Source organism: Numenius arquata, chromosome 5 (genome assembly GCF_964106895.1).
Source record: "Numenius arquata chromosome 5, bNumArq3.hap1.1, whole genome shotgun sequence".
Taxonomy (NCBI): domain Eukaryota; kingdom Metazoa; phylum Chordata; class Aves; order Charadriiformes; family Scolopacidae; genus Numenius; species Numenius arquata.
This window is the reverse complement of record NC_133580.1, coordinates 31066183-31137966: the sequence shown is the minus strand read 5'-3', so window position 1 is coordinate 31137966 and position 71784 is coordinate 31066183. Positions and strand designations below refer to the sequence as shown.

Below are 71784 nucleotides of genomic sequence, written 5' to 3'. Positions count from 1 at the left end.
TCTTATTTTCATGTTCCAGTTTTAGGGTTTGTTTTTTGTTTGAGAGTTTTTTAAACAAATGACATTTTTACCATTCAAAGATACTACAGTCTTAAAGGCTATGGTTTTATCTTTTAAAATCTTAGGACACAAAGCAAGATCTTTTGTGTGACTTTCTTTTACTGTGCACCATATTATTTCTGTAATGCCACACATTTAAGGAGGTTACTACAATTCTTACTTTATAATACCGCAAGCAGATATTCTTCATCAAGTAAGATAAAAAGCTGAAGGCAAAACCATGCCTTTGGCTCTATTAGAATAAATTCAGAGTAGTTCCATTGAAGCTGCCCAAACACTGCTGTGTTAATCCAGAAGCCTTTTGTTTCCAATTGCTTTGCAATCTCTATCATCACGACAGGCTGCTGCTGTTTTCTCTTTCAAGTTCATGTTCAATGAGTTCATGCAAAGGTTTTAAACAAACACGTTCTCACAGATTTGGCTGCAGTACCAGTACTTCAAGATATTACTGCCCCCACCTGTCCACGCTGTACCATTCTTCTGCTGAAGGTTACCACCTCTGAAGCAAAACAGGACTTTGTGTTCACACCAGTTTCTATCGGGACTTGCTCTTTCTCTTGGTAACTGTACACCACCGCAGATAGCACCACCGCAGACCATTTATCAAATATGCAAAACAACTAAAGGATCATCTACTTTGGGAGTTTTACGTCGATGCAGCAACATTGATGCAGACATGTTGGATAAAACGCTGGTGGAAAAATGGTGTTTGCATGAATGTGAATACCTTCAGACAGTACAGCACATCTGTATGAAAGCCCCACATCTCCTCAACGTAATTCCTGTCCTCTGGTTCGTGACTGCCTCTGCAAAACATGCAACTGCTATGCAAAACAGTTACTCTCTGGGCTGCTATACAGGCGATACAGTGCAGAGAGCCCTCCAGCTATGGATTTACAAAGGACAGAAAGTACACATTTCAGGCATTATTCTGTATTTATCTTGAATTCCATCCAAAAAGGGTGTTAAAAATAAAACGAGGAAATAAATTAACATTGCTTTTAGATGAGGACGCTATTAACACATCACTAGAAGAGAACGTTGTACTAGGTTATCATGAGCAAAATACAAAATGACAATCTAAGTGGTAGGCCTAAAGTTTGTTTCGTCATTTTTGTAAAGTCTGTAGGTCATTGCAAGGGGATTTCCTTAGCAAACAATACTCAACACTAACAATCATGAGTAATTAAAAATAAGTATGTGAAGGGAAGCTACTGCTCCAGGCAAATGCTATACCGAGAGGGAAAAGCAAAAAATAGTAATAAGAATTTTTAAATTGCCTAAGCAGAAAGGCAGGCGATACCTTGAGCATACCCTAAAACTTAATGGGGTACACTGGGGCAATGCCTGTATTTATGCCTCCACAAAACACCTTGTTTTGAGATGGGCTCAAATCACAGGATTTCAGTTTCAGGTCACCACCTTTCCATAGCACAGACATAAAAAGCCTAAGGATCTTAAAAGCCAAAATGACCAGATTTCTAAAGATAAGTCCTTTAGAAGGTGGAATTCCCATTGCTTTTATTCTCTTCAATTTATAAACAATTTTGAAACAAACCTAGTCTATTTATAAGATTATGTAACACTGACCATTGTCATTTACCCTTTGTCTCATGAGCAAAGTCACTGTCTTGACACTAAGTATGGTGCTGTCCAAGCTCCCTGTGAACTCTCATTAAAACTTACTTAAAACATACCTAGAATCAGAACTGATTCTCTGGCACTTACAGGAAATCAGCAGTGCGTATGGGGACGTTACGAAACAACTTGCTTAGCCCTTCTTAAAGGTCTAAAACTAGACAGTCACCTGTGACCACAACGCAATGTGTGACTCGTCCCTAAAAACCTAAAATCAAACCCTTCAAGACACGGGTATCACAGGTAACAAACCGCTTCTCTTATGACAGAAGTTCAAGAGGCGTCACTTGAGTCTTACTAACGCTGTGTGCTTCTCGTAGCATTTCGCCAGCTGAGTGCAGGACATACCAAACTGATTATACACTAAATATGACACATATATCCAGCCTACTGTTTTCATGAATGTTTTCTGTGCAGGTGAGTATTATGAGAACGTCAACAAAAATGTATAGCTGATAAATTGGATGAGTAAACTAGTAAACCTAATGGATTTGGAGTTGCCAAAATAGCTGGGAGCTGCATTTCTTCTTCTAGCTCGGTCACTCCAGACAAACCACGATCTCCGTTTCTCAAACCTTCAGTTGGGGTAAGGCACCTGGCTTCAGCACTAGGACAAACTCTGTCCATTCATTTCTGCAAAAGTGACCCTAATGCAAGCACCACGGAATATTCAGTATAACTTTACTGAAAACTGTGGGTACTCAAGAGACTTTTTTCCCCTCCTGAAAGATTAATGATTATTCCGGAACCTACAGGAATTGCGAAAATTCTTAATCGATGACGCCCCCACTGAATCGACTCAAGCCCCACTTATGCAATAGCATAAGCCAAGACCCTGCTGACAGACAAGAAAATCTTCACTTGTCTAAACGATACCAGTGCAAACCCTTTACGTAACAGAACTAGATCCTCATGCAGTCCAGGATGCTGCATGCCACATCGCTCACTGCACTGGTACAAATGTCCCAGGACTAAGAGTTACAGAAACTGACTCACGCACATCCATCACGAAGACATGCTTTAGTACCAGCTCTATCTTTTTTTTTTTTTCCCCAAATGTACATAACCAGCAGTAAAAATACTACTTTAAGCATACTCATCTGTGGAAAAAAAAAGCATTACATGTTCAATTCTCACTGTAACAAAAAGGAAAGACTACCGCAGCAAAGAGAGGATAAGGAGTACTAGAACGATCACAGAGTATCTCTAGTTGGAAGGGGCCCATAAGGATCATCGAGTCCAACTCTCTACTCCTCACAGGACTACCCAAAACTAAAGCATATGACTAAATGTGTTGTCCAGACACTCCTTGAACTCTGACATGCTTGGTGCCACGACCACTTCCCTGGGGAGCCTCCTCCAGTGACCAACCACCCTCTCAGTGAAAAACCTTTTCCTAATGTCCAATCTGAACTTCCTCTGACACAGCTTCATTTCATTTCCTCATGTCCTGTTGTACTTTCATACTGCCTGACTATGAATTCCTTTTTTTTTTGGTATTAGTCAAAATTTCAGTATTTGGATACTTGCACTGGAAGCAGGAAAGGCAGGCAGTTTTATGGCTAGAAACATAGTAAAGAGCTTTAGGAATGTAAGAAGCAGCTTGTCTCCTCAGCTCAGTCCTTGATGAAAGAAGGGCCCCAACCTCTTCAGGGAGCGGCTACATTAAAATACTACTCCCTCTCATTTTGTTTACAATTAAATTCTCAGCCCAGTGGATCCAAATAATCTGGTGCTCAAATTATTGCCTATATCTTTGACAGCTGCTACGAGCTTCACAGTTCCATGAAAGAGCTCTGCTTTCTCACCACTAGGACTGCAGATAGGCACAAAGGCAACGGCAGCCTGTAAGAAAGGATCTAAAACACACAAGAGATCACTGCCTGGAATCCTCCAAGATTGTTTCACCAAGTACAAAGATCTTCAGCTAGTCTAAATTGGTACAGATCTTCTGAAAGGAGAAAAGCTACACCGTAACATCAATTAACACTTTATATATAAATATTCAGCATGCATTGTGATGTCTATAGAATACTTCACAAAAGTGCCACAATATTCTGAAGGTATTTAAACTTTTAATTATTAGTGAGTTAAAAAGTGAACAGTCATCTAAGTTTTTGGCATTTTTTACACACTAGCAAAATAAACAGCATTCAGCAAACAATCATTTCCAAAGGTATGGCTCTCAGTTAAAAGGGCTTCTTCACCACAGGAAGCTGTCATGACTCCAAAAGGTTATTAAGCACTTACAAGACTTAAGATGCAAAATCATCTTGGAAACTTGTCTGCCAATAAAAGTTCCATTATGTTAATTCTCTCAGCATTTTTTGAATACAGTTTATCAGCAGTGGCCATATCGACAAGTACAGTTTTAAAGGCCTAAATTCCCTGAGGAATTTCAATCACACCAAAAAGATACTTAAAACTATTTAAAAATACTAACATACGCAACTTAGTCTAATGAAGTAGTTCCTTAGTTGGCAAATAGCAATTTTTCCTCAATATTCACTTTGGAGTCCTCCACACCTGGTAACAGCCATGTGGGTTTACTTGGGAGGACAGAAGGGTACAACTAAGCTTCCTTCTGCCATCTCCTGCTTTGACAGTCGACAGTGGGCAGCTGAACGCTGACATGAGAAAGCCACTAGAGTCACTCATTGTTTAGCGAACATCTTGGCAGCAATTTGAACTTGGGAGATTTTTCAAGACCTCTTCTGTTTTGTTGTGTTCCCTTAATACCGAGGATGCTGATCCGCTGTTTATCCTTCCAGCTTCCCGGCAATGACCCATAATCTTGTAACCGCAAACTATGATTACTGCTACTTCCTCCTAGCACAACTCTTCTAGAAGAGCTTATCAGTTGGCTGCAGCTGGCTCAGAAGGTACAGCTGGGCTGCCCTCTCCACTGTCCACACCCTAAATTATTCATGATGTATGTATGTGTCAGCATATGCTGCATGGTAACTTCTCTTTAAAATGATGGGAGATTAACAACATTGAGCTCTTCCCCTTCGATCTTGTCCCCACACATCTGTACTCTAGATTCCTGACACATGGCAGCTGTTTCACATACTTAAGTTTGTTTTAGGTTAGATAGGCAAGTTCCTGAACCCATTTTTTCCAGTATTTTTACAAGCTCTCCTCCCAACTAGAGCCCCTGCAGCAACTAATCAGGTAAAAAGATTATTTTCTAAGTTACTCCTTCCATCTTTTTCATGCTTTGCACCTTAAGAGGCGTTACTTGTCCTAGCAATTGCAGAAAATACTGGTTCATAATTTAGAAGTACTTGGGAGTCCCCGGGCACTGCCTAGCTAAGTTACATGAAAGAGATTCCCCACCAGATCAGGGAAGGCAGCAAAAAGAAGCCCTATCTAGCAGGGTAGGTGTATGCGCAAGAAACAGGCAAAAAGAAGTTCAGGTCTCTAAAGGGTGGAGACAAACATCGCAGGGCAGCTGTGGGAAGGAAAAGGTTAGGAGAGCTGAATGGTCAACTACAACCTACTTCTATATTGGGTCTCCTGCCCTGGGAACCAGAGATGTTCTAGCTTCAGTTAGGCAACAAGTGGTAACTTCTCTTTTCATATTCCCTTTTTTTTTTTTTGATTTTTTTTTCATTCCTGTTTTCCCCTCCCCGCATTCCCCATAAAGCACAGTGTAACGCACATGAGGCCGGTACGATGCCACATCAGCCATGTTAAAGAACAGCTGTTCCAAGGAAGCAGTTTTACATCTGAAAGTTTCAAGGTAACTCGTCAATGGCTTTCCACAAGCTTGTCTTTTCATGGTTTTGTTCTGAGAAGTTGGAATATTTTTCTACATCAGTTGTATCAGTATCGGAAAGAATATTACGTGCTTCAGCGTTACCTGCATTTTCTTAAAGCTTGAGTTTTCTCGTATCATTTATGGTTAATCCAAACATGATGCACTTTTATTTCTCTCCCAGGTTGTAAGTAAAAAATTAAGGCTGTGAAAATTCAAATCCTTTGCACTGAAACAGTAATTCTGAGTGTGAAGTGCAGCACATTTGAAGTAGGAGTGGAAAAAAGCCTAGCTAAATTTAGTAACAGCCACCTACCTACCTCTGCTCCAATTCAACTGCTTGTGATTGTATGATGATACCTTGAAGTGCAGCTTTCAATGAATTTGGAATGGATTCTCAGGAAACATAAATCAGTACGTAAACAAGACTTAGAGATACCCTCATGAAACACAACTCAAACTGTAAAAACACAAGGAGCAGCTAGTACAGTCAGCAATAGAAACAAGGGGTCATGATTCATTTACACAACAAAGTTCTACCTCTTACGCTGGTTAGACTCGCTACCTGCACTTGTCCCTTGGCAGCTTGCTACAGCATTACTACTATATGAAAAAAATACCATAATAGTTTGAAAAATAAGCTTATGCAAAGCCACGTTCATTCTCTTGCAGAGTCACACAGTGGCTTAATACACGCTAATGGCACGCTGCCTTTAAAAGCTTATGTGGTAAGATTTTCTACTCATTATAGTGTCACTGAAGCAAGAAAGCCTCTGCCAATCATCACGCATCTCACTTGCGCCTATTTGAACTGGCTAATGTATTTCTACATGGCTTGTCCTCTGGCCTTTCAAAAAATAAAAATAAAAATCCCAAATCTCTCACAGGTCAGTACTGTGGGTTATAATAGAAGTCGCCCGAAACTTTAAGGAATGAAACCCTCACTGGGCTTCACTGTAAGGAGAAAAATTGAAGACAGGAAGAACATAGGTATACAAAAACTGAGCAAAACACACAAACAAACAAAAAAAGGTAAAATTTGTACTTCTAAGTTTGTCAAGGCACATATGTCAATTAGACTAGACAGATATGCTTAGGAGGTGCAAGACTTTCAGGGACTTCTCACAGACACAGAGAGTGAACAACACTCAGTCCCAAATACTAAATTCAATTCTCCAGCCAGCACTAGTCCATTCTACGAAAGGATACATCAGTGCCATGTTCCAGAAGTTGTCTTGTTCTTCACTAAGTTTGTTACTTGAGAGCTGCTACGGTCACTAACGGTGATAATTTCCTCAATGCTCTTTCGAAAAAGTACAGAGACAAAGTCTAGTACCTTATGAAGAGATCTGGGCCTCTTACTCCAATCAGAGCATCCCAAACCTTGCAATAAGAAAAAAGAATAAAATAATGGTTACATTGAATAGATCCTTCAGTTTCTAAGATATCCGTGAACTAACTTTTCCGCATTCACTGTCAGAGCAGGATTAATACCATGGCGAAGAATCTGTAAGCCTTGTTTGAGCAAGGGTATCCTTCACCAAAGAACCAGTAGCTTGACACTGAACAGTGGTCTTTGCCAGAGCTATCACACGTCCTTGCTCTTTACCTTCACAAATTTGTCAGGAGGAACGAGGAAGGGATTCACAAAGCTCTGTACATAAGGTTGCAAACTGCAGTTCCTCGCTTAGATGCCAAGAGGATCTGAGTTGCATGTTCAGTAAAAAGTTGTACTCCGGAAAATTGCCTTTAAAAAAAAAAAAAAGAAAAAAACAACAGTACTCGTGACTATGTGCACGTCGTATCTTTTCAGACTTTCATCAAATACTGTCAGATAAGATGTGCTGCGGTTTACCTGGCCAGAGGGGAAAAAAAGATAGGCTTGACTGAGAAACAAGCATAGGCTTTTCTTTTCCTCAGCATAGATGAAACTATCACATTCAGTGTCTATCAATGTTTTCTGAGACAAGAACCTCACCAGTTAGGCAGCTCTTCAAGAACACAGGAAACAGCTTAATTTGTGCATTCCCTCTAACGAATCGTGACATCACATCTGAGTGAATAAACTTGAGTCAAAATTCCCATCCCAGATAAACGTAAAGGCACTTCCAAACTCTGTCCCTACAAGCCAAAGCAGCTGGAGCAAAACCAGCCGCCTGGCTCTCCAGCTAGCACTCCTCCCATGGGGACAAAGTAGCATCACCATCTTTTAAGCAACTGATCACACTCTGGACATGTTAAATCTGCGATGGAACAACATACAGTTAATATCAAAATGAATGGAGCCGAGGCAAAAGCCACAGTTACCTAGATGATTTGCAAAGCCCAGCATTCTTAAGTACAGAGCTTGAGTATTTCTGCTTGAAGCTCCTGAAGGGGAACGAATCTCAACAACAGTCAGGTAAAGAAAGCAGCCTACTCTCCCAGAGTCAACCAGGTACAAGCCCAGATCAAAGATCAGATCAAAGCTGTTGAAAAACAACATGTTCTGATCAACATTGTAGGTCTCCTCCCCTCGCAAACTAAACACCTTCACTGTTTGAAGATGATACCGAATTCTCACAAACATTTCCAACAGACAGACAAAACCCACTACTTCGGGCAAATAGGGATGTTTACCAGACATGCTTAAAAAAATTCTCAAGTATGACTTTACGCAGAGGTGTCCTACCAAATTCACTGTTTTGCTTCTGGCACTTATGACTGTGAAGATTCTGCTTGTCACTACTAACCTAACTGAGACACACCGATCGCTGCTCTAGAAATAGTTAGAGCAGTTACTCCTGCTCATCTGGAATCTACTAAACTCTTTCCCCTACAGCCGATTCACGTTAAACAAACCATGTGTCACCTCGCTACAGTTCAAAACAGCTGACAACTTTGAACTACCCCTGCAGAAGACCGAGTGCTTACTTCTAAACACCAGGAGACCAAAGTTACTGCAGTATTAACACAGAACGGTTAAGTCACCATTTGCGGGCACCGGTTAAACAACCACAAACATCAATTTATGAAACCATTCTATACACACCTGCAAAAGCTCACGTCTGCACTCCAAACCGCTCTTCCTAAGGCTTCATCTGAATTGCTATTTTTCGACAGGATAACCTGGACACTTAAAATTACAAATTATCAGGTATCTTATTCCAGATTATTTCGAAGCCAGCTGGTTTTACAGCAGACCGCGTGAATTGACAGCAATGCATTTTCACTTCACGTTAATATGGGCAGCTGGTCTTTATCCTGTGTGTCTTCTGTACCTTCTCTTTACATCTACAGAGTTCCGTTTCCTGCACTACCAGGCATTCTCTGCATTGGTCCCGCGCTGTTGCTAATATACAAGCCCTCAGCCTTAGAACAAAAATTTTATAATTTATAATTTACCCATAATTACAACTACCTCTTAAATATACAAAAACTGATTATTGATATGAGAATCCAACAGTTCTCCAGTTTATGGCCATTTTACATTTATGTTCAAGGCACTGGGTTTAAATAGCATACCTTCAATGACACTGAGAACTGAACAGCATAAAGCAAATTATTCCTGTCATTAGCAGTTTATTGGTTTCCAGGCTATAAGGAATTAGTGTAGTCGGCGTTGTAGCAAAATAACCTTTATACCCCAAGATTCTTTATTGAACATGTATTATTTATCTCACTCCATTGTTCTAGTGCTAATTTGTTTCATTTAACTCTAACAGAGTTGGCTAAGCCGTTTTCATGTACAAAACTACCCACAAACCAGGGAAACTGAATTTAGAGATTTTTTGGACACCTATATACATAGCAAAAAATCTTCAGCTGAACTGCAACTTCTACTATGCTTTTAAGTTATATCAGGAACCTGCAGACTGAAGATTTCTATTGAATCACTAGCCACATCTGATGGACCTATGGTATCTGCTTCAGACAATAATGCCTTTAGAAAGCTTTTTATGACAATGAAGCTGCATCCAGCTCTGGAGTCCTCGGCATAGGAAGGACATGGACCTGTTGGAGAAGGCCCAGCAGAGGGCCATAAATATGATCAGAGAGCTGGAGCACCTCTGCTATGAGGACAGGCTGAGAGTTGGGGTTGCTCAGCCTGGAGAAGGCCCCGGGGAGACTTTACTGCAGCCTTCCAGTACCTGAAGGGGGCTACAGGAGAGACGGGGAGGGACTCTTTATGAGGGAGTGTAGTGATAGGACGAGGGGTAATGGTTTTAAACTGAACGAGGGGAGATTTAGATTAGATATTAGGAAGATTCTTTGCTGAATTACCTTGGTGAGGCACTGGAACAGGTTGCCCAGAGAAGCTGTGGATGCCCCATCCCTGGAAGCGTTCAAGGCCAGGCTGGACGGGGCTTTGAGCAACCTGCTCTAGTGGGAGGTGTCCCTGCCCATGGCAGGGGGGTTGGAACTCACTCATCTTTAAGGTCCCTTCCAACCTGAACCAGTCTATGACTCTATGAAAATTGCTAGAAAGAACAATTGAGGGGGGGCTGCAGAAAAGAATACAATAAAAAAACCCAACAAACTATTTAGAACATTTCTGGCTGCGAATGTTTAAACCATTAAGTTACCTGTTAATTAATACCAGTTTCTTTTTGTGGAACAATTATCAAATCTAACAGGACTGGTACAGCATGTCTGCACACCTATTACTAACTAGTTGTCTTTCAATCATTTGTTAGACCTTACTGACAGCAATCACACCTTACTGCTGTGGTCTGCTTGAAGCAAGACTTCTGTTTCAGAAAGAGTCAGCACTTAATCTTTATATAAAAACTATGTACAGTGTAACCAAGAAGAATGCTTTTATATGCACATATAAAAATGTGTTTATATTCATTTTTTCAACCAATACAGAAGATGCTGTGTGCATCAGCAGGCAGGGAAAGAAAAAACCCAAAAACATCCCTAGCCGATGCTACAGATCAAGCTTTTTTTTGCATCCTGAAAAGACTCAAAAGCGTGCTTAAAACTACTGAAAATTTTTCAAGTGAAATTCGACTGACAGGAATCATGTTGTCAAATTCAAATCCCATTTAAGCACAGCAAGAAATCCTAAAAAAATTTATTCCAGAAACACCACCAAAGCGTAAACTTCTTTCCTTGTTACACGTTTGTTAAATCTAACTGCCTTGGCTTGACACTGTTCTCTACAAATACCCTCAAACAAAAGCCACTTAAAAAATAAATTAAAAACAAACAAAAAAAGATTTTGTTCAATCCAAGACTTTTAGGATGGAGCTGGCTCCTGTGTTCTGAAGCCATTATTGTCTTTATCATCCTGAATTAAGTCTCTTAAGAGACATGGACGGGAAAACTCACTTCAGTCCTTTCCAAAACCTTCAGTTCACATGAAGTTAAAAAAAATTGACAGTCTTTTTTCCCCCTCCGTATGTTTCATAGTAATCAAGATCTACTATGTACTTTTTAGATAATCTGTGCGTTTGGTAGGTAGATTAGTCACAGGCAACCACTAATTCAGCTTCTTGTTTTGGTAAAAGTTCTTAAATTCTTTCAACTTACTTCATGTTAACCAGTTCCTCCTCTTGCCCCTCCCCTCCCCCCCCAAAAAAACCAGCAAGCCCAAATATAACATCCGCAAGAAGCCTGCACAAGGCACTACCGAGACTGCTTCAAAGACAAAACACCTGCCATTTCCCACTTCACAAAGATTTTAAGTCTCAGCATGACCTCCATCATGAATATATAATATCTACAATTCACCCATCCTTCTTTCATCAAAATACATACCTTCCAATTACAGAAAATTATCACAGAAGTACCATTACAGGTGTATATACAGAACTATAGCGGTGCAAACAAGATTTCCATCTTCCATATAGTATTTCACTATCTTCTCCTTCCCTGACCCTCCCTCATCCACACCTCCTGAGTTTTATAAAGCCTGGAGCCTTACATCCACATCTTTTTAGTTGACCATGTAACTGATTTCAGTGACTAAGGGTCCAAGACAAAGTAATAAGCATCAAATTAACACAATTACCACGAAGGTGAGAGCAACATTTGCAAACTTAGAAATACAAACTTTTACCTCACTTGTAATGCTACTGGCAGCTGTATTTTAAGTCTTTCCATTTTCCAGCAAAATGGTGTAAGCCAAAACTCTTTGGTTAGCAGAGCAGAATTACTGTATGAACTAAAACTTCATTAACAAATTTCAGAACATCATTTCAGCAAGGCATGCGCTGTTAAAGAGAGCCCTGGTTTCTACATTTCAAGCCAACTAGACTTTAAAACAAGTTCACTTTCATAGTTTAGAAGCAGAACAAACCATGTCCAAACTACATATTCAAATTTTTATAAAAATTAAGGTTTAACATTTATTTTACATCTAGCTTTCCACATCCATGTGGGGACAAGGAATCAGAATGTACATAACTATAAGCAGTGCAAAAGTGGTGCCAGTGCGAAGTCACAGATGCACAATAAACTGATAGTACAAGACTAGAGAAAATGAAGCTATGGACGTTAAGAATGGAAACAAAAAAAAAAATCAAACAAGGAAAAATATGAAGGAAGAGGGCAGGAAAGAGGATGTTTAATAATGCCCTTGTTGCTGCAAAGATAAACTAATGGCACAAGACAATGTTTCTTGTAGAACAAAAATCCAATAGCAATGAGTCTTTATTCACGTTTAGTCACCTGACATGAGGAAAGTGTCTGTTGCATTAAAATAGTCATCAATGTAAATGGCAGCATGGCTGAACAAGTCCTTTTCAATGGTAACGAACATCCCACATAGTAAAGTCACTTCAACACAGCCTCATGACAATTCCCACATCAAAACAGTACTTTATTTCATTTTTTTTTTGCCTCATCATTACTCCCACATTAAGATCTTTCAGCTGTCAAGTGTACAAGGTGAAGGAAAAGGTTCTCAGTCAGCAAACACAGGTGCATCAGGAAGTACCTCCACAAATACACCACTTCAGGTCTGCTGGGTCCCAAGTCCATCCTTGAACGCTGGGCTCCCAGCACCACGTGTAGCACACTACTAAGGCTACACTACTATGTTAGCTTATTAATTCTGCATACATCAGGCCGAACAATGTGTCAACCTGCAACAGACTGAGCATTATAACTGAAAATGGCAAAAGATTCACTCTATTGAACTTTACATCATTATTTGATGTTAAACAATGAGGCAAATCCCAACAGTATATACAAAAACCAGCTTTGCTTTTACAAAAGATTTTGTTTCCCATATTGATTAATCCAGGCAGCTAACTCATTGGTTTATGCAACTTTATTGAAGAAAATAAATCAATTACTAGTAGAGCTATTAGTTGATCACTCATCCATTGACAACTTGCATCATTTATTCAGTGCTATATTAAACAGTGTTTTGGAAGACAGATTAACTAATAGCTCCAAGCCTCCTAACAAAATTTAAATGAATTACAAAAATGTTCTTAGACCCTATTTTGGAATACAAGGGATGTTTGACTTCCAATTTCCATTCTCTGTAAAACAAGAACTGGTCATTCCTTTATTGACATGCATAAGATACATCACATTTTCTGTTCTGCTGATGCTATAGATTCAGTACCAATTCTCCAGACACATCAGTTATGAGCAAAAGCATATAATAAAAACCTCAGTTCTCTAACACTGGAAGGTTTGGAACAAGATGGATGTTGCTACAGCAATGTTACTTCTTTGATGGGAGAAAACTGAACATCCATCTCCCCTCCCCCCTTCAGGTGATATCTTCAGTATCTGTTAGAGCAGTGAGGAATGTTTGTTTTTAATCTCATAACCAAGATAGAATGAAGACATTGGCCACATAATACACATGCTCCATTAAAAAAAAATTCTGAATCTTGGGCAATTGTTCTTGTGTAACTACTTTACAGATTCTAAAAGCAGTTATTGTCCAAAGCTGGAAGAACTAAAGTCTTCTCAGATGAGCATGTGCATGAATGGAAGGAGGTAAACAAAAAAATAAAAAAGATGAGGTCTGATAGGGGAGCAGCCGGATAAGAAAATCAAAAAAGGAACAGTAATTTAAAGTTTATTCCAGCTATAATGCAGGTTATTCTGACTTTAAGGTAGCATCACATGGCATACTTCTGAGTCCATTCCCGAGATATTCTGTTGTACCTGCAAACAAAAACAGGAATTGAATTAGCGTCAGCATGAAAGCGACAATTTCCTAAACAGTTAATGATTAAGTATCACTTTATTCCCATCTCCCCATTCTCTTCACGCTAAGAGAACTCTCTTCCTATACCACGATATACTTGAACTGAGAAAATTGAACAAATCCCTCCCCAGATTAACTAGGATATTCTCTCATTTATATTAAATACTTCAAGACAAGCAGATTTGCTAAAAGTCTGTTGTGGAAAACTACCGGAGGGGAAGGAATAGAGACCACTTGGGGTGGGAGAGGCTGGGGGAGTGTTCTGTTTAAATATTGTCCTTAGGTAAATATTAAAGAGTATCACATGCCATAAGTAAAAATTACTTGGTTAATAATATAATTGGATATAGAATGTCAAATTTTCCATTTTAGAGTAAAACAACAGTAAGCATTTCTCCACACTTAATATTCTCTTTCCATATGAATATACTGCTCAAACAATTTTTAAACAGGACATCAGAAGAATATTTAAGTACACTACTTCCACAGGAATTGAGCTGACAATTAGTTTATACTTAACTCCATGCTTGTCAGTAAGAAGTTAATTTTCAACTATACAAGCAGAACATAATCCTCACATATTTTCCTAGTTCATATGTAGCAGACAGAGACTGCTAAATCACAAAACGTTGAAGTTTGGATTGTCTAAATTGACCCTGTCTTGATACAGGGCATCACTTTGAACGGAATTCCGATAAAATCTAGGTAAATACTTACCAAAACAAGTTGACAAGCTGGCTCAAAACTTGATAATTATTTCTCTCTTTTTTTTTTTTTTTTTTTTTTTGGCCATGCAAGAGCAGTATCTGTGAGAAATAGTGACTAGCCAATACATTTCACACTAACCACAGATCAAGCTGTTAAATGTCCAAGTTCAGTAACTGGTGCATCCATTATCTGTTAGTTAATCCAGTGCCTTAGAGCATGCAGCACTCAAGTGCTGACAAGTTTCCGTTTTGTTAAATGCACCATAATGTGCAGATATTCTTACCCTACAGCATAGCGTATTTCTCTGTCCACTCTCTTGCTAACCTATTGTACCTAATTGGACAAGTATATTTAGCATTAATAGATATATAATAAACAAAGTCCACTTCATAGAATTCTATCTGTGGAAAATGTTAAAAACACAAAGAAAAAAAAGTTATTTCAACACAGATAGGAAAAAAGTTAAGAAGCCTTTTTACAAGGGGAGCACCACAATTAAGTCCAAGCTGCTACCAAAAGAAAGCACTAAAATAAAAAAAAACTTTTACCCAATATTAAGATCTAGCTATGTTCTATTTATGTGCAGTAAGCAAAAAACTGGCAATACATACTTTAAAATCCTGCTATGCGTGTGAGAAAAAGATAGTCTCCTTCACCCACAACTTCAAAGATATTAAGCCCCTTTGTTTTTAAATTATGCACTACGAAGAATAGGTGGTACTTTGACACAAAAGTCCTCTCCATCCCAGATTTTCACAAAGGCTCACTCAACACAATTGCTGTCTGTCAATGCACTCTTCACAAAGTTTGTTAAAATATTAGTCTAGTCTTACACAACTCTGTACTTACTTGTCTCTGTCTGTTTTATAGATACGTGCAATCTCTGGCACTAGTGGGTCATCTGGATTTGGATCACATAACAGTGAACAAATGGATAAGAGAACTGTGTAAAAAAAAAAAAAAAAAGAGTTCTCAATAGCGAAACAGGAGCAACAATCTCAGAAACAATGGAGCACAGATCGTTGCATTAGCACAATGTCAGCATAGGAGAGAACCTAGCAAGTCTTTTTCTGATATACAGCCAAAATAAATTTGTAACCCACTCTAAATAAAAAAAAAAACAAAAACAGAAAGACATGAAAGTTTGTAAGAACTATTTGTTTCCTATTTCCCAATACTTACAGCTGTCGGTAAGCACACAGGATAACAGCACTGTTGTCCCCTGCACTATGACGCAATGTAGCAGCCAACAAAAGCATGTTATTATGTATTCTGATGACCAGCATGTTCCATGACTTTAATCACTAGAACTTCAAATTGCTATTTTTCTAAAAAACAGACTGAATTCTTTCTCTGTTGTATGTAAAGTAGCAACACCCTGGTCTGCACTGCTAAAACTGCACATATATTGTAAAATAAAGGAGTAACAGTGTTGTAGGCAGCTATGAGGGTTTCATCCTCTACTCTCACAGCAGCCTTGAAAGTAAAACAATAGTGATAGCATTAAAATGTAGGGAATCCACATTCAAATCACAAACCTACTCCTTGGACAGACAGGAATTACAGGTTCTATGGACAAAGGAGCACTTCAATGGATCTTTTGAAGCCACAGTGACCAGTGGCTTTGAGGCAAAACAAAATTTGATCATTGTGAAAATATTTGAGTTAACTGTTATTTACTATAGTAAAATGAGGAAAGCTACAAAGCTTCTATTGCAGCACAACATCAGTTTATCCTGAAGCTTAGTTCATAAAGTAATGTAATACAATGCCAGTGCACAGTGGCAGAAAGCAATGTATATCAATAACAGTTTTCTTCTATTCAACCACCCCAGAGAGATGCCAATGGAACGCTGCATGTAATTCCAGACAGTGTCAAAAAACGATGCAGATTTTGTTATTAACAACTGACTTTAAATTAATCTTTAAAATAATATGCAAGTATGTATCTACATGGACAGCTGTAAACAAGCAGTTTCTCAGCCTTAGCTCAAATATACCACCACAAGCATGTTTAAATCCAAATGCTGGCAGATTCCTGTAGGACCAAGCTAGTAAGCTCTGCTAAGAGTACTGAAGCAAGCAAGTGGCCAGAAAAGACAATAGCAGCCATGTAGCAGAAGGTGTTAGAAAAAACAAATATCCATTAAAAACACAGTAAGGTATCATTATCAAATTGGCAAAACACAGGCTAGAATGAGTAAGGGAAATCAAGAGATGCGTAAGAACTCAAGACAATCAAAGCTAGAAGCACAGTATTCAACACAAGATGGATATGTTTCTCCTTCACGAAAGTTACCTTTAGAAATAGTTAAAGCAGGAGACCACTGTGATCTTAGAATATCAAGACAAATGCTGCCATTACTGTTAATATTTGGATGATAGATTCTTGTTGTAAATGCAACCTGCAACAAAAAAAATATGAAGAGTGTGTTTTGGTCTATGATGACAACGATGTCACCTTTTCTTCTCAGTCAAGCTATTAGTCAACTCAATTTACTCTAAAAGAAAAGGATTAAGCAGTTAAACTATATGAAATTCATGGAAATGCACCCAAGCTGCAACCTCTCAGTTTGCAATTACTAGGCACTCTATTTCAAACAGAAAATGGGAAAGTATGAGGTTGTGTTTTAATAACAGGTGCCTGCATCACGGTGACTATACTCAACAGAAGCGCCCGAACCATGGTAACACTGCTATCACACAGCTAAAACACTTCAAACATTGTGGTGACTCCAAGGATGCACTTTCATACTGACTGAAAATTGGAAGACAATGCTAGTGACTGAAAAAGCTACAAAAAGCTTATTTCACCATTATTGCCAAATCCTAACAGACACCGTCTTCACTGATTTTAGGCACTCAGCAAGTCAGTTCCAATCCATAGCATCACATTCCTACGGATCAACCCAAACGGCTACATTGTAAGACTTGACAGTCCCCTCAGCAATAATTCTATTACAGTAACACAAAGCTAGTGAGTTTTCCTATCATTTAAGAAAAATAGAAATAAAACGAAGACGTTCAGAATTCACATGTATGGATTTGCTTCCAAAATATATGCTAACACGCCCATTCTTGTGGTAGTCGGAAAGGGACCTAGCCATCTAAGATACTGTAACAACGCGTAGAAGAAGTGAGAACTCGACAATATCACAACACAGATACTGAGAGTTTCTGTCCTGTATTTGGTTCTTCAAAGAGCACTAATTTCACAAACGAGAAAGCAATACTTACCTTAGGTGGTTTGAAAGGGTAGTCTGTAGGAAAGTGAATTGTCAAGAAGAATACACCACCCTGATACGGACTGTCATTCTGTCAAAGCAAACAAATGATTCTCCTATTATCATCTTTAGGACTAAATATCACCAAAGGTGTTGTTTTAAATAAATAAGAAGAGAGGAAATTTGTTTAAACAACTGGACTGCTTAATCCACCAATACAAGAGAGATGCAATTAAAATTCAATTACTACTTCCCAAGTTAAGCAATACAGAACAGATACAAGTCATTTTCTGGATGGACCTCTCTGAGCTAATGCTTCATAGAAAACAGCTGCTCTGACAATTCACTCAGGACAACTTGGCAAAAGCATCCAAATGCCTCTGAGAGAGCTCCAAGAAATAATGTTAACAGAGCAGGGGTCCTGTCAGGTTCAAAAACCTGAAGCTCTGTGTTTGGCACTTATTTGTTATGACCACCCATGCTTACAGGTGGCCACGCTCAGCTGTAAGGACCTTCCAACCCCTCCTAAGTTCTACCTTTGGCTTAGGCATTGCTCAGCCCTGCAGAAAGCCTACAAATACACAACCGACTCCTTGTTCTTCGCAAAAAAAATATATATTGAAAAAAAAAATCAAACCAAACCAAAATACCTCACCCCACCAGTATCACCAAGCAAAAAAACTCCCATCAAGATTAAAATGAAATCTTCCTCCTTTTCTGTATTAGAAATTCACTGTGATCTGGTCTGGAAGCGTATTTTACATTTTCTTGCTCCAAGGAAACAATTATGGTGATAATTCATTCAGGCGTTAACTATTAGCAGCGAAGCAACACTGGGAAGTAAAAAAGCTGATAGTAAGCAGAGAGTAAATGGAGTGTCTAAATAGGGGTCGTGTAAGTTACTAGTTACAAGAAAGATGCAAGGTTTTACTTGAAACAACTACATCGTTTAACTGGAAGACTACGATGCTTTTAATTCCAGACTAAGTGCGAGGGAAAATGAATTTGAGATATAGAGTGCACTTCCAAATTATTTGTAAATTGAATTTTCATATTAATTGCAAGAACATTTCACCAATGTAAGCAAAGTGACTACATCTTAATTAGTTAAATACCAGAAAATTAAATTCTACAATGCAAAACAAGGGACTCAAACCTAAAAACAGTTATATTCTACCCAATCTCTGGTGAAAACCTATCAGTTGAGATACAGCCTCTTGTATTTGGTCAATAGGTACTACATGAGGCCTTGAGGAACCAGAAAGCAACCCTTTAACTACACATATTCTGGGGATACATTTTAGCTATTACAGAAACCCCTCTTAGAACGAGCTAAACCAATGCAAGCTCTCTTACATCTATCTAAGAAAATCACAGCTTGTATAATATCATATTTCAGAGATGGAAGGCCAGATGATTTATTCTACAATCTTCATCTGTTAAAGGCACTAAGCAACACCACAGGAGCACTGGAACTAACAACACTACACTTCTGTCAGGATACTGTCTAATCTTGAAACAGGAATGCAGACCTTCTGACACCACAAAAACCATATGGGGAAAAAAAGGAGCTGTACATTGTTAAACCAGAAAGGGAAGCTAAAAATAATAATCCCAATTTAAATTCAACTGATGTTTAATACCTTATGACTGTTCAGACACCAGCCACGAAAAATTATACTCAGCATAGTGCAGAACATTCTTTGCATTTGAAACATGAATTAAATTTGAAACATGCTATTAAACAATTTTATGTTATGTGAGGCAACTAGTTACAATCAATGAAGACGAGATACTTTGGAATGGAGAGCCATTTTTCCAGTCAGGTGAACTGGTAATAAGCACCTTTTCTGTAGCCATCTCCTAAAACCACACTTGTAGCTGGATCTAAAGTCAGGGCAATTCAGCGTCACTGATATTTAAAACTCCTACTCTCTAGCCTCACCAGAAGCATTGTGGCTGCAGGTCTACTGGCATCCAATATTTGCCTTCTCAAGTTACAGAAGGTTTTGTTTTCTAAATATAGATCACCAGCCCTGAGAACTCCAGATGTCAGGTGTTTGCAGGTTACATTTTCAGTAAAGGCAAACATTCGCCTTCTTTAACAAGGAAACGGCACATTCAGGTTTCAGATGCTTATTGGACATTTAACACACGCTTCCCCACCACTACCCCAGCCATAACTGGAACCGTGCATTTCAGTGACTTTTTCCTTTCTAATCCTAAGAGCAATCAAGATCTCAGCACGTGACACCAGCCTCTGTTCTAAGATCCACACGAAAGCATCCCAACTGATTTCCAGCACTGGGATCAGCTCCTACCACAAAGTTCATGCTAGATTCAAACTTTTTCTAAAGTTAAATGCAAACAGATTTAGTAAATACTAGGTGATAATGCCTAACATTGCTCTAGAGATCATTTCAGCTGAAAGATATGTCCTCCTAAAACATTCCAGCAATAAAATAATCAGACCGATTTCCCCCGCTTCGTTTACTGTTATTGTAAGGAGTACCTCTAGAACTAAAGCCTGATAAGGGGAGTTAAAAAAAGTAAAACAAAAAAAAACCCGTTTCCTCCTGAATAAGAACTACTAGTTTAGTATTACATCACAAGAATTTGAATACTTACAGGTCCCATAATTGTGGCTTGCCAATGAAACACTACAAAAGAAAAACTCCGCGTTATTATCTATGCATGATTTGCTTTGAGTTAGCAGAGCAAAACACACAAGTTAAGGGTTACTTACTGTCATCTCCAACAGGACCTGCTGAACACTGCGCTGGAGGATCACGGGCTAAGTCACTAAGTTCCTTTAAGAAAAAAAGAATAACAACATAAAAAAAAACTGTTCAGAGAAGGAACACTAATGAACTCAACAGTTTTTTCACTTCATGTCCAGCAAAAACCTTTAACAGTTTTTCCATATACAAACACAGAAGAATGAGCAATAACAACTATTAGAACCACTAGATCAGTACCAAAAATGTCTTTATAAAAGACAACCACCAAAACTGTACAATGACTATGCTTTTCCAAACAAGTATCACTACCCCTGCTGAAAGAGGACAGAAAGGAGAGCAGGACACAGAGCCTGAAGTAGGCAAAGGCCACTTTCTGACCAAGGATTCAGTCTTAGCCTGATCAAGGCTTCAATACAGGAAGAGAGAAAGCTATTGCTGTGTCTTCATGAAACAGAAAGCACATCCGACATTAAAACTCAGAACAAAAAACCAACCAAACCAACATAGAAACTCAGTTTCGTTTTCCCCACTACCTGCAGTAGGGATAGATTATAGATTAAAGTAGGCAGGAAAATTAGAGAGGGTGGTAAATGTTGGAATCTGGCAAAATATCTGTATTTTTTATTTTAAACTTCACATTTAAGACAATTATGCCTTTAAAATTCTGAGTGACTGAGCTGCAAAAACACTTCCTTCCCTCCCTCACCACAGAGGGAATGAAAACAGAAACTCCAGATGCAGGATTCCTTGCGTAGTATCATGATTGCTGTAATGAATCAAAGAAGCTCAGCATTAACGTGTTAAAGTGCTCCGCAAGTTACTTGTTTGGACAGTGTCTTTTAAAAATAAATTTACACCTTCAGTTGAAGCATGTAACAGACACCTTCCCTCTTCCCTGCTCTCTTTTGAATCTAAAAACAGCTTCAGGAACTTCTATAAATCTGCACTTGTCAAGGCATCTAGAAGTCATGAGAAAAAGGAAAACCTTCAGTCCTTTTCCCATTTATTAACAGTTGCACCCCAGTTATTTTCCTACAAGTCTATACAAGCCATTAAAGCGAGAACTTCCCATTATTTTGTCAGACATTTGAGAAACCCAGACATACTTATTATGCTGGAAACACATGCATAGTTGAACCAGGCTGCTAACTGTTTTGCCTGGGATGATCCTATGACTTTCACAAATTCTGCACTTGATAAAAATTTAGTAGGTGTAAGCCAATTCAAAAGGAGAAAAAAAAATTACATTCCCTGTAACTTAAAACACCTTGTTCTTTTGTAAGACAGTATTTCCTACAAACACTGAGAAAATACCATTACTCCAACATGTAGAAGTCCACACACAAAAAAAAGCCACAAGCCACACAAAAAAAACACCCACCAAGAAAACTTAGACCTACATTCCCCCTCCCTACACATGCCAATTTATATAAACTTTCAATTAACCAGATTTCAGTTTTGCACTGGAATCAGACTGTTTTGTAAAACGGAATTGTATCAGTTTTCATAAGCAATGGCACAATGAAGTGAACATTACAGTTCATTTCACTGCTGCTGTTATTTAGAAGCATGGGCAACAGCTCTTTCCAGATCATCACAGCAAATCCATTTTAAGTGCATTCCTCTACACTCCCCAGTTATTATCGGGGGTCCCTGCAACAGACTTATTTCTGCCATGAAGTATCACTTATTTGGTTTATATGTTGTTCAGCATCCTCCAGAAAAACTTGCTAAGTTAGATTTATATTATCTGAGTAAAGGCAAACAAGAGATGTAAAAGAACCTTCAGGTAGAAAAATCTTCTAATTTTCAGAGTGGGTTTCTTTCCATTTAACAAACACAGCAGGTTTTGTTAATCAGGCTTATTTCTCATCTAAATAGAATTTCCAGTTCTAAGAATGATTATATCCAAAATCTGAGGAAAAAAAAAAAAAAAAAAAGATATTTTGTCCCTTAAAGTAAGTTGTAGCAATAGAATAAGCAGAAAAACACAAATGTTACTACTTTAATATAGTTGTGTAGCTGTGACTGGATTATTTGAGATTTAATTAGGGAAGATGATTAGACCCTATTTTTTAAAAAACTATCACAGAGTCTAAGAACTATGAAAAGGCTCTTCATGCAGTTTATGAAAATTATAAAAATGAGTACCATGAAGACAAGGACAGATCAGCATAAAGTGGACTGTCAGAGGTGCGTGTATTAGACTAGAGAGCTCTTCAAAAGGTACTATTATCTTCAGAGAAACAAGAAATCAGTACTCAAGATGAGAATAAGGTATTTTAACACAGCAGGAAAATTAGAGTGTATCAATAATTCAAATAAGAAAAGCAAATACAAGTAGGATTGCAAATGTGAGACAAATATTAAATTTAGTAACTTCAGTGAAAAATTTGGGCAAAACCACCTTCAGTATTATTAAGAATAATTTACAGGCTGAAACATATGAGTTTTAATATTCCAGACTCCAGCCATTTCAAAATACACGTTCATACAGAGTTACCCCTTTTAACCACTTGAGCTGTTCTAGAGAACAAACAAGCAGTGATTTTCATTAAATAAGGACTGAAGTTTTGCCTGTCCCAAAACACTTCAGTAAAAAAAAAACCAAACTGTGCTAAACAAAGCAGTTCAAAATACAGATAAGATTAGGAACACACGATACGCCACTTAACATTTCAACCACAGAGCAGGTAATTTACCTACTAAATTCTGAAAGAATTGTGCCAAGCTGAGGTGGTGGCACACATTCTCGTGTTGCTTCTCTTCGATACTACAGCCAGAAGAGTAAAGTCTGTAGCAAAGCTGTTTGTGAAGTGCTGTGGAAGAACTCAGCAAACACGAAGCAAACCCGGACAAGCTTTGCCTGCTTAGAGTAACACCAGACCTATTTCGCCTCCCTGTTAAGTGTGTGACACTTCACATCTACACAAAAGGGGAAAGGTTTTTCTGCAACAAGGGGCCAGAAAGTTCTCTCTGCTTAACTGTAAAAGTGCCTCCTTCTGAAAGCTACAACTCTGCTGAATCCAACAGGCAAATTGGAATAACTAGAAACTAAACAAGCAGAGGCACATGGGCTGTGATATTTCGGAGTGCAGTTGAAGCTTTCATTTAAGGAAAGGAAGGAGCTTTTTTTTTTTTTTTTTTTTTTAAAGCTTCCCACTCAGTAGCAGAAACACAAACTGACCTTCCTTCTCAGCTTAGCAGTCAAGAGCAACTGTAACAGGAAAATATTTAGCCTGGAAAATATTTCTGACATCAAACTAAGCTTCATAATTTCCATAAGACAATTAAAAAAATAATTTTTAACAAATCAGCTCATAATTGTTCCCCTGCTTTCACCCATTTCTCACCAAGAAGGTAAAGATCATATTAAGTTTCATTTTACAAAGCAGAGTTGAGCTAGTATTGTAGAACTTAAAAACGTTCCCAAGCATCGTTCTGTAAAACTTCTACCTGTTAGGGCTTTATGCTTCTAATATTCCTTCCGCTGCAATACTTAATATCCCCAACTTTGCTTCTTTTCATTTACATTCAGTTTGAGTAGCGCTCTCTTTTGTCAAGAGGTACTAAGCTACATCCTAAACTTTCTTAAAAATTCCCCAAGTAGAACCCACATTTCCCTGGAGTCAGCTGCTATACCGTCTCACTTTACAGGTGGCTTAAGGAAAAAAAAAAAAAATTTAATTCCCAAGAAGCAAATCCCAAGGACTTTACATAGAAACAATAAGCCAAATTTGGTTCAGAGCGATGTGTTATATGCCTATCGGAAAGGATTAGTCTTGAATTACAATCATGACTAGTAGTCTCTGGCACTGCCAGAGGTTTCTGGTATAGCTCCAGCGTATCACCATTTCTGTGTCCCAGTTTCCAAATATAAAGTTGTGATAGTTCCTACTTCTCCACAAGGATGATTAGTCACTTAGCATTTTACAGATTTAAACACTGTTTAAGGAGTAAGGGCCAATGCTACTGGTAGAGAACAACTGCAGTGTAGCACATACAAGAAGCAATACATGTACAATTTTGTAACAAGAGTTTTGGGAAACTGGAGGATAACTGGAAATACAGCAGCAGTACCACTGTCACTGCAACAGACCGACCTGCTTTAACACCAGTTCAGCACTATGGTCTTCTGCCAGTTTCACATTAAGTCTGTAGCAAGATGGAGTTTTACTGGTGAAACAGACCAATTCTTAATCTTCTCTTTCTCTATAAATTAATCAAAAAGCTAACCAAAAAACGCCACCAGTATTTTCAGGAAAAAATGTTTTTATAAAAGCTAACTAATCTGCTTGTTTTGCACAAATGGAATCATAACTAACATAGCAAATATGGCTTATGCTTCAAGTGATGATCCAAAACATTAACATGTGAGTGCAGGACTGCGATCCCACCATTAAAAAAAAAAAGACACACTAGTGGGTTTTTTTTTTAAAGAAAAGCTTGCTAAAAAGCTCCCAGACAACTCCTTTCTACCAGCTATTTAAAAGATTACAGAAGTCATTGAAAGGATGAAGAAAATTTAAAGAATGACAAAGGACACTCATCCAAATATGCACGAGCAAGACGGTGAAGGAAAATATTTAAGGGAACTAGTTGCTTTTCTCACAGAAGTTTTCACGTCTCGGCAAATTCAGTAAGAACTGACAGCCTGATGCCTACCAAGCTGCCTTCTTGCACAGTACCAAGTAAAGCAGCATCAGTGTTAGCTCCTTTTCTTCCCATTTGTTGGAATTCATATTCCCTGTGGCACAACTGCTATGTTTTTCAAGTTTAAGCTGGAAATAGCCAGGGTTTATTTTTAATGATAGCAGCAGCTGACTTAAACACAGAGTGACAGAAGATCACTCACTTTCCTCCACAGGCATAAACTCAGTTTTTTATTTTGGTTTGTGAAGATCTACTATTGGTTTGTAACACAATTACTTGTTAAAATCACATAGTGCAGCTTTCTGGTTTGCAGTCAAGAAAGGAAAGTGGAAAAAATGGGGTTAATTCTCTGTTTCCGTATAATAACTCCTTCTACCTTGGAGGGCATAAAAGGTGATATACAACTGAATCTGAAATTTAAATAACAAAAAAACCCCCAACACTTAAGCCAAACAAAAAGAAACATTTATTAATTTGAGTGCTTATCTAATGTTGTCCATGTCAGATGGGTTATTTCAGAATCTAAGCATCCAAAAATTCATCACTGCATTAGTCTTACTCATTAGCTCACAGCTGAAAACAGCTTTAAAAAAGAAGGATTGGAAGCAGCTATAAAGGGAGGGGAAGAACATTTAAGCCTGTTTGAAGATTAAGAAGTGTCAACCAGCAAAGAACTACTGCCTCATCCCACACACCTGCATTTGCAACATTCACTTCAGCATGAAAATTAACTACCCCTGGAAGCAGAAAATAACAGTTTGAAAGAACACTGAATGTGGATTTCTAAGCTGAGTAAGAAAGCAATGGCACAACGCACATCACAAGACAAGTGTAACCAGCAGAAAATTACCAGTTTCAAACAAGCTGGCCTTTTGGTTAACACTTAATAAATGGATAAAAACAACGTATAGTGACAGCGCATAATACAGAAAGATGTAGGTTCCTATCATTTAAAAAAAGACATTAGAGCAAATATGCAGAGAATACACATGAAGAGCAGTCACAGAAAACAGTGAGGGCCAAAGAACACAGAATGGTTTTTAAGAAACCCAAAACATGACCAGGAACTAAACAGTTGTGATTGTCCCTATCTTGATTATTCTGTTCTGTTTTTCATGGTTCTCCTTTCTCAAACCTTTAGTACTACATTTTTCAGGCTACACACTGCATATGGTTTGTACAAGGTCTAGCAACAATATCATAATGGTATATTAAAAGACAAACACAGAAATATTCATGTTTTAAGCCTCGCACTCAAGGAAGGAAATGCCAGACTGCTGCGCAACTGTAATTAAGTCACTCTGTACGCTTGGGACTGTGATACAAACTACTCAGATGACTACCTGCTATCTTTTCAAAGAACCTACCTTTCAGTACACAAGCCCTTTGTGAATGAGACTATTGTCTACAGTCCTTCTCATCTGTTCTGATATTTGGAAGGTGTACAATGTAGGTAATGGTTTTCGGCAAATCTCAGAGGTACTGCAGCTAAAATGGCTCTCTACTGTATTTCAACCTTTTGCAGAGCTCACCGCTATAGCTGGACACATCCAACTGGAAAAGGAGCTCAGTTACCAACTTTGCTTTCCTGGTCCGTTCGCTAAAGGCACTCAAAACCAACTTAGAAAAAAAAGCGGCAACGACACACTTATAGTTGTTCTTTGAACTCAAAGGTATGGCTTCTTTCTCCCGAAGTAATCAAACACACAGCAGCTGTCCTACTCAAGATGAAGGAAATCTGACTGCTTTACGCACATCAATTCTGAGGTATTACAACAAGTACTATTCCCCCAAAATAACGGAGCTATCAAAACACATGCTCAGTGTAGGGGGAGGGCTCTGCACACTGACTAAAGTATATTGAAGGGAAAAGTGTGAAGTGAAGCACTGGTTAACTACCCATCCATTCAACAATAACCAGGTATTTTAATTCTGGCATTTACAAGCTTTTGAACACTGGACCCTTAAACTTAACATACTTTTCACTTGGAGGTTTTTCTTGCAAGAACCACACTGATCTTTGGTTCTGTATCCAGGACTACAATGCCACCCTCAGGGAAGAAGGTACCTAGAAGAAGGTAACGGGCCACAAGAAACACAGAAAGATGCACCTAGGTAAATGAAACAGAATGGTCAGGAAACGAAGGGACAGATTATATTCAATATAGACTAGTGTGAAGTGATGCACCTGGAAATAAGTTATATTTGAAGCAGGGCACTCTGGCCTGATGGCAATCCCCTAGGAATGAGATTTTGGCATGGTGTTAGCCAATTTCACACAAATGCTAGCTCAGCACTCATTAGATGCTGGGGCTTGGCAGTGTTACACGAGACCTTCCAAGACACTGCCCTGCAGCTTGTCCAGGATGCAGTAGTGTACAGCAGAACCTCAGCCACCAGCACTTGACACTTCAACCAGAAGCAGTATCTGTACGCACACTGCCCTGGACTCAACGGGACAGAGACCTTCTAGAGTTTGCCAAGCCTACACAAACATCAACTTTTTGGGACTGGTCGCATAGGGGACAAGTTTTGGTAGAAATCACAAATGGCATCAATTGGGCACTTAAAACCTCAGAAAGTCTGCACTTTCTGAATAGAGGCATAAGAATGTTCTCAAGGAAATGTATGGAAAGGAGGATTGTATAACAAAGTTATCAAATTACTTTTCTAACAAGTAACACCACAGCTGTAATTACTGTGGTGAATTAATTGTTTAGATGTAGTCTGATCTATTATTCTGAAATTTAATTATTTAACATAATGAACTCTGAAAATCAGCTCTCCTTTTAAAAAGCTGGCTTGACTTTTACCAGTCTGTGCTTTGTATGAATCCAAAGACGCACGCGAAAGCTATTGCAATATACCATAGGGGTATATTCCACTAATACAACTATGTGGGGATGATTACACTAGCTTATCTACAGCTGTACAATTACCCTATCATATTATGCTATTGTGCATAACACCCTTCATAATGGTCCTGTGTTTTGAACAGCTAGTGGTAGAGATGCAAAACTAAGGGCCTGCCTATAGGATTAGGTACAGTTACACACAGAATCAGCTCACGCTGAGCCAACAGAGTGTAAAAAAAATATAAATCAAAAACTGTTTCTGGACTGCAGCTGCTCTTACAGTTGAGTTCCACCTCATCTATCCAGAGAACAATGATATCCACAAGGGTCTTTAAAAATCTAAAAAAAAAAAAAAAAAAAAAAAGAAGATGAAGGAAAAAGTGTGTAAAGGCGTATTTATTAACAGACTGCAACCTAAATTAGGGGAATGGAAGGGGGCCATTGCTCATCTGGCAACTTATCACTCAGGAGATTCTGCTACATTAGTCAAGGCAAAAAGAAACTAAAACTAAGGCTAAAAGGAAAAACGAAGCCTACAGTTATTTGATTTAGAGAATTATCTGGCATTATTACTCAAACAGGCCAGCAAAGGTTGGGAAATATTGCAGGACACTCGTATTTACTAGAAACCTAGAAGAGCTCACAGAAGTGATGAGCACTTGGCCAACGTAACTCCAGGTTACAGAGAAAGCTCACCATGAAGTTAACTGAGCACTTAACACAATCCTCATGCCCTCTGTCAGGAAGACCTAAAGCACTTTAGCATCTGCACTCAGTTCAGCTTGCAACTCTGGTGTCCAGATGCTTGTGGAAAGGATTAAATATTTGTTTCCTCCTTTGTTTACTGGGCCCTAACATTTGCAAAGCAGTCAGCAATCCTTCCATCTTGCTTTCTTAAAAATCAGAATAAAATAAAATAAAAAAAAATAATCACAATTACACTATAAAAAACTGCAGGAGACCTTGAAAAGGTCTAGCGTATCACACATCCCAAACAGATGAAGTTCAGAACAAAGGCTTCCTTTACACAACATTTTAATACTGAAGTTAACTGTTAGTAAGAAGGCTCTGAACAATGTTTAAGCAAAAAAAAAAAAAAAAAAAAAAAAAAAAAAATCTATTTAGATTTCAGTTCTGAATCCCGCAATGTTCTATTCGGCTCATTTTTTCATTTTTCAATATTAAAACTTGTCTACATCCAAGTGTTTTATGAAGAGGTGCCAAAGGCATAAAAGCCAATTTAAACTAGTGAATGTAATTTTAACTGATTTTTTTTGCAAGGCTTTGCCAACACAACCTACCACATTTAATGTATCGGATAAGTGCCCCACAAAAAGGCCACTGAATAGAAAGGTTGTTTTTTTTTTTTTTTTAAAAAAAAGGACTCCAGTACTTTATATTTAGAACTTGAGTTGTTAAATTGAGATTCAAGAAGTTTACAAAACTGTCCATCACATGCAACTCAACACAGTTTAAGACTCTCTTCCGATAAAGCCAACTTGACAAAAGCAACTGCATACAAAAATATGCTACTGATTGCAATCATATATGCATTCTCACTGCCTTTGTTTCTTACCCTAACTTATTTTTTTCTGCATGTTGTACTGGCAGGTTACTACATCGTATCAGTCACAGGAGAAAATGCATGCCTGTAACTCGGCTCTCTCAATGTAAACTACAGCATCTTAGCCTGAACTCTCAACAGAAGTCAGTTTATACTGAGATCTCAGACCTAATGCTGAAGTGTAGACCACACGTTCCCCATCGGCCAGCTCTGATGCACAGGGGAAGGACCTATACAAGATTCCCAGGGCAGACAGTTAAAGTGGCAAAACCTTCCCATTTGCAACAGAAAGATTTATCGGAGATCACGTATCAATGCCCTAATCTGAATTACACAAAAGCTCTACCCTTTTCCACTCCTCAACAGCTGTCGCTTGACGTCTCAGACATGGTTAAGAACCTCCATCCTCTCTCTTCTTCAACAGTTTCAACCCAGTGGACACAGAGAAAACATCTAGTTAAAGATGTCCCTGTTTACTGCAGGGCTGTTGGACTAGATGACCTTTAAAGGACCCTTCCAACCTAATACATTCTATGATTCTATGATCCGCGGGCGGAGGATGAAGCCAGGCTAGAAGTGGCCTTCACAGTTTAACTGCTCTGTATTCAACAGCTGCTACTTACAGCTGTTTACATCCTTCCCTCTCCTTTACCAATTAACACGTGCGCGCAAAGAAAGGCATTAGTGCTTCAGAGCCGGTCACAGACTGGGGAGGCGGTTGAAGGGAGCTCATTCTGCAGAGTTCTACACCAGCTCTTCTGTAGAAGAAACTCACACAGGGAATAATAGCAAAAGCATTGGCTTCCTTTCAAAAACAGATCTTTAAAATCTGGAATGATCATAAAGAAAACGTTGGCTGGACATCCTTTTTACCCTGTACATTATCCTACCCAAATCCTTAACATACTGGAGAACTCTGTTTTCAAGGTATGCAAGAAGTACCTATCTAATGGAATATTGATCCTTGAAGTTCCGTAAATTACTTAATTGAGATTATGATCCCCTTCTCCCCCCATTCCAATGCACACATTTAAAGATCTATGCTGACTGGGAACTTGTTTCACAAGCACAGAACCCAATTAACAGGAGAAATCTTTTAAGTTACTGCAGTCCAAATTTTCTAGTTAAGGAAGCATCAATTTTCCCCTCTCATAAAAAATGACTAGTTCTTAAAACATGTCCAAGACCTTAATAGTAAGTAAGTGCTGGACTTGAATACAGGTATCAAACCTACCCAATTAAGAAGCTTTAGTTCCATTTTAATGTTATTTATTTCATAGTATGAATGTAACTTCAACTATTCAGATAAGCTAAATCTTAAACAGTATTTAAGTGATGACAGCTTTCAGCTGATGGTGAATAATTTTATTCTTACTTTAAAAAAAACCCACCAAACACCACTTACGTTCTTTAATGCTAGTGCTTCCAAAACTCCACTACTGAAATCTCATGATTTGAAAAATCAACCACTGCCTTCTGGCTTAACATGACCCTTTTAACCACCAAATGCCATAGCTGCACTGCATTATATACTTGAGGCAGGACATAGTCTATCCCTGGATACATGAAATAGTTAAGGTGAATTAACTGAAGTAAAAAAAAAAAAAAAAGGTAATTCAATACATACAGAGAGCATTCACAAAGGTTTAAGGCATTTTAACTAAGCTTACATCAACTGCATTTCATTAACGAATTAATTTTAACTTTCTGAGCCCCTCAACAGACAAATACAGACTTATTCCAAAGCATAAGATCAATCACGTAACTTCAAGTTATTTAACTATTTTTAACAAGTCCAGCAAATTAAATCCGAGACTGCCTGCAAAAATAACATATTGGGAGGTTTCATCCAGAGGAGAAAACTTAATTCCAAACAGCTTTTTCTAGTTAAACTATTTTTTTTTTTAAAAAAAAAATCATACTAAGTTGAAAAGAAGAGAGTAACAGTTTAAAATAAAAGTAATAAGCAGGCTTTCTAACACTTTAACTGAATCACCTCTACAAAAGCTACACCTTTAGTTAAACTAATGCAGATTTCCACACTGCCTTCCTCACTGCATATTACATCCAAGCTCTGAAAAATATTAGGGATATCTCCACGGTTAGTAGCATTTCTTATTATGAGGATCTTGAGGAGTGGGGTTAAAGTTGCAATTAACTACACATGTAGGAATAGTGTTGGAGGCTACAGCCTTGAGGAAAATAATTATTTAGTCTGCACCCCACCACTGTCAATAGAAGCCTTCTATCTGTACTTAAGGAGCGATAAATGGTTTTGCCACCTTCAGCCTTTAGCTTCCAGGATGCCAACTCCACTGAAGATTTTCTAATAAAATACCTTGACATAATGATGCTGGCTTGTGCTATGCTTAACCGAATGGACATAAACACAGTAGGCACAAGTTTTCTTAAGGATTTCACAAATGAGACATTTCATGCATACATCTCCTGTATTAATTCTATTTTTAGCATATCGAGATCACCGCTTGGGCCTTTTGCATTACCTCGCTTTAATGGATGCATATAGCAGTGATAAAATGGATGTATATCAGTGATGTAATGTTCCCAAGTTTCCTCAATTTTACGCAGTCCCAATTCCCTACTCCTACATAAACGTTTCCCTTCTACCAGATCATCATCCTTCGAACCGGAAGCACAGACATGCCACAGCAATTACGGGATACGCGTTTAGCGGGTACCACTCAACACTTCTGGCCAAGACAAGGTGCCACAAGCATGTATCAAGCATTTCCATAAAGGCTCATAAATCAATACGAATTTGTTCCATCGCCTTCATGATAATTGGGGGAAAATTTCACCTTCAGGAAACAACTAAAATTACAATGTAGGTTCACATTATTCCACAGCAAAAGCACTTGCTTGATATAATAAAACAACTGCCACTCTTGAGCAGAGCAAGCCGTACCAATAAAAGAGTTTTGCCAGTCGAATGCAGGCCACCCTCAGGGCAGATGGCACAGATGTGATGATGAGTTCTAGCATAACGTAATCGTTCTGGGACTGGCTATGTACCTGTCAACTACTCAGTTTGAAGGCAGCTTTTTAAAGCATGTTCCAGAAGTAGATAACCCAACACATAACACATGAATACTCACGTGCTTTCATTTCCAAACCGAAACTAGAATTTGCCAGTTATGTTTTAAGTATGGGTTTTCCTATTCTGAATGTGTAACATACTTCAGATTAAACTTGCACACACTGAAACAGCCTGAAAGTCTGATTTACCCAATATAATAAAAGATTTTGCTTGATACGTCAAGTCCATGAAAAGGGAGTCGACCAAACAGACTGAAAATAGCTTCGCTGGTGCATCTGGGATGTCATCTGCTGAAGGAGACAATGAATTCTAGCCCTGACAGGTAATACCACAAGTCAGACTAAATCAGCTACGTATGATTACAATGTTCTGAGGTCCTGGTCTCTCTTTAGCCTGTTCTGATCTAGCGCCAACAACGTACTACAAGGAAGCAGAGCGTTTCAAGGTCTGATCTGTGACCTTACAACTGGAAGGCTGAGGATCCCAGCTCACTGGTGACGGAGTGCCATTCTCTGGCTTTACCGGTTGGCAAGACTAAAACCTAAAATTCACAACCACCTTGTTACAAAATTGGCCCTGCTATTTTTGGATTTCAGCCTCAACCCCAGCAAATATTCGTATCAGAAACCATGCTTCAGAAGATAGCAATTTGCAACCAACGCTTTCAGTCTAGCAAAACATTTTGACTTTTCAGGTTGGCAAATACAAGATCAGAACTGTAAACCCTATGTGGATTTGGAAGCGTATCTTATAGCACGGTATGAACAAATTGATTAAAAATAGCACCTTAAAAAACCCAAAACCTCAACCAAAAAACCAAACCAAACAAAAAACGACTTAAAAAAAAAAAAAGAACCCTAGCTCAACCGTCTCACCGATTCTAAACTCCAGCATAAAGGAAGAAGCTTGCTACTACACAGTGCCATAGTGTAAGAGGAGACTGCACACAACAGGCCAAAACCCTGAAGTCAAAGAGATGACTTACTGATTCAAGGAGTCATGCTGAATCGTTTTTAAGGTTTTGACCACTGGATTACTACGTAAGTGGGGGTTTGCCTTGGTTTATATTTGACAATAAATTCTTACCTGCAGCACCTGAATGTGTTTCATAAGCACGAGTTGATGACAAAGCATACTAGGGAGTATCCTAGCTGTGTTTCAACTCAAGTGATATCATCCACTAATACAGGGGAACAAGTTCTGATGGCAGATTCAAAAGGAAATGTTTAGAAATTCTTGTGAGAGTGAGTTGTAATTTGAAGACAATTAATTTAGCTATCACTAATCCAGAACAGATTTAACATTTTCAGGGATAACAGAACTATCCCTTCACTGATAAATCGTAAATAACCCCATTTTAACCAAAATATGCCCACAAGCACTGCTGAAGAGATGTGAAATTACAGGGAGACTGATAGGTGGCAAACTTTATACACCGGCTACAGAAGCTGCTTCGTGCCACCGAAGTTTAGTTCGTCGATTTCAGGACGCACTGACTTTCTGCCATCTTGGCAGGCTACGGAGATGACCAAGAAACTCCCCTCCGCTCCTCAAATACGTAACCGCTCCACGTAGCTCGCGTAGGAGCACGGATCAACAGCGACTTCCCGGTAACGCCACTGCGCTCCCATCGCCTTCGCCAATTACATCCCGGCCATTCCCAAACCCGAAGCGCTGCCGCCGAGAAAACCTAAATAAAGCCGCCCGAGCGCAACCTCACGTCGGGAGCCTCCTTCCCTGGGATAGAGGGTTTGTTTTCTTTTTTTTTTTTAATTAAAAAAAAAGAAAAAAGGAAAAAAAAAAAAACCAAAACAAAAAACCACCACCCTTTCATCACCTCGGCATTTTTTCCGAGTTAGCCGCGAAGTTACTCCACCCGGCTCCGATTGTGCAACGGGGGGGGGGGGGGGGGGGGGGGGGGAAGGCGGCGGCGCGGTGCGCGCTCCCGCCCGGTGCGGGGGGCGAGGCGAGGCCGGCAGGCGATGGCCGGGTGGCGGGGAGGGCCCAGCCGACCCCGGGGCGGCGGGCGGAGGGTGGGAAACGCGGGGAGAGGATGGCACGGCGGCAGCTGCTCCGGAGTCGACGGGAGCGCGGACGTGCGTGTGTGTGTGTCATGTTATTGCAGAAAGCGAGAGATCCCGGAAAGAGCCCGAACTAGGCGAACCCGCCGCCATCTTACAATGCGGGAAAGAAGTTGCACGCCAGAGGGAGAGACCGGCCCGAGAAGCCGGCTGCCTGCCCCGGGGAGGGCCGCCATCGGACCGAAAGCCCCTCCGGCAACACACGTACCGGCACCATCCGGGCCGGCCGGAGGCGGAGGGGCAGCGGCGGCGACGCCACCGCCACGCCGGGGAGGCCCCGGCTTGCGCTGACATTTCATCGTCCCCGGGAGCTGCCGCTCCCCGCCCCGGCCCCCACCGAGCCCCCCCACCCCCCAACCCGGGGGCCGCGGCCGACCTCCGAGGTGCCGGGCCTAGGCCCAAGGAGAGCGGCCTCACCATCCCGTCCGGGCCGCGGCCCCGACGGAAGGAGCCGACCACTGCCCGGCCTCGCTCCGCCGGTCTCCCGCCTCCCCTTTCCCGCCCCCGAAGCCGAGCCGTGCCCCTCTCCTCCCGGGGCGGGGGCGGGGAGGGGGGAAAGGAAAAAAAAAAAAACAAAACACAAACCTCCAAAAATTAAAAAAAAAAGAAAAAAAAAAAGAAAGAGGGGAAGAGGGAGGGGGGAACGGGGGGCAGGCGGAGGAGGAGCCGCGGAGCTCACCTTGTTGATGCGTTTCAGCGCCATTGTGTGTGCGAGTGCCGCCGCCGCCGCCGGGCCCGTCTGTGCGCCGCGGTGACTCCGCGCTCCGCTCGCGCCGAGGGGGGGCCGGGAGGGAGGGAGGGCGCAAGCGAGGAGGAGGAGGAGGAGGGGGAGGAAGGCGGAGAGGGGGGAGGGGGCAGCTGCGCTTCTCCTTCCTCCGGAAACAGCCGAGGGGGGCGCCCGACCGGAGCCTTGCCTGCCTGCGGGCAGCGAGGCCGTGTGCTGGGGAGGCTGCCGGGGAAGCGCTCCGCCCGCCGCGCCGTTTCACCGCCTCCCGTCACGGCCGGGAGGAGGAAGGATGTATGAGGGTGGGGAGAAAGCCGACAGGCGCGCCCGCCCGAGAGAGAGAAGCCGAGAGACCCCCGCTCAGCCGCCACCGCTGGCCAGGCCCAGACGCGGCGGGAGGCGGAGCCGGCGGGGCGGGGCGGGACACACCGCCACAGCCCGCACTCCCCCCCCGCCCCCGCCCGATGGCGTAGGGGGAAAGGGGTGGGACAAGCGCGGCCGGGGGCCTGCGCGCCTTGCGGCCCAACCCGCTGAGTCTCGCGAGCGGTAGGCGCGAAGGGCAGGGCGGGGCGGGGGCAAGAGGGTTCTGGGGTCCCCCGCGGTGCCGCTTCCCGCCGCCGCCGGCCCGAGCGGGGCTGCCCGAGGGTGGCGCGGCGGGCGCGGGCCCGGGGCGGCGCGCACCGCTGGCGATGAGCCGCCGCCTCCCTGCCACGAAATGGCGGCGGCCGCGGCTGGGTCTCCATATCTGCGCCGACGCGCTGGCGCCGTATCCCTCCGCGCGTTAAGCGGCCTCCCCAGCTGTCAGTGCTTGAGGCGGACATATGGGTGCTGGTCCGCCTGTCCCCCGTCGGGCCGCGCTGGGGACCGGGTATCGCCTGACCCCGACTCGGCTTCGGAGCTGCTTTCCGCCCCTCGTTCCCTCGCCTGGCCGGGTGTCCGTGTGGCGGCGGGCGAGGAGCGCGGCTCAGGTGTCTTTCCGCCTCGAAGACGTGACACCGAACCTACGGGGCCCGGCGGGACGTGGAGCGCCTGGGAGCGGATCGAGGAGGGCGCCTCGGCGGGGGAGCGGGGGCCTGAATGCAAAGGGGTTTGCAGCGGTGGTACTGATACTGCTGAAAATCTGCCTTCGCCCGGGAGAGGAGCAGCCTCGGCAAGGAGCGCAGGCCCGTCTCGCAATGGGCCTGGGGGCTGCGTGTCAGAACCGTGCCGGCACCTAGCACTGAGCCAAACCCCGAGTTTCTGGGTCTAGGGAAAAACCACCACCGAAGGGAAGACACAGAAACACAGGCTGTCAGCACACGGTCATCAAACAATTTTTTTTTTTTTTTTGATACCTTGTGCGACATCTCCAGCTGCTTGGAGGCTTTTCATTGTGTGCAGCACAGGTCAACAAATACACTCTCAGCCAGGCTCTTTTTTGTCACATTAATAAATTGCGTAGATTTATGTATGTGGGGAAGGATTCCTACTCCACTTCCGTGGAGTAACAAGCAGAGAAAGGTTGCCAGGCTGCCTTTCTGCTGTAATGAGGGGATGCAGTGTATTAATACACATGGCATTCGCTGTCCAGGGAGTATGGATACGTAATTAGCTAAATCCATTGCACTGAACCAAGTTTACATTCGTTATAGTGCCTTTATTGCACTACTGTTCGTTTTCTCGCTATCTATCTAGGATGCTAATTATTACTTGGCTGGAAAAGGCAGCACATTCAGAAAACCTGATTGTGTAACGAAGTTTTCAGTACGAAGCTTGAGAGTAGCCAGCAGCAAATTAGGGGGGCAATGCTCTTTTTTTTTTATTTTATTTTAAAAATAGTACTGTGGGTAAGAAATACTGTTTATTAAAAATAGGCTTGCCGTAGTTTTTAAGCGTTCATATCAATGCACTGGCTGGAGAGAAAACAAGGCCTTGTACTTGTCAAGTCCAGTTACCTGTGATCAGCTAAACCATTCCCAGCAACTTTGTGTAGCCTTCATTTTCTGCTTATTATTTTAATAGTACTGAACAGCATATTCAGGAAGTGTAGTCCCAAACGATTTCATTTATCCCCGATTCATTTCGGGGGTTGGACTAGGTGACCTTTGAAGGTCCCTTCCGGCCCAGATGATTCTATGATTCTCTGATTTAATGTTCTTATCATCTTTATCAAGAATATTGCTGAAAAACATCTTGCCATTCCTTGCCTGCTCTGGCTTACGGATGCTATCAAACTGCTCCAAATCAGCAGTGTGTCTGTCTGTCTGTCTGTCACAGACATCCTCCTCTGCTTGCTAAATTGCTTACAAACTTCCCGAACTTTTTCATTGTTGTTTGTCATCTCAGGAGATTTCGGTAGTTAACAGTATTCCACTTCTACATTTTTAATTATTATTTGAGATTACTGACCTCTAACATCACTCCCTGTTTAGAGTTTTGATCTGCCTTGCGATTCGCATTTTACTGTATAATGAAAGGAATGAAGAAGAGCACAAACATACTGTTGACGGTGTGTAATTTTCTCTACTAATTTAAGGCAACAGGAATTGTTAATCTGGTAAATCAAGTTTTGTTTGTGTGCCTTTCAGTAGTTACGTGTTAAAATCAATATCTCTATTAGCATTTGACCCCAAATAGAATTTCAAATGTACTGAATAGCTCTTGTTTACAGCCGTTGCTCAGAAAGTGTTTTGCATATTTTGTTTTAGTATACCTGTTTAGACAAGCATTTTATTACGCTCACTGGTCACTTTTAAAAAACAAATTGGTACACTTGAGAAAAAGAATAAAAACCAATGACTCGTGTAGGAATGAAAACCAAGACGCATACTCACAGTTTTGTGGCCATTTCCCCAAGTGACAGCACATAGTCCCGCTTGGAGAGCATTATACTTCTCACCCTTGTCTCTTTTTCCTCAAATTGTGAGGTAAACATCATGTGTCTTCCCCTCAGCATTTGGAAATAAACTAACTCACATAGATTTTTTTTTTTACTTCAGTAGGAATGCTTGGGCAAGTAAGGCCTTGTAACCTTAAGATATTGATGTGCCACACACAAAGAGTTTCTCACCTTTACCATACACAGCAGGTGTACCGTAATGATATTTGCACAGGTACCTCAGAGTAACATAAAATGCAAGAGACACAGATGATGGTTACTGAATACGGGCCTTGCAACTTATTGTGGAACCACCCAGTCTATTTGGGTTTGCTTCATTTTAATTTGATTTTGAAGCTAATCCTCAGAAGTGGCTGAAGAGAGGTATTACCATGTCTAATCCTCATACGGCAGTGGAGTTGGGTTAGATTTTCAGAGGTTTATTATGCAGAACAGCTCAGTAGACGTAGCACGGTAATAAACAGTTTGCACAAAAACACTGAGAACAGACCAGCTCACTTGAACTCCCATCTTTGAATTTTGTTCGCTTTTTCAAGTACGGTGTTACAGAGCCCTCTGCAGCCAAGTGGTCAACAACCTCCGAAGGCTGAATCTGCCAGTCCACGTCAGCTGCTTTGTGATGGTCCAGCAGAGCAAGCATGAATGGAGATCACCTTGATGTATTGTTAATAGCACTTCACCTCAGCACAGAGAGGGGACTTGAGGGAAAAGCAGCCCAGCCTTAGTTTAAAGGTTAGCGTAGCCCGATTGCGCGTCAGTGTCTGTTTTTCACTTCCACTTGCCTGAGACCAGCCATTTTTACATTTTGAGTGCTATTCTACCGGTCTTCAAAACAGGTGGAGCAACCGAGCACCGCCAACACCAAGCAGCATTCCACACAGGACACTTCGTATGTCTGAGGGGAAAGGGGGGGGAAACAACATGCAAAACATTTCCAAAAAGATCTTCCTTTTTAGGAAAGAAAAAAAAAAAATCAACAAAAAATGAGACATCCTTCTTATTAGTCCATCCGGTAGATCATTATTAGTTCCTGTTTGGAGGAGACAAAACACAACAGCTTCTGCTGCTGGAAAACAAAGCGCTAAGAACAACAACAGCAGCTTCTCCCTGTTTGCATGTATTACCAGGCCTCAATTTTCTCTTCAGCATCTTGCCCAACTTGTTTTTCCTTTAATTATCATAAATCAAGCTTGCAGTCAAATCACTGTTTCATCTGAGCAAAACTCACTTTATTGGGGACCCTTCTGATTCTGGTTCGTGGAGACCAAAAATAGATCACAGAAGAAAGCTGATAAAATAAGATTGTTCCATTGGCTTTTTTTTTTAATACAACAAATAAAAAGGCTGAATTTGCCAACCCAAGTGCCATTATGAGACAGTGAAAGAAAAATAGGTTTGGGGATGTCATTGGGTTCCACCTGATCTGTGTTTGAAATACCAAAGGCCAGCAGCTCTTCCTGTGTAGCTGGGGGCTTCCCACTTTCAAGAAGGACAGCAAGGTCATAATCACAGCCTTTGTACTGTGTGCTCAGTTCTCTGGCTGTTCCATCTGGGACCATTACTTCTCCTTCTCTTAGGAAGATGAGGTAGCAAAACCCTCTCACATCTGGAATCCAGCCCAAGGTCAATGTGTTAGGCAGCAGTTAGCTTTCTAAGGAATATTAGATAAAAGGTAACTTTTTGTTTTATATTCCAGCTTGGCAATTCTTCATCTCCCATTGTTTCTTCCTTGACATTCTCACCGAAACAATTTCCAAGCTATTCCACATTTCCTTTATATAGTAGTGCTTTTTGTCTCGCTGCTAGGTCATGGGGCAAAACACCGAGTCCCTACATAAATCCATTTTAAGTTGCTGCTGCTCTGTGTAGGGAGTCGTTAAGATCTAACATCCACATATGAGTCCCAGTGAAAAGCCTGAGTGCTTTGCTGAATAATAGCATGCTAAGGTTTTGTGGCTTGCACAAAGTTATGTGGGATTCACAAGAATGTAAAATACCAGTAACTTACACTGAGATCAACGGGCCAAATTTCTCCACAAAATCTTCCAGTTTTCAGGATTTTGTTTAGCACTTTTTAGTCTCATAGCGACAACATAGTTTTCTTTCAGTTGAAGATTTTTCTCTTTTCTTGAAATCCTTACAGAAAATAAGAGCTATTTTACAAGAAGAAAGTTTTGACGACATAAAATTGTTATTTTCACGGACCTAAACAACAAAATCTCTGAAAATTGCTACAAGATATTTATTAGTATTCATGCAGAATATTCCTTTTTTCCCCAGCAAAACTACCATTTGATCTAAATAAAAAAGATATTCCTTTCAAGTCAGCAACAGTTTGTGTCAACAAGAATGTTCATTTTCTGTGCTGATTCAGCCCTATGCATATTGAAGCATGAAACTCAGATGAGCATGTGCACGGCGTAATTACGATGCCAATTTTGAAAACCCAAAAGTTTTGTGTCATGCAGTTACTAACTACCTTTGTTTTCTTCTTTCGTATGAATTCTTTACATTCCTGAATAAACATAGATAATATATACATACATGGCAAAATAGCATCTTAAAAGAGGGGTGTGAAGGGCTGAGTAGTAAGTCACAGTTGCTAAAATAACGTAGCAGGCTGAATTCAGCAGGTGAAGCCCCTCTCTGGAGGAAATCAAGAATTTTATCAATTTCAGTAGGCCAGGCTACATCAGTTGGAGATCTTTTCAAAAAGGTGGTTAATGATGACCTACTTTACCCCATTCCTTTGGAGGTAGTTACTTTTCCTTGTTATACCTGTTTTTTGACCCCTCAGGCTGCCCTCACACTGCATGCTAAGTCTGTAGGAGTTACGCTGTTACCGAAAATGACCCAAGCTCTTATGGCAGTTTTCAGCAGTACTTAATTTGGCCCATTGTGTTTACTAAAGGAGACATCAAAGGACTCTCTGAAGCGCTTTCAAGATACGTCTTTTTTTATTACTTTGACATAATTGATTACTAGTCAGATCTGGACCATCCTAATTCGGTTGCTCCTGCAATGCTTGTTCCAGGCTGCAAACGTAGTAAGCAAACCATAACCTTTGAGGACCAGTGTACCTAATACACCATAAAAGTTGCTAATCTCGATAAAATGTTAAGGGTTAATTGTTCAAACAGGCTAGCTAACATATTTCACAAGCTCCCAAGTATAGGAAAGGTTGTTCAGACTTCACAACATGCTGCATTTCCCCACAGAGATCAGCCAGTGTTTCCAGAAGACCTGGGGCAGGGACCCTCCCTAGCTAGGACCCCAAATACCAAATGGCCTGCAGAAAACTACCTTTCTTGGCCTTTCCTCCTACTCCTGAGGCAGTCCTGCTGGTGAATCATTCACATATTTGTAGCTAAATAAGCATTACGTTTCAGCAGAGGTAGTAGGTTGACTTTCTGTCACTCCTCATTTAGAGGCGTTCTTTTTTCTTGTAGAACATTCTCTCTTCCCCTCTCCCCCCCCCCAATGTGTTTTATACAAAATAATGCTATGTTTCCCTGGGAATATTATTACATAGTCTTGTAGAGTGCAGTGATTTAATTGTTTGATGCTGTATTGACTTAATTTAAAATAATGATTTAAGTAAATATGAAAGTCTACAGAAATACTTCAGGGTTATTTTTATTTGTTTGTTTTGTTTGTCTTTGAACTGACAGGAGTATATGCTGTGTATTTAGACAATGGATTTAACTAGCCAACTATCATGTGGTACTAGGAGTCATTTCACTCTTTGTCCTTTCGAGCAACCTCGTCTTTAAAGATTTGGACGATCTTTTCAGTTTTTGCTATGTCCCAGTTACGATGTCCAAGAGCTTGTTAGACCTCAAATATCCAGGTAATTACAGCCAAACATATCTCTTAGAAGGAAGGAGTATTATTCTTGTTTGCTGTCAAACTGTAATTCGGGAAATACTGCTGATGACTTTAAACCACCAATACTGAAATTAGCCAGTTATTACACTGTTCATCATTATGATTAGGGGGCTGGATCAGGACAGTATTTCTAAGAGGGTGGGTTGTGACACACACGGTAGTCATGAAACACGGTCAGGTGTTGACAAGTTGTTGAAAATTTTGCAAATTATAAAGCAAAGGCAGCCTAGCTTCTGCACTCCTGGTGACTTATTCTTCAAGGTCAAGCATTCTTTTCAGCCTTTCAAGAAATATTACATAGATCTGTCACTTTTACAAGCAATAGATGTTAATTCTTTTTTATAAAGACAACGAGGGCTGCAATTTTTTTTGCTTTGGGTAATGGGACATCATCTTAAAAAAAAAACCATGGAAAAATACTGGCTTAAGGAGTTGGTAGTGGGATCCAAGATACTAATTTTCTCATAGAGATTTAAATTCAAGTTAACAAGGAAAAAGATAATTTCTTAGTCCTTCCTGACTATTTGGTGGCCTATGTTAAATGATTTTATGATTGCTGTTTACCTCCCATATTAGAAAAATAAACACTGCTGCAATTAGGCACGGAGGACTTGGGTACTTGGAAACTAAATGACATGCTTACCCTTACATTGCTCAGGATATTTGTCAGTATCAAATCAGCAATGTGAGGGACTATGTGCCGGATCCATTTCTACCATACCCGTTTTCTAAATAATTATAACATTTCTGTCCCTGAAGCTGTCAAAGTAACTCACATGAAAGCGTAAAAAAAAAAGAATAAAAATAATTTAATTCCTCTTAGGGAAGCAGTTTAAAACATTCTCAAGCGTCTTAATAAATTAACTACAGACACCTATGAGAAGACTAATTTTCAATAAAAGACTTTCAGCTCTAAAAAAATGGACAATAGGTACGGTCTTTTCCTAGTTTCCAAAAGCACTCTCCTAGCATGTTGTTCAAGATGAATGCCTCTTAATTACCATGTATTTTTTTTAATTTATTTAATTTTTACCTTTCTCAGTCATTAGGCTTACATTCCTGTAGAGTAAGTTTTGAAAACTTTTGAGGTGATATGTTTATATTCTACTTTTTGCGTTGGTTGCTTTGTCTTCTGATTCAAAGGGAAAAAAGAAACTGATTTTAAAAAAAAATATATTTAACAGGCCTTACAGCTCCCTATACTGGGGTGAAGTACAGAATTTACATAAAATTCTGGCATTATCTTGAAAAGTAAGTGAGGAAGTAACTTACAAATCCTCTAGGGAGTAGCCAACTACCTAGATCCGGAAACGCGCTGTGCTATAGCTGGCCTGCAGTCCAGAGGACAAGGGAGTGCCTGGGAGAAAGAGAAAAAAAAGCATTACTAAGATAGGCATAAAAGAAGCTCTATTAATCTTATTTACCTGCTGTAGTACTACTCCATGTCATTGCCTTGAAATCAAGATAGCCCCTTTCCCCCTGCTTTCATCTCCGCCCATTATACGTGTATTTGTTGTCTGAAATTGAAGACAACATGGTGTTTTGGGTTGTTTTTTTTTTCTTGCTCCGCATTATTCTTGTGAGATGATAGAGAAGGAGTATCGGTTCCTGTCAATGCCAGACCTGGCTAACCTTGAAAAGGGGAGACAGGCTCAGAAATTTCCACAGTGCTGTTGTTACACAGCAGCCTGAGAAGGAATGATGAACTGCTGTTTTAGTGCGGTGTCAGTAGGCATTGTGACACAGGAAGAACTTAGGAGCAGAGTGCAGTCGTATTGCAGAGATCATATACTCTGTCCTCGGCAGGGGAAGCTGGTAGTTTTTCTGTACTATAATTAGCTCCTGCCAACAAATGCACATTGCATCACAAGAATTAGTCTTGTGGCATTCTCACCTTTGCCTTCCAAAATGAAGGAAATATCTTTCAGTGACAGCTATTACGCCAAGGGATTAAAGTACTAAGGAAACAAATATACCCTTAGTTGCCTGGTCAAGGATGTAGTCATCACTGATAGCAAAGATCAATGCAGTTTAAAAGGGAATGGCGAGCGGTCCCTTGCTGAGGATATGTTGACATACATATAGCTTCTTTTCCCTGGAATTCCCATCGTAAGAGAGTGGCTTGTAGTGTTTTGACAGTGATTTTACTTCACGTCTGTTCATTTAACAGTGTGTACTTCCCAGATTATGTCAGCTTTGTCCTCTGTAGGTCCTTTAGCTTAGGAGAGGATATATGTTTCCCATCACTGCAGCTTCCTCCCAGGGGACAGTCTGGGGATTTTGCAGCCTGGTTTATTGCAACAAACCAGGCAGAACCTGCCACAAATCAGTAACATATCTGGTCTTCTACGAACATATTAGTGAATAGTCAGGATACTTGTTCTGATTTGAGTAAAACTGTTGTGAATCAGCAACTCCCTGGAAGCCAGTAAAGTTCCAACTCTGTGCAAGTCTGTATGTGACCAGCGATCGCATTAGTCTGGATCCTCATGAGCAGTACATACTGGATGAGCTACGGAATGTGGATGGGAACACTGGATGATTCATGTAATGCATCAAAATTTAAAACTCATTGCAATATTATATTCACTGTGTTCTTTCTTCTGCATTGTTAGCGTTACTTGGCTGATGTTACTTACAATGGTTCTACATCATACAACTTGTTACTTTCTATGTTTTAAATGAAGGCAGTTGAAATCAGTAACCGAGTCGATATTCATAGTTCCATCTTGTGCTACTTCTGCAAATATAGTAGCTGTAGAAACCACTACTGCGCACCAGTGCTAACCATTGCATAAAAGCAACTTTCCAGCTTGGAAAAAACATACAGCGTAAGTAAAAACAACTGAACTTTATCAGGGAATATCTAGGAAGTTAGCACTGAATACACCTGTCCTTTCTTGAGTTGGGGTTTTCTCCAACTTTGTTTCATACCCAACTTATGGGTAAAGTCTCCCACTCCCCAGCAGTAGTAGTCAGAAGAAGAAATTAAAATGTTAAACCTGTGTCTGAGAGATCAAAGCATGGTATTTTTCTTGAATAAATAAAACCAGTGCCTACTGCTCTGTTCTCTCATGCACAAAGTTGCCATGTTGGAACTTGATCCAATTCTTAGAAATCTTGCCATTCTTCTTCACATTCCTGTTTTCATTCTTTTCACAAATTAATTCTCTACAATCTGTGACAATAAATAGCATTTTAAGACACAGGGAATTTTAAAATTCAACAATAATACGTGCTATTAGTAGGACACTACAGTTACTTAGGCAATTACAATAGCACATGCTTTCAAAATGCAATAGTTCCATTGTAAAATTCTTGGACATTAGTTAGATTATGAAAGTACTATCATGCTGATTTAGCAGTAATTTTAGAATATGAAAATTATGCTATCACAAAATTATCCTATTGATTCTATTATAGATGTGATTTGTCTCCTTAACTCATTTTTCTCTTGAATGCTTTGAATGTAGGTATTTTCAATAAACACCAGCAGAAGCCACTTAAGGTGCCAGGTCTCAGATTCCAGGGAAAGCAGGACAACCTCAGCTTTCTTCTAAAGGCAACTAAGCATCTGGATGTAAAAATAAGAAATGAAAACCTAACCTGCATGCAATGCAACTTGCTTGCACTCTTCGTAAACATAAAATAGAGGAAAGTAACCTTATACATATGGTCTTATGGTTTACGTTTTTAAGCCAGTCTTCTTATTTTTTTGAGATTCAATTATTTAATAGTTGGGTACTGACAGTGCTGCATAACTAACTGATGGAAACATCGCATGAAATGAATCACAGTTCCTACAGCCCTGCTGGGGTGTAATAATTTTGCTTGCTTTGGGGGAAGTGGAAGAGAGAGATCTTTGTGTACAGCAGGAACAGCAGCTAATCAAATTCCATTGTGAAATGACTCAAATACAAAGGGAGAGATCTAGCTTCCTCCCAGACAGAGGCTTGTGTTTGCTCATCACAGAAGCCAGCCCTTTGGTGACAGGATAGTTTTTAGTTGACAATAGTACTTTTGCCTGCTGCAGAGATTATTCCAGGCGCTAAGTATGGAAAATGGCGATGCCAATTCCAAGAAAATGGTTTTAACAACACGAGACAGCCTGTTGATAGAAAAGCTCATTACCATGAAAGAGCGCTGAGCAAATTACTGTGCTACTTAGGCTTGTTTTAGAGACGGAAGGACTGTGTGTCTGCTACCTCAGAACCTTTCATCTTTTATCCTTACTGCTGTGTACTTGGTAAAATAAAATAAATAAATATAATTTATAAATGTTCTTTTCCTTTGCAAATCTTCATGTTCTAGACAGACTGGTAAGTATTATCTCATTTTGCAGCTGAATTAAAGGCACAGGGAAATTAAGCAATTATGGAAGGGTAACGAGGAGTAACACAACTGGCTTCTTTTCACCTGTGCTCAGTCTCTTGGGCCAGGACCAACCAGCTTGTGGATGCTGAAGGCAACTCTTACTTCTACTGCAAGCTGGACCAATGCAATAATGTTGTAGCGACATTATGCCTGGCAGAATGAATTCTGCCAAACACAATCTGCAGCTGCACCATGAACTTTTCTACCACTCTCATCAAAGCATGCATAGTAGTAAGTTAATTGGGCTGGTTCTCTTTTGGGCTGTGTTTTGGGAATTCCATGTAAAAGATGTGAGCTAGCACTATGTAGAACTCTTCATGTGGGCTCCATCTTATCTGTAATATTCTTGCTAGATAAAAAATCCCAGTGACAGAGGATACTTACTGCTGAAAGGAATAATCATATTTCAGTATCGGTGACCTAGGTTTTGTTCAAGTATCTGCGCTCGAGCTTTTTGTGCTGTTATTTTTATTACAGCAACTCCTATATATCCTACCCAATACCAGAGCTTCAGTGGCCATATTCAGCATGAAACACATGAGCAGAGGCAATCTTTACTTTTTAACAGTTCACAAACTAGAGCTAAATACGTAAGAATGAATTATTGCATATTACTGTCCCCTCAAAAGCTAGAAAACTTTCCAGATACCCAACAGTATTGTCATTTGAGGCAAAGTTGAAAAGGATGCTGATAAAATCCTGAAGAAGCAAGCTGCCTGTGGAATAAGAATGTCCACATAAAGTGTTAAACATATGTAAAAGAAGGAAGATGTCACACCTGCTTAGTAAACCTCCTGATGTTGACTGATCTTAAGTTCTGACCCCGTAATGTTGTCCCTGAAGATGGACTGCTGCATAAAACACGGTTCTTTTCTGCAGGACTGACCAAGCCTGCAGCTTAGATTTTTCCCCTTAAGTCCAACAGGAAGTCTGCAGCCAAGTTAGAGAGCGAAGACGCATCTCCTGAGCTCCAGTTCAAACTGGATTTCTGAAGACCGTCTTTTTTTTCCCCTTCAGTTAAGAATCTCATTCAGGCTTCATTTTCTTTATAGTTTTTCCATAAACTATGACTTCAGCCTTTCATATACCAAAACTGTTCATGACTCATATCAACTGATACCTATGCAGACAGGCGAGGCGCAGCGAGAACGGTTCCTCTCTGCAACATGTGCAGATTGCCTAGCAGCGTGCTGAGTGGAGCACTGATCAAAGGCAGCACAGCAGGGCTCAGAAGCTTCACTGAAATGTCAGCTGTGCTCCCAGTATCACAGCCAGCATCCAGAGAAGGCTGGAAGAGCAGAAGGGAGGAGGGAAGGACAGAGGCTCTCAATTTCAATGTGAAGTTGTTTGATTCAGTGCTGGAGGATTTACCTCGTGTATCTTTAGCCTTATGTATTCTTCCCTCAGAAAGCTTCACAAACAAGGTTACATCATGACATCAGATGTGTAATCTTTACAGAATAATCAAGCCTTTTGCTCTTTCATTATCTTGCCTAATAGCAGGCATTTGCCTACATAAGAAAGAATCATCTTAGGACATCAGACAGTCATTACAAGGATAAACTTAGGTGAGGTAGGGAACTAAGATACTCTGAGATCACAGGGATATTCTCACTAGCTAAAGAAGATGATTCATCGGGAAATGTTAATGTAGGGTCACAGGTAGAAAAGTAATATGCAGGCCAGAAGCACAAATAGGCTGGATTTGTTTGTCTTAAACCGAGCTTCCAGTATTTGGGTTTTTTGTCTTAGTTCTTTATGGTGATTTTAACTTTTGGTTATGATTGCCCTGAATTGATCCTTAAAGCAAACTATTGAATTGAAAGAGACGTAGCACTGAGCTTGTATATCCTAGTCAATACTAGGTAAACAGGACTACTGAGTAGATTTAGCTAAAGACAGACCAGTGGGTTCATCTGACTCAAGAAATACCTATAATTACTCTTTCATTTCTTTGCTCAACCCTATTAACTTACCCCAAAACTTCTTAATTACCAATTCCGGTCTGGCATGAAAAGTGCAGTTGATACAGGCAGAAATGGTGTGGTTTCTGTAGACTGAGGGAGAAGAGAGACCTGTGCTCCAGTCAAGATCACATAAGGAAGGAGATACGCCTTCTAGAAGGATTGCGCTGCTTCAGCTTTCCTGAAGATGCTCGTGCTCTGTGCTATACGCTATTACCACTTGATGAATTTACTCATAGTAGCAAAGCATCTTGAACCAAATGGTGCTGGACTCACAACCAAGGGACTAACACAAGAGTTTTCAAGACTGGCTGGATTGTCTCAATTGACCCAGAATGGCTGCATACTTCCCCTTTTTTCACCTGATTACACAGGGGCAATTTTCCATGCCAAAATGACATAAAATGAAGTAAAATTAAATAACGTGCTTGGAGATAGAGCTGCTTCTGCACAAACCACTGCCCAACATGAGTGGGATGGGCCTCTCCCTATAATATTAAACCTCTCACCACTAACTTTATCCTACCTCAGAAGAGTTATGATACCATACGAAAAATATTCATACGAAGAAAAATTTTCAATGTTTCGCTTCAGTATTTTTAAGACTGTCGACACGAGATCCAACTATAACACAACAGGGTGACGACAGGTAATATAGAGCCTATAAATCATAAGCCACGTGTTATTAAAGTCGTGCTCCCTCACCTCCCCCAGCTGTACCTTCAAGCGAGGCCTGCCCAGGCCAAGCCAGGCCCAAGCCACCAGCCGGACATCACCACAGGCCGGGCGCTGCCCGCCCCCACCACCACCCTCGCCTCAGGAGAGCGGCTGACTCAGGAGGCGCCCTGCTGGCTGCCAACGGCCACTCGATGGCCGACCCGCAACCACCGCCGCGCCTCGCCCCGATCCGGCCCGGCCCGGCCCGGCCCCGCTGCCCACCGGGCTCCGCTCTCCCGTCCGCTCCCTCCGAGCCGTAACGGCCGGCGCCGCCCGCGCGCCTCCTGGCGGAAGCAGCGCCCCCCCCCCCCCCCCGCGGCCCCGGCTGGAAGCGCGGCCCGAGCGGAGGGACACCGGCCGTACCTCTGAGCGCACGCGCAGGAGGGGCCGGCGTCGCTCCGCCCCGTGGCGCCTGCGCGGCGGGAGCAGCGCGAGGAAACGCGCGGGTCGCGGCGCCGGGTAGCCCACCCCCCCCCATTCCCCCCCTTCTCAGCGGCCGCCATGGTGCTGGAGAGCCTGGCCCGCATCGTCAAGGTCCAGCTGCCCGCGTACCTCAAGCGCCTGCCGCTGCCCGAGAGCGTCGGCGGCTTCATCCGCCTCACAGGTAGGTGTGGGGAGCGGGGGGGGGACCGGCGGCCTCGACCCCTTCCCGCCCCGCCGGCGGCGCGAGGGGAGCGGCGGGGCCGGGTCGGGCCGGGCCGGGCCGAACGGCCCGCTTCTGCCTGGGCTCCGGCTCGTCCTCTGGGCCTGCCCCGTGTCGGGCTGCGGCTTCCAGGCGGCGTCAAATGTGAGGGCAGAGTGAAAGGAGTACCGGGCTCCTCGGCCCCGGCTCGTTTGCACTGTGGTTTAGATTCCTCTCTGTGCACGTACCAGCAAGGCAGAGGCCGTGCACGTAAGGAAAATGGGATTTTAGCTGAAGGCCTAAAGTACTGCCTCTTCATTTGCTTAAAAGGATAAAGAGAGCGTCTCTACTGATTAAAAAAAAAAACCGAACCTGTTTCTGGGAGCCTGCTACATACACAAAGTCAGGGTTTTTTTTTTATTGTTTTTTTTTTTTTTTACTGAATCACGTTCATAAGTGTTTTCTGGGTGAGGGAGTGGAAAAACTTACTCGTTAATCACAGCCCCATCACAGAGTGAACATAGTAGCAAACCGAAGTGTTCAGTGCCTTTCAGTGCATTGCAAACTGGAACTATCAGAGCCCAGGCTCAGCTGTGGTAATGCAGGCGGACCCTCAAGTCATGTCAAACGACAAGATTAGTTCGGCAATAATAAGTAAGAGGAATGCTCTAACAGAAGCTCCCTGGAAACAGAAAACGTCTTCAAAGTGTAGAATCAACCTTATATGCTTATCTTGCAGCACTAAGCTGTATGACTTTACGAGTGCTGGAAAATTATTTCATTTAGAACAGGCACAATTTATTCAAAACCAGGTTTGAGTACTTTTTTCCCAGCATGTTTACCCTGCTTGTAAACTTGGAGCCCCATTGTCTTTCCCATGATAAGGAAACCCATTTTAAATGAACCGTTCTTCTTTCCCTGCAACTACTCTGTCATCTGAAAATGCTGTTGATTGTATTTCCCTGCTCACTGCAGGGGGGTTGGACTAGTGACCTTTAAAGGCCCCTTCCATCCCAAATTATTCTATGATTCTGTATTTACTGAATAGAGAAATTCAGCTGCTACAAAGTTGGGAGGAAGGGGATACAATAAGCTACAGAAGAGTGTGGCTTCTCCTATTCCTAGCATTTGGCAGTTTCCTACTTAAATCATTGCCCTTTTAACCACAAGTTGTACTTAAAATTTCTTAAGCTTAGTAATGCTTGAGCTTAATCTCTTCTTGCTTCACTTGTCCAAACATATATTTTTGTAATAGATTAATTTGTGCAGTCGCTGTATTTATTCACAGTATATAGTAATAATATAATTTATTCTGAAAATCTCTGGTCAGAACTTTTTTTTTTTAATAGAATGATCAGTGGGGGAGAACTGTTTTGCTGTCATGTTATTTACCCCATTGCCCAGTACTTCCTTGAATTTGGAGGGAGGGCAAGAAGCAAACAACTGAAACCTTAAGTGGAGACCAAACACGTGAAATGTCAGTCCTAAAAATATTAGACAAAGGGAAAAGAAGGTACGGAGTCAGAAATAGCTTTGAGACCTAGTAGGATTTAATAAGCGTACTTCAAGAAATCCATTGCTTCTAGTTCTTAGTGATTTCTTTGACTGGTCTTGTGCTAAGCACTCTAAAAAGGGGCAACAGAGGTATAGTTAAAAATACATAGCTACACAGATAACATTTTGACACTTTTTTTTTTCATTTTTTCAATAGTCACCTAGACTAATACCTGCTGTCATACTTGTATATCTTCCTCTTAAGGTGGACATGAATGAAAATGGAGGAAAAATCAGCAAAACTGTATGAGGTGCTTAAAGTTATGGCATAGAGTAAATGCAACATGGTGAGGCTTTTTGGAAGAAAATCGTAGGACACCACATCCTAGGCACCTAAGTTAAAAAATGGTCCTCTCTTAGTGCTTGAAAGTTGTTGAAAGTCATTGAAACCTCAGTGCTCATTGAAGAGCCTTGTCCTTACCTGCCCTCAGAGCTGCTGTCTGTCTAAAGTTACATCTGAGAAAACCAGACTACTTTAGTAAGTGCTGCCTCTTCTATATTGTTGTTGTGGTCTTAGTCTCTCCTGTCCTGAAGTCATAAGCCTCTAAAAGCAGGGGATTCCCAGTTCTGGGAGTTATTTCGCAGCAGCAACTTTCAGGGTCATATCTATTGAATTACTATTAGTGAAAGGCTCTTAGACAATAGCGAAAATGAGATTAACATTTCTTTTGTGTTTACTAAAAATTACAGAGGAGTATGTTCTCTGGCAAATGACATATCAAAACTGTCAAGCGTTTTTCCTTCTTTTTGGGAGGTGAGAAAAAATACCGATCTCAAAACATTAAAAGTGCATTAGTATTTGTCCTTTGGTAGCATCTGCTGAACTTAGTAAGGGACCAGCACTATAAAAACTTGCTAGTGTAGACCTTGTCTGCAAAGGCAGAGCAGAACCCAAATCTGGAACAGCGTGGTCCTTTGTTTGTTAGCTCTTGTATTGCTTCTGTAACCCATCATTAGCTTCCAGGCAGATGCAACTTCAGTTCCCTTAGTGTTATTGGTTAGAGAAACAACAGACCAGAAGTGTAGGGAGGATCCTTTTGTATAGGATTTTGTATATAGTGTGCTGATTAAAAAGCTTGAGACACCTGTTGTCTGTCATGACTTCACCAAATCACAATGGAAAACTGCTTGCTTGGAGAGAGGAGGGCTGTTAAAATCCAGTGCAGAACTCCTGAAAGTAAAAGCAATGAGGGAGGAAGGAAAGAATGTTTGACCTTGGGTTTGGAAGTGGATATCTAAATTGTCACGCTGCTGCTGCTCAGAAGCCTCATTCAGTTTCTTGTCGTAGCTGCTTTACCCTTCCCTTCTCAAGTTCACTGAAATGAACAGTGTTGTCTCGTGCCGGTGTTGCTTTTTGTCCTGGTACATGTCATTAAAACAGCATAAGTGTTCACCGCAAAATAGCATGTGGTCAGAATGTCAAGCCTTATCTAAGAATCTTGGTGTTAATCTTCTTGCCATAAACATGATGCAGTCCTGTGTGGGCTCTTACGCTTGGCCTACATTTAAGAGGGGCTTCAATGTAACAAGCTGCCAGTCAGGAAGAGGACATTTTTATGGATCATCTTTTACGGTACAAGGGAAAGAAGGATGATACCCTGATAACAGAGTCTTCATAACCCACTGGAACAATGAATTTGTCATTTGTAGAGTGGCTTGCTAACCTACCCATAGCTTTGGCTTTTAATTTATTTAAAGTGTGCTGCGTCACTAAAAGGACTGCCACCTCTCTACCTTCATAATGTCCAGACATACGTCTGCCTTCTCTGAATAAGCGAATAGACATACTAAAGTGGTGCATGGAGTCCTTTGTGTTTAATTAGTGTAGAAATGAGAACACCCTTAAGAGACCCAAGCAAACAACAGAAAACAGTTAGGGTAGAACTGCTTGGTAGTTCTGAAGAGAATGTAATTGAATAAGTAATTTGAATTTGCATGAAAAATTTCATCAGTTTAGCGAGTATACAATCACAGTTCCAATCTTCATTTTGGCTGGTAGCTAATACTTGTTAAAATTTTGGCTTGCATTTGAGCTGTTACTGTAAGAAGCTGCTTTTGGGTCTGCATAGGGTCATTTCCACAGAAAATAGCTAAAGCATGGATCAAAGTGAAGGATACCAAAGGAGTAGTTGGTGAAAGACAAGCAGGGACCACTTGCTTTGGTTTGACTCTCAGTGGCTGGCCAGTCCCTTTTTCTTCACAGTGTAGGTGTTTCTTATTTTTTTGGACTTGTTGGACTAAAAGTGAAGACAACCTCTCCTTGAAAATGTACTGTGGCCTGTGGTCTGTGGCCTTAGCTGCTTGGAATTCTCTGGGCATTCCTGTTTCAGCGATGTTCCTGATACTTTCCAGGACTTATCTTTGGGATTGGTCTCTTCAAACAAGTCAAGTTTGAAGACTAACCTCTTCGATACTCTACTCTCCATTTCTGGCTCCAAAGACTGCATCTTCCCATGCAGCAGAACTGATAAAGAATCTCCAGAATGAATGTAATTGCTGAATTCTGAGTTATCAGCTGTGAAAATAACCAGACTTGTGAATTGCTTCACATCTGCCTCAGAAAGGTATGAATGGCTTCAAGAACACAGGGCAGCTACAGTTGTAGGAAGGTATCATTGCATTCGTTTGGGTAAAGCTTTTCTCCCATCCCTGCCCACCCAGTCCAAAGATCTGTGACGTTTTCTATTTTGTGACAGTATCTCGTCTCTCATGCACTAGAAACATGGTCATATTGATTTTCCAATCTAAAAGTATTCCGGTAGTCTTTTGGCAATAACAAGTCAGTTTGCTTAGTGTACATGTTAGTGTAACAGGGGGCTTTCCAGAGACTCCCAGATTAGACTGTCAAGAAATCATTGGCTAGTGAGGACAAAACTCTTTATCAGCAGTTAGCATGATACAAATATTAAATAATAACCATGATAAATAATATTCTTGTACTTCCTATTCTTGTTTGTTTCTAATTTCCTTTCTCAGAGGTTACAGCTGTTATGTTCCTGTTTCATTTGGATGAACCCAACTAATCATGAGTCTCCCATAGGCATGACTACTGTTCCAATTATTTTTATTTTTTTTTTAATTGTATCAGGGAGTGTCAAGCTATATTGAGATGCCTCTTGCTGGTTATTTGCTGGTCTCTTTTAACGAGGTTTAATTCTTATGCAAGACATTTTGTTTTTATGTGCCAATCTTAGCCCAGTTGTATTCATCACACAGTTGGTAGGTGCCCTGCTTCTGATTATGGTGCAGCTGTTGGAATGTGTTCTGTCTTGGAGTTCGGAGTGGCTTCGTAGAGATCCACCTCTTTGCCAACAGTCAGGTTAGATATTCAGTTTGGAAATTTTTTTCAGTGACCAAATATTTTTCTCTTTTCTAAAGTATGTTTCCAGTCAGTCTGTCACATAGGGTCAGAAAGTGCATTTGGATTATCACTGATGGGCTGTTCTGGAACAGTAATGATAGAAAAGACAAACAGGCACTGCTGTCCAGGAAACTCAGTGTTTTGTGTAACTGAAAAAGTTAAGTATCTCAGTGTTAATTGTTATCTTTTAGGGCTTACAGCTTGTTGGGGGAACTGAGAAAAGAGCAACAGAGATTAGCCTATTGCAGCGACTCATAGCAAATTCTTTCAATTCTTGTGCATAGGGACTACTGCAAGTGCAGGTGTGGAAAGACTCCTGAAAGTTCTTGTGGTGCGTTTAGCATTTATACAGTGTGGTGCATTCCCAGATCAATGCAGGAAGTGTAGATTTCATTTCAAAGGCTATAGAAAGCTCAAAGAACCTAAAACTAGTCCCACAAAATATTTTCGTTACATAGTGTACTTCCAGAAAATTCAAAATTATTAAGAAAAAGCCACTGTGTTCTAACTGGAGAAGTATTAGCATGAACATGTGCTCTGTTATTACAAATAAAATCAAGCTATGGAGAATAATATAATTTATGAGAGCTACAACCTACTTAGCATCCTTAACCTGCTCTATTGCATTTCCTTTCTTGTATATCTTAATCTCGAAAAACAAACTGTAGAAAAAAATTTTGCTGTTCTGATCCTAAATCATTAAGAGGAACCTGATTAATCGTGTCTTGCCTTACAAAGTGCTTGTGCAGCTGTTTGTGTTCCAGTTCATTACACTTTGTTTCTCACTTAAAAATATTTTTAAACTCTCTTCCATTTCTGTATGAGTGTTTAGATTTAATGTATTCTCCAGAAATTTACAAAAATGCTCTCTCCTTTGTGGTACTTAAATTTCACTGGAGTATTGTTACAGCATGTTTTGCTGGAGAAGGGGATCCACCTTCTATATATATAGATCTTATGCCAGGTGCTGATGAATTTCTTAAAAAGTCCAGTAAGTCTTTCTCTCACCAATATGTCTAAAAAATGTATAATGATGTAGCAAGGCAGCTAAGTTTGCAGAGGATACTTCAATCTTACCTGTACTTAAAAGAAAATCCTCAGCTTGGTAAAAAGTAGTCTTCTGTGGCTTGACTTACCTTATCTCAGGACTCTTTCTTTCTCTGTGTATTGTAGAAACTGGTTGCAGATACCCGAGCAAACAGAGCTCTGAAAAATAAACTAAAAAAATTAGTGAAGGTTTTGCTAGTGCTTATCTAGTAATCCGTATAATTTCTACCAAAAGTTTCTAAAAACACTAGGAACAAATAAAATGAGGAAAACTTCAAGAAGCTAAAAATCTGAAATAAACAATTAAAAATTGAATTATAAAACATACCGAATTGTTCTTCATATACAGAATGTTAAGGTACCTGCATTGTATATACTTACCACATGTCATCGTACCCAGTTTGCTAGTACACAGTGCTGGTTTCTCTCAGGTGAGCAGAACCTCTGTAATTTTAGGGTTCCTCATTTCAGTACATCTTTGGTTTGTTTTGGCATTGAGTCATCTTCTAGAGTGTTAAAATTAAACTTCAGATGAAATTCCAGGAATCAAATTTTTGCTTTGGCTACAGTAAAACCCAGGTTTTAATCTGGATCATCGTTGTTCTTAAGACTTACCCACACAGTCTTGTTTGCCCTCAGAGCCTTGCTGACTGAGCAACTCCATTCCCTACTATAAACCTAAATCATTTGAAAGTAGCTGGTGTTGCACCATAATGAAGTGGTGCCAAGAGCCCAATCTAAATCCCACCCACCTGTCTTTAGTTTCAGAGTGGCTGCGGTTATTGCCTTTCCTGGGCGTGCTGGCCTTGCTCGGTTACCTCGCTGTTCGTCCGTTCCTCCCCAAGAAGAAGCAGCAAAAGGATAGCTTGATTAACCTCAAGATCCAGAAGGAAAATCCAAAAGTAGTGAATGAAATAAACATTGAAGATCTGTGCCTCACTAAAGCTTACTGCCGGTGTTGGCGTTCTAAGACGGTAAGACACTTTATGCTACGGTAGGATTAGAGGTTGAAACTTGCATATTTTTATCCCTGCTTCGGTGGTGAATTGCTACACATTGACCTGTTGCTTTTCTCTGGAGGTGGACATGTTTCTGGCTTTTAAGAACAGCACAGTTACTATTTTTCTCCACTGTAAACCTATCTACATGCAGAAAGAAACTCTAGAAACTTGTAAGAAACGTAATAGGGTTTTTCCTAGAAACACTTACGGAGTGACCGTCTGTGAGTAGATTAAAACCAAGCAAGATTTGTTTAGTAGTTGGAAATACATTGCAACTAATTAGAAGATAACTATTTTTCAAAAACAATGCTTAGAAAGTTGTTCATATTAGAATAAAAGTAAGGCTGGTCCTGTGTTGGTGAGGGAGAGCATATCCCCATCTGGTCCGAGCAGCCAGTAGATGACTGGTTTGGATGGTCAATATCCCCCAAATCAACTAGACGTATGTAAGTATTTAATCTACCCTTAATTTATTTTGAATGCCCTGACTGCACTCTGGTTTTGTCTTCTCTGGACCAAATGCTTTCCTGTTTTAACAAAAACAACCTGCCCTGGACCTAAACCCTCTCGGCCAACTAATCACTTCAGCAAAGTATTTCAGTTTTCCTTAAAACCATACTTTATGGTTGCAAATGATTAAATCTATTAAGAGCACTTTTACTAGTTCCACAATAAACCTTAAACCATTTGTGGCTGTGACGGCTGCTTTGCTTGCTGTTCTTTCATGGAACAGGCTTTGTCCCTAACTTTGTGTCTAAGAACAGCTATTTTAGGACCTCACAAACTTAGTTACCTGTTAGCAGTGGTTTTTTTCCTTAGTAACGTGTCCTGTGTCTGATAGGAGGTGGGGTTTGATGTTGAAATGCGACATAGTAGAAGAAACTAACAACATTATAAAAATGCTCTAAACGTAGGGAGAAGTATAAAAATCACCATGCAATTGCTGTATAGAGTTATACTAATTCCTTATGTATGTTTTCTTCCAGTTCCCTGTCTGTGATGGCTCCCACAACAAGCACAATGAATTAACAGGAGATAATGTAGGTCCACTAATACTCAAGAAGAAAGAAGTATAGCAGATGCTTAATCCACTAGATCATGACTGATAACAAGTCTTTTTATACCGTTGTAGTTGCAAGGGACAGCATTTTATTATGTGATTGGTATGATTTAGTCTAATGATTGCTGTAGATTTCTTTTTGGAATAAACTGCATTTAGACAGTGCTAAATCTGTCACTGTTTTGATATTTTATTCTGAGAAGAATTACGTCTGCTTTGTAAAACTGTAAAGTAACTATCCTTGTAAATAAGTCGTTTATTTCAACAGTAAAATGACTTCCCACAATGAAGCTTTTTGTTTTATAATACAATTATAAAACTGTCATAATTTCCAAGTGACAGAAGTGCATCTTTCTGTTGGTTTTGTTCTACTGAGAAACCATGTTTTGTTCCGCTTTTCAGGAACAAATTTAAGTGGGGGGGAGGGTAAAGAAGATGCTAAATTATTCCTTTATGAATGTATACCTAAAGTGTATCACTGAGGGCAGGCAGGATAGCAATGTCGAGTTATGTTGGGTGAAGGTCTGGCCTGTGCAGTGCCTAAGTGGGCAGTTTGTTTGTCTCATACAAAGCAGCCTGGCTCGGACAAACCCCACACAGCTGGGAAGTCTCATACAGCATCCTGGGTGGAGCGCTGCAGTTCCAGACCATATCAAGTAAACTATTGAGCAGGTCAGCCACTAACATCCCTTTATTTCAGGCCCCTGTGTTGATCATTCATAGCTCTTGTAAAGAAACACAAGTACGCTTCTTGCAAGTTCACTTGCACTGGAGCCGCTACTTTTTGTAGCGGGAACTTTCATGGGAGGAATTGGTTAAATGACAGAACCAAGAAAGCAGAGCTGAGCTGTGTTCTTGGCTTGTTACCCACTCAATGATTATTTGGGCAAGTCAGAACTTCGCTGTGGTATGGCTTAATTTCAGATGCAGGTAAAGGATTGCTACTTACCTAACTGCTAGACTTCTAATTAATTCTTCTGAAGTGCTTTATTCTCCGCTGAAAGACTGTATCTGTCAGTTTAAAAATAAAGATTTGATCCATACTACAATTTTAGACAATTGTACTAAGGCAGATTTCAACTGTTCCTTACCAGCTTTTGATTTGCCCCATTGTTAGGCAGGTGGAAGCCCCGGAGCAGTGTGCCGTTGCCAAAGCTGATCACAGCAGTGCTGAAAGAGAAAACGAGTCAGAAAGCAGTTCTTACACAATGGCTCTCACAGCAGCTGTAGAACTAAGGTAGATCATTCCTCCTGCATTTGTAACAGTTGTAGTTCTGGGTACCTAAACCTCTTGCCTTGCAGCAAAAGATGGTAGATAAGGATGTGATGGTATGTTAAATGCAAAGCATGTGATACAACCATGATACAATCTTTAATGTTTAAGTGCTTCATGGTGGTCTTACCTTAATGGATGAGCAAACCATAAACATATTGGGATATAACATTTATAATAGAGCAATATCCATAATGTTGCTAAAAGTCTTATGCTCAGTCTTTACTTATAGATGTGGTATATTGAACACCAAGCCCCAAGTCTGGGGTTTGGTGAAGAAATTACTATGTGAAATGCAAAAGCCTGTCTTTAGAATTTTTTTTTTCCAGGTTTTTAAATCCACAGCCTATTGTAGCAGGCTGTTATTATATACAAGTCTGTATGCACTTCCAGCTTTTATCAGGATACTTTTGCATTCAAATGGTTTGATTTCCTCTGAAGTCTGAGAAGTAAACCACATACATCAATCCTGTTCTCACTTCTCTTCCTCTACTCAGACAAACCCTGTTAGAGTAAGTAATAGAACAAATTTCCTCTAAATGGCGAACGACAGTGTAAGGTTGTCATGGTTTCAGCTGGGATAGAGTTGACTTTCGTATTAGCAGCTGGTATAGTGCTATGTTTTGGATTTGGGATGAAAATAGTGTTGGTAAAACACTGATGGTTTGGTTGTTGCTAAGCAGTCAAGGCCTTTTCTGCTCCTCACGTCACCCCACCAGTGAGTAGGCTGGGGTTACACCAGAAGTTGGGAGGGAACACAGCTGGGATAGCTGACCCTAGCTGACCAAAGGGATATACCACGACATCATGCTTAGTAGGTAAAGCTGGGGGAAGAAGAAAGAAGGGGGGGATGTTCAAAGTGATGGTGTTTGTTTTCCCAAGTAACTGTTAGGTGTGATGGAGCCCTGCTTTCCTGGAGATGGCCAAACACCTGCCTGCCCATGGGAAGCAGTGGATGAATTCCTTGTTTTGCTTTGCTTCTCTGCAGCTTTTGCTTTACCTATGAAACTGTTTTTATCTCAACCCATGAGTTTTCTCACTTTCACTCTTTCAATTCTCTCCCCCATCCCAACTGGGGGAAGTGAGCGAGCAGCCGCGTGGTCCTGGCTGCCGGCTGAGATTAAACCGCAACAAAGGTTTAACCTCTTCACTCCATCTCTAGCATGACTTAATTTTGTAATTAATTTTTTCTCACTGCTTGCTGCTAGATGAGATTGCTGCTAAGCTATCTATAAACATAGCTATGGAACAAATAGGGGTGTTTTTTGTTTGTTTTTGCTTATATCAATAGGGGAATGGAACGCATTTGTAGTATGGGCCTGCAATAGCAGCGCTCAGTCACAGTTCCTTTGTAATAAGGACATTTTAGTAATTTCCACAAGATGATAATAAAATGAAGATCACAAGCAACATAAATAACCATCTCCTTGCGTTTCAAAATCTGTCAAGGCAATAGTGCCTCTCATGGCCAAAGAATTTTCTATAGAAAATCTCAATGAACTCAACTAGTTGGTTCAAATTACCTGCCTGAAGTGTATGGGGATAGGTAGCTAGGAACTGAAGAGCCCTGTATCTCACCAGCGACTGAGAGAGCGGAACTAACTACCTGCTAGGATCTGCTTGGTCATGTCTTGCCACTGGATGACTTTTCTAACCTAATTTAGAAGCTCCACACAAAGCAATAAATTTACCCTTAATGCTAATCAAGACCAGGACTAAGGCAGCAGACCAGGTCTTCACAGTCTTGATGCAAAATCAGGGGAAGCTGAACTTCACATGTCATGACATGACTTTTTACTCTACAAGGACAGTGATGTTTACCTTTCTTTTGATTACGAATTTGAACAGTAGTTATAATAGACTACAAATAAACTTGTAAAACAAATACATTTAGAGAAAGGTGTCTGACTTGTGGCAACTACTAGACAAACTAAATGTAATTGAAGTGCAGATGGCATAAAATTTGATCTCTTGCACTTATTTAAAAAGCAAAATGCAAAAACCATATCATTCATTGTTTTGTAACTGTATTACACCATAAGTGTTTCACAGTTAATTTTAGACTTCAGTTTAAATTCCCTAAAAAGCTCAGTTTGGCTGGAAAGGAGAGAGAAAGCAGTGATGATAATTACGTTATCACTGCATCCCGTGGCCTGTGCGACTCCCTGCTTCCAGATGGCCAGTTTCTTTCTTTTTTCCATATGCTGCCTGCTGTAACTCTGCCTGCTGCTCACCACCAGGACCACCTTGTGCCATCAGACCCTTCTGTGGCAGAGGTTCTTGTGAACCTTCTGGAACTGCACACACATACAATGCTCATTACTCTCCCCCATTATGCCTGCATGACAGCAGGACTCCTCTGATTAGGGTTTACTGCACATTGTGCTCTAATTTTATTTCTCTGCAGATAAGAGACTGGCATGGCAGAAAGATTTTATTGGCTTGAATTCATGCATTATTCATGAATGATTTCATGGCATGTTGTTGAAAGGGAGGTGGTCTTAAATGTCATGACTTCACCCACACAAACTCTGATAAAAAGCCCTGATACAACATTTCTTTTCATGACAAGATGCAAGTGTTTTGTTCCTTTCTGGAAGGCAAGGAGAGGAGCATTATAAAGCATTAATGCTTTTCATTTCAGATCTGCAGGTCTATGTAATAGCTTCAACCTGATTCTTTTTGAAGATTTAATAAAAGCTGGGGGAAAGGGGTCTTCTAAGAAACATCCGCATATGGTGGTGAGGAAAGGAAAATTGATTCAATTTTGTTTAGATTAGGAACAAGATGATGCTTTTCTTTGGTATAGCTATTCAAGCACTTAGAATGGTGGGAGCGATCTAATGAATAAATTGAGAGTGCACTGAAGTTAAGGGAAAATGAGAAATCCAATTTATGAGATGCTGTTATGATGGTGAGCGAGTATTAAAGGCTATCATGAACAAGGGCTGTTTGTCAGAGGTTTGCTTGCATACTTAAGGTTGTGCTCAAATTTAAAGGGCTGTAATCCTTACATGTCCTGTTATTGAACAGGTAGCAAATTTAGCATAGTGATCCTTCCCTGCAGGAGGATTCTATTTTTTATAAAACTTTATGAAAAAGCGAACTATATAAAGTTTCTACTCCTGTGAGTTTTACTCAAGTAGAATTATTTTACAGACAGCCACAGTTGAACTGAACAGCATATTCCCCCATCAGTTGGGTTTACAAACATTACAATTTCCAAACACAATAAACTCCTATTAAAACTACCCCTATTTAAGTCACAGAGTGCCTCCGTTAGCCACACAAAGAAGGCAGAACAGGCACAGAAGTCAGTGGCTGACACAAGAACCAGAAAGTGCAGCACCCTAACCATTCATCAGTGCACAATTTGAAAGCATCTTCCTTTCTGGTCAGGGGACAAACATGAACTGAACTAAAGATTGTACATTCCCCAAGGAAACGGAGAACAGCAGTGTGTATAGTAAGAAAAATGTCAATGTACTTGGCAGCTGTTGGGGGAAAATTTACCAAAGAATTTCCTGGTACTTTTATCCTTGTACTGGAATTGTAGGCTATGAACCTGAAGTATTTCTCAGGAAGCCTGATTTTTGGCTTGGAGAGGAAGGCACACATACTGAGCTGTAATTAATCTGTATGCAGAGGCACATGTGGACACACTGCAAATAATACAGTTTCAGATAGTTTTCTTCTTTTAAAAGTACTTTTCGTAGATTTTTGGAGCTGCGTATTAAAAGTGTAAAAGCTAAAATAGAATTGATTAATTCTTACTTACTAATGCTAAAAATATCTAGACAAATCAAAATATTCTATAGAGTATCCTGTAAGACAAGTTCCGTGAACTGCAGCATAGAAATCTGCAAGGAGGCATTGTCCACCTTGATTATAGGCACAATCTAACATCCTTACTAAAAAATTACAAAATAAAACTTCCAGTTTGTGAGCGATGCTGTACTGACTCCATGCCTCAGAACGGAGCTGGGAATGACCTACTTGGAGCTAGTTACTTGTACAAAACGTAGCAGAGTAAGAAAGATTTGCTGATACCTGTAACAGGTCAATACTAAACCCTGACTGATAGCAAAGCTAAAGATAAGAGCAGGGTTTTGATCAACAGAGAAGGTTTACACCTGGCTGTAGGACAGTAAAGGAGAAGAGAAAGGAAAGTCTTCTGGGAATGGGAAAATCAAATGTGAACTATATTGCAACTGACTGTGCAGGAGGCATCTATATTAAATAAAATGAAGAAAACCACATTTGAGCTTTTTGTTCCCCCTGGTGAAATGTTTTGGCAAGATAACTTGACACGAGCGTTGCCAGTTATTACCATGATCCACAGCCGCACACAACTTCTGTTTCTGGAAAGGCCCAGAGGACCTGCAGGTACATGCTGAGGGTGCCAGCACTGTCAGGAACACCACTCTGTCCTGACACCTGCCATCACACAGCAGCCTTCCTTTCGCTTTGTACCATCCCTCTCAGTGCCGCGTTCTCAAGGCTGTTCACTTAAAGTCTATTAGTTTTCTACATCAATCAGGGTAAAAAACACCCTGGCAAATCTAAGAGGCCTCCACTCTCCACAGTCAATCCAGCCAGCCACCTCTTGGAAAAATGAGCACTAACTGGTTATATTTTTAGCAAATACCTAGTTTTCTTTGCTGCAGTTGTGAGATGCTGACGTGAGAAGGACCTGACCATGGCATTTTCTCAGCCAGATGAGTATTAACTTAGGACAAAGCAACAGGACATCCCAGCTGACCCATGAATCTTGATTTGAGAAGAGGTCTGCTGCTATTGCTGAGTTCCCCAAAAGGAGCTGAGGAAGAACGGGACAACTCATTGCCACTTTGGCCTTGCCCTGCCAGCAAACCCCACCCAAGAGGAGCTCTCCCCTCTGTCCTACAGTGGCCAGCACCAGAAGATAGCCACTATCAGTGGGTGAAGAGCTGGCTTTCCATCCCTTGATATCATGTTGTCCGAAGGCTGAGGTACACAGGTGAAGAAGCAGCCATCCCAAACCCGTACAGCCCTTTCCCAGTCCTTACAGCCTCTTCACAACCCTCATCCCATTTTCAGGCTCAGTCCTTTTTTCTACCAGCACCAGCAACATCTGTATTGCCACAGTCCCTGATGGACCCAACAGCCTCTCAGCACATAAACACCACCTGCTGTTTCTTGCTGTGACCAAAGCTGACAAGTCCCTTGGAGGCACGAAGGGGTGCATGAGCTGTGAGGAAGAACAGCAACAGGAAAAGGCAAGTTTTGGAACTCAAATGAGGAAGGAGAGGGAATCACCAACCCGTGGTGGGACTCGTCCACTGTGTGTCAGCAGTCTCTAATTCAGAAGTTGCATTCATTGAGCTGTTGAACTTGTCTTCTCACAGCCCAGTTTCAACCATCAAGAAGTTATTCCCATTAGTCTCCATTTTCTTCTGTTTATGTTCCACCTCATGACTCCACTCCATGCCTGAACAATTCTCATCCTCACATCGTGGCCTCACACCCACACATTTCAAGTAACTGTTGACTGCTAACCTCTCAGTGACTCACTGCCTAGCCAGCCTATTCACTGTAAATTCAGATATTTCATCTCTTAAGGCACCATCAACACATAAAAATATTTCATAAAACTTCACCAGGGCTGCTTTTAAAATAGCAGGTGTAGCTGATACTTGTTTTGGTTTCCTCCAGAAAGATTACACTCTGTGTTTACTCAGCAGAAGCGTAAGGGCTGAAGGACCGTATTCCTGTAGCGGTCTCTTACGAAGGTTCACAGTCCTCTGCCTCTTCTACAACCTCAGCACCTTTCTCATCCTCCTGGCTACTTGTCTGAGCCTTCTGCAAAAGTCTGGGCCCTGCCAAGCCAATAGCCAGGGCTCCGACTGGAGCGGTGATCAAGATAGCCAAGAAAGCTACTGTCAGTACATCCATTCCATATTTTTCCAGTTGCTCATCCTGGTGACTTCTTGCTGTATCCAGGGCAAGGGAACCTATTGCAGCCTGTAGGAAAGAACACATTGCTGAGATGGATCAAGTAACCTTTAGCACTGAAAAAGGAAAGAAAGGGACTCGTCATAGTCAACATTTAACATAAATGTGACATTTTTAGTACATTCAACTCATTCATTTCTAGGGAGCACAGAGGTGTTATATTACACCTATGAGAACAACTTTCACTTGGCTACACTTTGAATTTCCTAAGCTCAGGAGTTTATCTGGGTGGCTCCCTCCTGCAAAGAACATTGCTCAGCTGCCATTTTATCCACAGTTTTGGAGAATGTGTGATTATTGAAATGGGCCAGTATATTGCATATTGCGGCTATTAAAATGCCACACCTTGAAAATGGGTCCTGAAAACAGGCAACTAGTAGCAGCTTCTGAAAATTCAGTTCACAAATCTTGCAAAAACCCTTGCCTGTTCTGATTATTAACTTTTGTTTGCAAGTAATCATGTTACTGAAGCAAAGTCTAAATGACTTAATGATCACTGAAATAAAGGAGCAGGAATGCAGCCAGCCCAAGGCTTCTCTAGCAATATGGCTGTCGGACCACCCTTTACTAAAATGACCACAAACTGAAAACCCATTCTGAGCCTCTGGTGCGACCGTCCCTGCAGACACTTCATGTGCTGTAAGAGGGAAACACTTTTACCTTTGTTTTGAGAGTTCTCAGAAGCTGTATGTAAAGGCACAATAACCTGCAATGGCTGAGAAACAGTTAAACTTCCTATGATACACGTACAATTCTCTGCCAGGATGCAAGCAATACAGCTTCCCAAAGAAGGCTCTCCATGCACTTTTCAAGCAGACTTAGGGCAGTTTAGAATATAAACCGTCCATATACCACACTCTGCGGTTATTGAGCCTGATCCTCTCCCTGTTCGCTGTTGTGCTAGTTTCGAGGAGCTTTGCTGAGGACAACAGATTTAGCCTGGAATGAAAGTGATGTTGGACTGTTTACCTGGACAGTGGCTTTGGGCATCCAGGCCAACGAGACAAATACTTTCTCCTTGAAATTAAACCCAGCAAAACACACCATCAGGAACGTCGCTATGATTCGCACAACGAGGGCAATGGCTAATGTAGCAACACAGAGTCCTGCAACAAAGACAAACACTTCTCAGTACTTTTGTGCATAGCTGCCTGAGAGGAATAAGCCTCCTAAAACTTTTGCTTTTCAGGGGTGTTGGGTCTTTGTTGGGGTTTGGTGGGTTTTTTTGGCAGGGTAAGGGCAGTCATAGTCTGCTTTGCTTTAGATTTCTTTATAGAGATTCTTTGGAAGCTAGTAATGAAAGCTGGATAATTAGTGAATGATCTTACCAACAGTTTCAGGCCTAAGAGATGTAACAGATACTTCTGCTCCAATTAAACCAAAAAGAAAAGGTTGAAAGATATTCCATGCAACTGCGACAATTTTTTCTACTTCCCTCTGCAATCAAACCAAAAAAATCTGTAAATTCACAAAAGTATGGCCAAGTAGACACAACATTTAATTATCAAAGGACAAACGGAAAATATATCGTAAAGATTGTCCAGAATTGCTCTTCCTTCTTTGACCTCATGCTAAAAGATTCAAAATCAGTTGTGCACCTTTCAAAGGTCAGAGCGTGTCTTGCTCTGCTGGTAAATAAATACTTGCTATCTCAAGAAGAGAAATAAAAATCGCTGATGTTTGAACAGCAACAGAGCAGTTTGCAGACGAGAGGAGGAAAATAAAGCATAGCTGATTTTCAGTATGTAGAAAGATGTAGTTTGGACAGTGTTGCTAGGAAGTTTCTGAGCCTTTGGGAACTACATGCTTAAACATGTGCTTCCATTTGCATCTGAGCAGAGTCTGACCCTCAAAAGTTTCAGTCATGACCTAACTCCACTCGCGCTGCACTCCATCAGAGGCCTGTCTCCCTGTGAGACGGAGCAAAGTTAGACAGAGCAAGTCTGAAATCCCGTACTAGCAAAGAGAGTTGAAATTTCCAGTGCGATGTACTGTGTAAAGGCAAAGCCATCTTTTCTCCTTGTGCCTGAACTTTTCACCTAACAGTTTTCCTAAAACAACTGCTGCCAAGATAAATGGGGATCTTCCACTTATGTGAAGCGGTACGCCTCGCATATCTAATAGCACTTCTTTTCTAATTAAGTGAGTTCTACAATAGCAAATGAACCTTCAGGCTGGCATGTGTGGAAAATATAAGTGCAGTGCTCTGTCACTTAATGATCAATCCAGGGCTTAGATGTATCCTGTCCTTGGTGTTCTCTCTGGGACTAATCCTGCAATATCTCTTGCTCTTTAGTCAGTGGTAGATGACTGCAACATAAAAACTTCTGTAAAGAGAATGAGGTGAAAATATACAGATCTCTAAACATTTTTCTTTATTTGCCTCAGTTCTCCATGTTATCTCACTCTTTTCTTTTTTGGCAAAAAAACAATCCTCTTTACAGATGTTTGCATTATTTCAGCATTTATGGACTGCATACACTCTTTTAAGGTCCATCCTTTTGAAATGGTTTAAAAGCTTTTCAATAGAGAGCTTTATCAGTTGTAATATCCTAAGTCCCAAGATGAGTTTTTCTTCTATTAAAATTGTGTATTATTAATTAATTTTAATAGATTAATAAATCTATTAAAAAAGTGTAATACTTTAAATAGAAACCATGGTTTCTTTTTCATTGTTTTAACAAACCTTGAGATCTTAACGAAGTCAGGGTCTAGGTGGGGTTAATAATGTGGACTCTGCTATATCTGATCCCCTTTCCTTTCTCTTCTTCTCCCCTTCTCCTACTACATATCACAAGGCTACAGCTGTGAAAGAGAAAGATGCCCTAAAAACATTAAGCGTAGATGGTATCAAGCAAAAGAGGCCATGAGACATGCCAAGCTACAGAAATGTAGCAGGGCAGCAACAGGTAGAGGAAGCAGGCTTTAGTAGCTAAGAGAAAGTGCCTAAAAAGCAGTCTTTTGTATGGTTTTTGTATGGCCTTATATCACCATTTCTTATGGGCATCCTGCTCTCTAATTTATCCAGAACACACTGGCTGGAATTTGGAAAAGATGAGAGAGGACGGTTAATTACTGCTTTCCATTTCACCTCCCAAAACCACAGGGGACAAAACCTCAGGGTATTCAGGCCATGTGCACAATGTATTTGGACACCTGTTCGTAAATCTTACCATAAAGTGGCTGTGTAAGTTTACAGACACTCTCACAGAGCTGGGACGTAAAGCTTTTGGTTCCCAGGCAAGTGTCTTGATAAGTAAATCTCCTTTACATGGCTTAAGATGTCTAAGAAAAGCTTGTGAGTATTTCTCTGTCAGTATGTTAGGCTCTGTATCAATTTATATTCACATACACGGTAACTTTCTGTCATGCTAAATGTTAAAGACTTCCAAAATACAAGTAGAATGTTTTGTTTAATCTAGACACTCCCTAGAGCTTCATAAAGGCACCATTACCACCCCTGACAGAAATTCAAAATCCTGTCAAGGTGTACATTCAAAGGATTTTTGGTACGGTATGCTTCTTTATGTAAACATTCACCTTTTCATCAGACCACCCCACACCTGCAACAAAAGCTAAGACTAATGTGCAGAGCCCTCCTGATCCAGGGAAGCCAAAGTAGATGCTGCCAAAAACAGCAAACATGGACAGCCCAAGTACGAAATATGACCTCTTCCACGCCAGAGATGCCTGCAGCCAAGGAAAGAGACAAACAAAAAAGCAAATTTCTTTTAGCAATGGAGGAGAAATGTTACTTCTGTTCATTTCGAAAATAACAATTGCCGTTAACCATCGTAAAAGAATCAAAGCTTTCAAGTGAGACTTGAACTGCTCAGTTGAGTTGAGGGGGTTTTTTGGACATTAATTTCTAAGAAATTTAAATTTTGGAAATGTAATATTTTCTTTCCGGTGCCCATTCAAAATCTTATTGCCAGTAGCCTTTTTGTATCTCAAGGAACATGATGGTCTATTCTAACAACGGCCCTGCTTCAGCTCTGATAACAGGATTTTCTACCTCTGCAGTCAAGTACTAGAACAGTTTATCCAAAGAGAAGTGAAGTCCTTGCCACTAGATGTTTTTAAGGACGAGTCAAACAAACATTTGCCAGGGACAGTCTAATTTTATTTGATCCAGCCTCACAGCAGACAGTTATATCTCTGCCGTTGTTCCCCATTTCTATTTATCTGTTTAGCTCCTGTATTATGCTTCTTACGTTATTTAAAAAGAAGAAAATTTGGTTCCACTAAGGGCAATAGATGCTTTGCGAATTGACTTCAGCGGTCCAGAACCTATCTACTTTCTTCCACAATTTTCTGTTCACTTAATTGCCCCTTAATAGTAAACTAATCGACCACTTTATATACCTTAATTTTTATTGAAAGTAACACATTCTAATTGGCGCTAATGATATACCCAATCACTTAAAATCTACAATCTGTCCACTTGTTTTTAATCTTAGGCCTACTGGAAACATCTTACAGAACTAAATGTGTCGCACATCAATCTGATGATTATTTTACTCTCTGAAATAGGTATCAGACCCTTCCTACTTTACGTGTGGACATTTCCACCACCTTCAATGAGAGCAGGATGATGAGCTGGTTTCCAAACTCTGCATCAGAAAGGACTATGAGATCATACGTTGTTACTGTTGAAGTAAACAAGTAATCACCTATAAAACACATGTTCACCTGATAGGCTTCGCATCCTGGAAGTTGTTAGCGCTGTACACAGCTTTCCCCTACAACAGCTTCACATGAAGCTTGGAAATTAGTACTTAAGAACATCACACCTTAGATGAAGAATCTCTATTTTCTAGAAAGTTTTTTTTACTGGGTTTTTACCTGATCGTGGCTTGGGAAATATCGAACAAACATTCCCAGAATGCCCCCAGCTGCTATGCCAACAGCAACCTCCAGCACTCCACGGAGCACATTGTACAGAGTAGAACCTATTTGGCAAAAGAAAAACGGGTTCAGTAAGCCACAGACAGACCACACTGTAGACCTACAAGGGCGATTCCAGGACAGTGTCTGCTTTAAATTACCTGGGGGTGAGGGGTTCAGGAGGGAACCTATGGGCCTGAAAGAACTGGATAGTGCAACTTTCTCTCTCTGAAACCTCATGGCAAGAAAGCGTGCCAGAGAAGCCAGAGAAGAAGCCACTGCAAGACCATTGCCAAACCCAGGGTAATTTGAAAGCAGTTAAGTTGGGCCTGCAGGGACCAGACTTGGCAGCTCAGAGAGCTGACAGGGAAAAAAGTTCTCTGAAAGTTGTTGTGAGCCACAACTCGGAGCAGAGAATGTTACACCAAGACTTTTGATCATAGGTAATTTCCCTCTCAATATTCGAGTTCATACATGAACTTTATAAGGAGATGTCATTAAGTTACGAAGCAGTCAGTCATAACAGAGCACACATTCTTCAAAATATCACTATTTGTTCTGGATTTCACCACGTACAGATTAACCAGCATACCGGAAGAGAAAGCCATCCCAAGGCAAGTGTTGAAGCCTGTGATAGCCAGAATGTCATCAATGCTGCCAGCTGCCATTAGCAAAGTCGGAATACCTTTCTCCACCCCATATCCCCCAGCTTGTAAAATCAGCATTGAGGGAACCACCACAGCAGGGGAGACTGCACCTAGAACAAAACTGAAAACATACAGGTTCAGCCTCTCTTAAAAAGAAAGCACCGAACTGAAAGACTTTAAAACATTCTGACCCCAATTCTTTTAAAGTATAAATAAACAGACCCTTTACATAAGGTATCCTCCTTACCTTTCCCTGCTAATTACAAGCAGGGATATTTCTATGCAGATTTGCAATCAGCTTTTACATCCCGCCCCACTCAATAGTATTAAAAGTAAAGGGCTCCACAGACTAAGACTTGAGTCTACAATACAGGCCAGTTATGTTCCCTAATATATGCCTTGATTGTCCCATTTAGGACCCGATCTAGACATCCTTAAGACTCGGCAGCCCAGTTCCTCCTCATAAAAATCAGTGTGTTCCAGAGGAGAAGTTCATCCATCTTGCTGTAGTACATGGGTCCAGACCAAGTCCACCAGTTTAGATAGAACTAGATGGAAAAGGTTTCTTCTCTCTTCAAGGATATTACTCCAGAATATGACACACCACATTCTTATCCTGGACTTGCAGCAGGAAGATTGTCCTATGTGCCTCTCTCTACAGGGAAATTCTGAATTCCAGCATGAAGATTCTCCAAATTGGACTGTCATTTTCTGTCCCTCAAAGCCCCTTGTGTTGTGGTTAAAGACTCAGGGATTGCACCATCCTTCTTCCTTCTTCAAGTGCCCAGATCACAAACACAGAAGAGTAATAATGCAAGTAATCCTCCACAGCCTGGAAATTTGACCTTTAAATTAGCCACAGAGCCAGACATGTATGGTGAGCAACCAACCACAGGAGCTAAGCACAGCTTCCTAACTGGCATTAACCGAGGCCTCTGCTTGGCAGAGAGAACTAACTGCACTTAGATCATTTAACTGTAGCATGAAAGCAGGCACCGCTGTCACACAGGAGAAAAGAGAGCACGTTACCCTAATATAAATCCCCATTGCCATGGCAAATGCATGAGCAAGTAGGCAAGAACAGCAGCTGTGCACGTTTCTGAGATGCACGGTCCGAAAGAAAGCCGCAAACAGACTGCTTTGAGCTTCTTAAGAGCCTGCAATACACAAGCATATTCAGACATTAGTATCAGTACCCTTGGCTTTATGGAGAGGAAATACGTTTGTGATCCGATACGGTTTATTGAAAGAATTCTCTCTGAGCCGCAGCACAGGATGTGACAGCTTTAC

At 40.8% G+C, this 71784-nt stretch overlaps 3 protein-coding genes across 4 annotated transcripts in view; 1 reads left to right on the top strand and 2 right to left on the bottom strand.

Moving 5' to 3' along the window:
• Nucleotides 1-11516: 11516 nt before the first annotated feature.
• UBE2D3 (ubiquitin conjugating enzyme E2 D3) lies at nt 11517-35667 on the bottom strand. 2 transcript variants are annotated; one of them, XM_074147701.1, is made up of 8 exons: nt 35183-35621; nt 20298-20361; nt 20180-20211; nt 17565-17642; nt 16627-16732; nt 15177-15270; nt 14611-14660; nt 11764-13576 (listed from the first exon to the last, which is right to left on the bottom strand). In XM_074147701.1, exons 1-7 carry the CDS (start codon nt 35204-35206, stop codon nt 14612-14614), a joined length of 447 nt encoding a protein of 148 aa, XP_074003802.1. In that variant the 5' UTR covers nt 35207-35621; the 3' UTR covers nt 11764-13576; nt 14611. The 2 variants fall into 2 exon arrangements, with proteins under 2 accessions (XP_074003803.1, XP_074003802.1); XM_074147702.1 differs by lacking the exon at nt 14611-14660 and having other exon boundaries at nt 11517-13576; nt 35183-35667.
• A 13770-nt stretch (nt 35668-49437) lies between these two features.
• On the top strand, nt 49438-58030 carry CISD2 (CDGSH iron sulfur domain 2). The gene is made up of 3 exons (XM_074147326.1): nt 49438-49652; nt 56395-56606; nt 57620-58030. The coding sequence occupies exons 1-3, from the start codon at nt 49550-49552 to the stop codon at nt 57707-57709; spliced, it is 405 nt and encodes a 134-aa protein (XP_074003427.1). The 5' UTR covers nt 49438-49549; the 3' UTR covers nt 57710-58030.
• A 6699-nt stretch (nt 58031-64729) lies between these two features.
• LOC141464421 (sodium/hydrogen exchanger 9B2-like) overlaps nt 64730-71784 on the bottom strand; it is a 15270-nt gene continuing 8215 nt past the window's right edge. Inside the window, exons 5-11 of the mRNA XM_074147325.1 lie at nt 71524-71651; nt 70440-70615; nt 69806-69912; nt 68501-68650; nt 66289-66397; nt 65930-66066; nt 64730-64969 (exon numbers count right to left, since the gene is read on the bottom strand). Of these exons, the coding sequence (XP_074003426.1) occupies nt 64730-64969; nt 65930-66066; nt 66289-66397; nt 68501-68650; nt 69806-69912; nt 70440-70615; nt 71524-71651 (1047 nt within the window). The remainder of the gene's footprint in view (nt 64970-65929; nt 66067-66288; nt 66398-68500; nt 68651-69805; nt 69913-70439; nt 70616-71523; nt 71652-71784) is intronic.

Excerpts from the sequence above, each read along its gene's own strand:
- UBE2D3 (XM_074147701.1), bottom strand. The coding sequence starts at position 35,206 with ATGGCGCTGAAACGCATCAACAAG. Across the intron at positions 20,362-35,182 it reads CGCTGAAACGCATCAACAAG|GAACTTAGTGACTTAGCCCG; the intron begins GTGAGCTCCGCG and ends TTTTTCTTAAAG. Across the intron at positions 16,733-17,564 it reads ACCCTTTCAAACCACCTAAG|GTTGCATTTACAACAAGAAT; the intron begins GTAAGTATTGCT and ends TTTTTGTTGCAG.
- CISD2 (XM_074147326.1), top strand. The coding sequence starts at position 49,550 with ATGGTGCTGGAGAGCCTGGCCCGCATCGTCAAGGTCCAGCTGCCCGCG. Across the intron at positions 49,653-56,394 it reads CGGCTTCATCCGCCTCACAG|TTTCAGAGTGGCTGCGGTTA; the intron begins GTAGGTGTGGGG and ends ACCTGTCTTTAG. Across the intron at positions 56,607-57,619 it reads GGTGTTGGCGTTCTAAGACG|TTCCCTGTCTGTGATGGCTC; the intron begins GTAAGACACTTT and ends GTTTTCTTCCAG.